Here is a 72,089-nt window from a genome sequence, read left to right on the forward strand (position 1 = left end):
ATCCCGGAGGCGTGTTCCCTACAGGGGGAGCTGTTATGAGGATGGGAAATCCGGAAGAACGGATTTACATTGGTTTCAGTCGGTTCCCCGCCGACAACCAGCCTGATTGCCAGGCGCAAGGCCAGTCGGGCAGGAACTCCGAAAGCACAAGACCGCAGCCAAGCTAGCCTGAGAGCAGGGAGGTCTAGTGGTGGGGGATGGGGGGGTTGGTGAGAGACATAGTGATTGCGGAGAGGGGGGTGGAAGGTCCGATCGCGGGAGGAGGTCCAACTGCGGCGAGAGTTCGATCACAGGGGGTGTGATCCAATGGGAGTCGGGGGGTGTGATGGAGGTCAGAGGCTCCAATGGTGGGGTGGGGACAGAAGATGGGGTTTTGGAGCAGACAGATCACGGTGGGGGGGGAGGGATGGAATCTGATCGCAGGGGCGGTCTCCGATTGAGGCAGGGGGTTCAATGGTGCGGGGCATGGAAGACGGTGGTTGGGAGGGTCCGAACGGGGGTCCGATGATGCGAGGGGGGGTTCCAATGGTGGGGGTAGGGAGGAACAGACAGATTGTGGGGGAGGGGTAGGGTTCCGATCGCAGGAGTGGGGGGGGGCGACCGATCACAGATTGGTCCAATCGAGGGGGGGGGGGGTCCAATCACATGAGGGGGTGTGCAAATGCAAGGGTGTCCGATGGGGCTTCCGGGGGCTGGGTGAGATGTCCTGGGGTGGCAGATGATGGGGGTGGGGTACCAGACAAATCCGGCGGTGGGTGTGGGGGTTAACTGGGTAGCTTGTTAGACCAAGCGGAAACCCTCCTCCTCCTCTTGGCCCACAAGCAATGCTGTAAAGGAAGTTACCTCATGCATACAGTCTTCTTGCCTCCTGTCACCTGTTGGGGTTCCCGAGGCCTGGGAAACCCAGCAGCCTTGATCTAAAAATAGAATCGCTGTTAAAATGAAGGCATGAGCTTCATTAGAATAATTAAATGCTCCACCTGCCTCCTGCAAGCGGATTGGTCACCCGTCCCTGACCTGTCCTCCGTTAGAACCAAAAGTGTGCCGGTTCAAAGCGGGTTCGGTTCCTGTTTCAGATTTTTTGAACTTTAACCTCTGACCCAATCCCAACCCACCCATTTTTTGTTATTCGTTCCTGGGATGTGGGCATTAATGGCAAGGCCGGCATTTATTGCCCATCCCTAGTTGCCCTTGAGAAGGTGGTGGTGAGCCACCTTATTTAATCGTGTGGTGAAGGTACTCCCACAGTGCTGCTAGCGGGGGGGAGTTCCAGGATTTTGACACCGTGACGATGTCAAAATCGAGTTAAGAATCAGCCGAACATCTCCCATCCACCTCAGATTGAAAGGACCTCTGGAAGGAAATATCCACTCTGAACAACACTGCCACGCTTAGCCACGAGTGGGACTGCCTGGCTATTCCATCTTGTTATATGTAGATAGGCCCATCCATTGCCTCACATTGCAATATCTAACAGGAACCGCTTGCAATTATGTAATGCCTTTTGACAACGATAAATGAATCAAAGAGTTTCACAGAGGCCCAAACAGAACAAAAATGTACTTTGAGCCAAAGAAGGAGATACTAATAAGGGATGAACAGAAGCTGGGCCTAAGAGATGGTTTTTAAAGAATGTCTTAAAGGAGGGCTGTGGAGAGGGAAATCCAGGTGTAGATCTTGACTTCATAGAATCATAGAAGAGTACCTAAGAACATAAGAACATAAGAAATAGGAGCAGGAGTAGGCCATTCGGCCCTTTCGAGCCTGCTCCACCATTCAATAAGATCATGGCTGATCATTGACCTCAAATCCACTTTCCCGCCTGATCTGCCTATCTCATGATTCCACTAGGCTCCAAATATCCATCTATGTCAGTCTTGAATATATTCAGCACGGAAGGAGGCTATTCAGCCCATCGAGTCTGTGCCGGCTCTTTAGAAGAGCGATCCAGTTAGTCCCACTCCCCCGCTCTGTCCCCATATCCCTGCAACTGTTTCCCCTTTGTGCCATAAGGCTAGACTTTCCCTAAAGCCTCTCACCGCCCGATTGCTGCCCAGAAACACCGCTAATATTCTGCAACTAACACCGGCGAAAATTTCTATAATAAAGATAAGAAATTCAGTCGGCGAGAATATGGATCTTGCACCAAGATTCTTGGCGGTTTCTCGGCGGTTAAAGGCGAAACTAGGCGATACGGTCAGTTCTTACCGGAATGGACAGAAAGTATTTAAAATTTAGTCCGAGGCTGTGATTGAGCCTAGAGAGGGGGGAAAACTCAAAAAATAATTTTTCACTTAAACAAAAAATAAAAAGTTATAAAACATTCTCAGACACTTTTTAACGTTATCACCATTTTAGAATTTGAAAAATAATAATAAAAAACCTTCAACTTATCTTTCTTTGCAGGGTGCTTACCTACCACCCTGTTTCTGGCAGCTTTTCATGGGAGGTTCCCTCGGCGGCGTGTACAGGTTCCTGTTGAGGCCAAACTTCGATCCTGCCAGTTTTCTCGGCGGGGCACGTGGGCAGTTTGCTCCCCGGCTGTCTTTTAAAAATGTGTGCAGAACTCTTTAAAAAATAAAGAGGAAACTTTCGCCGGGCGGTTTCTCATCAAAAAACAGCTGTACCACCAAGAAAAACGCCGAAAATGCGAGCGGAAGTCGAGCCCATCTATAGTGTTAAACAGGTGATTGCAGGTCGGGAGCCAGTATTACATCTCTCCTCCTTTTTGCTTCCATTGACCTGTCGACTGGAATACAGCTATCACCGTCAATTATCTTTCAATGCCATATGTGTTGCACCGTCTGTTCGTGGAAAGGGTGTCCAATTAGGTTGTAGGTGTCAGATATGTTTGCCTGAATTCTTTCACAAAAGTGTTTCATCATCTCAAATTTCTACAATGATGTGCACAGAGGCGGTAATGAGGATATTTCTGAATTCTTACTTGTCAGGAAAACCTGAAATACAAAGTTTCAGGTGAGGACAATTGATGACAGACTCTTCCCGGCACAGATGCGATCAGCAATATGAAAGTGCACACCGTGTTCTTTAGCATCCTGCCAGCAAGCTGCTTGGCATTCCACCTCTGTTACATCGCCTGTCTCCGCCCCTGCCTCAGCCCATCTGCTGCTGAAACCCTCGTCCGTGTCATTCTTACCACCAAGTACAACTATTCCAAGGCTCTCCTGGCTAGCCTCCAACCTTGCTTCCTCCCGAAACTTTTATTTCATTGAAAACTCCATTGCCCCGTATCCTAACTCCCCTTCATCCATCGGCCCCTGTGCTCGCTGACCTACATTGGCTACCAGTCTGGCAAAGCTCGATTTAAAATTTATATATTTTTATTAAATCCTTCAATGCACTCACCCCTCCCTATCTCTATAACCTCCCCCAGCCGTACATCCCTCCGAGATCTCTGTGCTCCTCCAATTCTGGCCTCTTGCACATCCCCAATTATCATCGCTCCGCCATTGGCGGCCATGCCTTCAGCTGCCTGGGCCCTAAGTTCTAGAATTTCCTCCCTAAATCTCTCTGCCTCTCTACTTCTCTCCTCAAAAAATAGTAAAAAAACAAATTTAAAAACTCTTTATCTGAATGCACGTAGCATTCGTAACAAAATGGATGAGTTGATGGCACAAATAGATATAAATGGGTGTGATCTCACAGCCATTACAGAGACATGGTTGCAAGGTGACCAAGACTGGGAACTAAATATTGAGGAGTATTTGAGAATTAAGAAGGACAGACAGAAAGGAAAAGGAGGTGGGGTAGCTCTGTTGGTAAAGGATGAGGTCAGTGTGATAGTGAGAAACGATATTGACTCAAAAGAGCAAGATGTTGAATCAGTTTGGGTGGAGACAAGGAAGATAAGGAGTACTTAAGCAAGTGGCTCTAGAAATAGTGGATGCATTGGTGATCATTTTCCAACAGTCTATCGTGACTGGATCAGTTCCTATGGACTGGAGGGTAGCTAATGTAACACCACTTTTTAAAAAAGGAGGGAGAGAGAAAAGGGTTAATTATAGACTGGTTAGCCTGACATCGGTATGGGAAAAATGTTGGAATAAATTATTAAAGATGAAATAGCAGCGCATTTGGAAAGCAGTGACAGGATCGATCCAAGTCAGCATGGATTTATGAAAGGGAAACCATACTTGACAAATCTTCCAGAATTTTTTGAGGCTGTAACTAGTAGAGTGGACAAGGGAGAACCAGTGGATGTCGTGCATTTGGACTTTCAACAGGCTTTTGACCAGGTTCCCAACAAGAGATTGATGTGCAAAATTAAAGCACATGGCATTAGGGATAATGTATTAAAGTGGATAGAGAACTGGTGGGCAGACAAAAAGCAGTGAGTCGGGATAAATGGGTCCTTTTCAGAATGGCAGGCAGTGACCAGTGGAGTGCCGCAGGGATCAGTGCTGGGACCCCAGCTATTTACAATATACATTAATGATTTAGATGAAGGAATTGAGTGTAATATCTCCAAGTTTGTAGATGACACTAAGCTGGCTGGCGGTGAGAGCTGTGAGGAGGATGTTAAGAGGTTGCAGGGTGATTTGGACAGGTTCAGTGAGTGGGCAAATGCATGGCAGATGCAGTATAATGTGGATAAATGTGAGGTTATCCACTTTGGTGGCAAAAACATGAAGGCAGAATATTATCTGAATGGTGGCAGATTAGAAAAAGGGGAAGTGCAACGAGACCTGGGTGTCATGGTACATCAGTCATTGAAAGTTGGCACGCAGGTACAGCAGGCGGTGAAGAAGGCAAATGGCATGTTGGCCTTCATAGCTAGGGGATTTGAGTATAGGAGCAGGGAGGTCTTAATGCAGTTGTACAGGGCATTTGTGAGGCCTCATCTGGGATATTGTGTTCAGTTTTGGTCTCCTAATCTGAGGAAGGACGTTTTTGTTATTGAACGAGTGCAGCAAAGGTTCACCAGACTGATTCCCGAGATGGCAGGACTGACATATGAGAAGAGATTGGATCGTCTGGGCCTGTATTCACTGGAGTTTAAAAAATGAGAGGGGATAAAATTCTGACGGGACTGAACAGGTTAGATGCAGGAAGAATGTTCCCGATGCTGGGGAAGTCCAGAACCAGGGGTCACAGTCTAAGGATAAGGGATAAGCCATTTAGGACCGAGATGAGGAGAAACTTCTTTACTCAGAGAATTGTGAACGTGTGGAATTCACTACCACACACAGTTAATTAGATATATTCAAGAGGGAGTTAGATGTGGCCCTTACGGCTAAAGGGATCAAGGGGTATGGAGAAAAAGCAGGAAAGGGGTACTGAGGTGATTGATCGGCCATGATCATATTGAATGGTGGTGCAGGCTCGAAGGGCTGAATGGCCTACTCCTGCACCTCCTTTCTATGTTTCTAGGTTTCTATGTTTATATGTTTCATAAAGGGAGAAAGTTACTGGTGGATGTCGACTTTAGGTCCCCTAAAAGTAGCTACACTTTTTGGCGATGTTAACCTTCATATTGATTGGACAAATCAAATTGGCCAGGGTAGCCTTGAGGAAGAGTTCATAGAGTACATCCGGGATAGTTTCCTTGAACAGTACGTTGTGGAACTAACCGGGAGCAAGCTATCTTAGATCTGGTACTGTGTAATGAGACAGGATTAATAAATGATCGCCTAGTAAAGGATCCTCTTGGAATGAGTGACCAAGGTTTGGTTTAATTTCAAATTCAGTTGGAGGGTGAGAAAGTTGGATCTCAAACTAGTGTCCTAAGCTTAAATAAAGGAGACTACAAAGGTATGAAGGCAGAGTTGGCTAAAGTGGACTGGGAAAATAGACTAAAGTGTGGGACGATTTATGAGCAGTGGCAGACATTTAAGTAGATATTTCAAAACTCTCAACAAAAATATATCCGAATGAGAAGGAAAGACTGTCAGAGAAGGGATAACCATTCATGGCTAACTAAGGAAATAAGGGAGGGTATCAAATTGAAAACAATGGCATACAAAGTGGCCAAAACTAGTGGGAGGCCAGAGGGTTGGGAAACTTTCAAAGTCAACAAAAAACGACTAAAAAAATAATAAGGAAACGGAAGATAGATTATGAAAGTAAACTAGCACAAAATAAAAAAATAGACAGTAAGATTTTCTATAGGTATATAAAAAGGAAAAGAGTGGCTAAAGTAAATGTAGTTCTCTTGGAGGATGAGATGGGGGTAGTAATGGACAACAGGGAAACAGCAGAGACTTTGAACAAATATTTTGTATAGGTCTTCACGGTAGAAGACACTAAAAATATCCCAATAGTGGATAATTAAGGGGCCATAGGGAGGAAGGAACTTAATACAATCACTATCACTAAAGAAGTAGTACTTGGTAAAATAATGGGACTAAAGGTGAACAAGTCTCTTGGACCTGATGGCTTACATCCTAGGGTCAATTGTTCGAGTTCGGCCAACATTTTTTCCTCCTAGGTCAGCGTATCTGGCCACTCCCGAAAAACCTTCTGGTGAGTTAAGAAAACCAGCGAACATTCACAAATCGGTGCTGAAAGATGCCATTGTTTTTCAATCGAAGATTTTGGAGGAAGTCAAGAACACTGTCAAAATCAAGAACAAATTTCAACTTTTTTTTACCTGTCAATGTAGAAGTTGTAAATTTGTTGGATTTCAGAAGTTTTCTAATTTTTTCACTCACTCACACACCACCACCAAACGTCTTGAAGCAGGGCTGGAATTTCGTAGCTTTGGCCAACAGAATCGGCCCCGTGCCCGGGCACAGGGACTCGGAGTTCGGCTAGACAACAAGCTGTCAGGGGGGAGGGGCGGTGGAGGAGAGAGAGAGAGAGCGAGGTGCCAACCGGAAGGCTTGGAGCCTGGGGAGCGAGGTGACTTCTGCACTGAAGACTGCAATGAGTAGGGGCGAGGGGGTGTGGAGGGAGAGAGAGAAGGGGAGAAGCCACGACTCCAATTAGTTAAGGGGGGGTGGGGTAGAGAGGAGAATTCACAAGATATTTGGGTGTGGTCCATCCATACAGACCTTGGGGAGAGAGAAAACTGTGAACTTGTCTTGCCTGCCGGCTTTCCTGCCGTTTTGAGCTTCTTTCAAAGGTTAAATTTAAGTATGGGGGCAATACTGACAATGCCTTACCTTGTCCGAGCCTTGGTGCTACATAGGAGACATTTGATTCGACATCATCGCATCAGGAACATCAGAGCCCGTAGGATGCTGGGCAGGAGGCCTTACTCACCTCGGGTATATCGAGACAGGTGTTCGTACCTGCACCTGAGTGATGTAGACTGTGTCAGAAGGCTGCGTTTCCACTAAGAAGTTGTAACTGGGATCTGTGAGTTGGTCAAAGCAGACCTGCAACCTAGAAGTATCAGGAGGACTGCTTTGTCAGTTGAAGTGAAGGTTACAGCTGCACTTTCATTCTATGCCTCTGGATCATTTAAAGCTACAACTGGGGATGTGTGCGCCATCTCTCAACATTGCAAAAGCGGAGCGGGCGCAGGACTACAAAGGGTGGGGGCAGCTTGGAGCAGCGGCAGTCAGGAGGAGACCAGCTGAAGCAGGGGCAGAAAGTAAACAAAGAAGTAAAAAGAAATCTAAGTGTGACATCACAGCCAAACGGGTAAGTGATTGGCTGGTGGATTGGTGAGTATTTTATCTTTTTCTTTTTCTTTTTTTTTCTTAACAGTCGGTAACCTTTGGCATTGTTGCCAAATTAAGTTAATTTAAGGGTTAATTCATGACAGGAGAGCCCAGAACTGTGTCATGCTCCTCCTGTGATATGTGGGAGATCAGGGACACTGGAAATGTGTGCAGGAAGTGCATCCTGCTGCAGCTCCTGTCAGAACACATTGCGGCACTGGAACTGCACATGGATTCACTCTGGAGCATCCGCGATGCTGAGGATGTCGTGAATTGCACGTTTAGTGAGTTTGTCACACCAAAGGTAAAGGTTACTCAGGCAGATAGGAAATGGGTGACCAGCAGGAAGAGCAGTGGAAGGAAAGTAGTGCAGGAGTCCCCTGCGGTCATCTCCCTCGAAAACAGATATACCACTTTGGAAACTGATGAGGAAGATGGCTCATCAGAGGAAGGCAGCAGCAGTCAAGTTCATGGCACCATGGGTGGCTCTGCTGCACAAGAGGGCAGGAAAAAGAGTGGGAGAGCGAAAGTGGTAGGGGATTCTATTGTAAGAGGAATAGATAGGTGTTTCTGCGGCCGCAATCGAGACTCCAGATGGTATGTTGCCTCCCTGGTGCAAGCGTCAAGGATGTATCGGAATGGCTGCAGGGCATTCTGGAGGGGAAGAGTGAACAGCCAATTGTTGTGGTCCATATAGGTACCAACGGCATAGGTAAAAAAAGGGATGAGGTCCTACAAGTTGAATTTAGGAAGCTAGGAGTTAAATTAAAAAGTAGAACCTTCAAGGTAGTAATCTCAGGATTGCTACCAGTGTCACATGCTAGTCAGAGTAGAAATAGCAGGATAGTTAAGATGAATACGTGGCTTGAGGAATGGTGCAAGAGGGAGGGATTCAAATTCCTCAGAAATTGGAACCGGTTCTCGGGGAGGTGGGACCAGTACAAACCGGATGGTCTGCACCTGGGCAGGACCAGAACCCATGTCATAGGGGGAAGGTTTGCAGGCACAGTTGGAAAGGATTTAAACTCATATGCCAGGGGAATGGCAATCTATGCAGGGAGACAGAGGGAAGTAAAATGGGGGCAGAAGCAGAAGGTAGAAAGGAGATAAGGAAAAGTGGAGGGCAAAGAAATCAAGGGCAAAAATCAAAAAGGGCCACAGTACATCATAATTCTAAAAGGACAAAGAGTGTTAAAAAAACAAGCCTGAAGACTCTGTGTCTTAATGCGAGGAGCATTCGTAATAAGGTGGATGAATTAACTACACAGATAGTTGTTAACGGATATGATGTAATTGGGATTATGGAGACATGGCTCCAGGGTGACCAAGTCTGGGAACTCAACAACCAGGGGTATTCAATATTCAGGAAGGATAGACAGAAAGGAAAAGGAGGTGGTGTAGCGTTGCTGGTTAAAGAGGAGATTAACGCAATCATATGGAAGGACATTAGCTTGGATGATGTGGAATCGGTATGGGTAGTGCTACGGAATACCAAAGGGCAGAAAACACAAGTGGGAGTTGTGTACAGACCACCAAACAGAAGTACTGAGGTTGGGGATGGCATCAAACAGGAAATTAGGGATGTGTGCAATAAAGGTACAGCAGTTATCATGGGTGACTTTAATCTACATATAGATGGGGCTAACCAAACTGGTAGGATTACAGTGGAGGAAGATTTCCTGGAGTGTATAAGGGATGGTTTTCTTCACCAATATGTTGAGGAACCAACTAGAGAGCTGGCAATCCTAGACTGGTGTTGTGTAATGAGAGAGGATTAATTAGCAATCATGTTGTGCGAAGCCCCTTGGGGAAGAGTGGCCATAATATGGTAGAATGCTTTATTAAGATAGAGAGTGACACCGTTAATTCAGAGACTAGGGTCCTGAACTTAAAGAAAGGAACTTAGATGGTATGAGACGTGAATTGGCTAGGATAGACTGGCGAAAGATACTTAAAGGGTTGATGGTGGCTAGGCAATGGCAGATGTTTAAAGATCACATGGATGAACTTCAACAATTGTACATCCCTGTCTGGCAAAAAATAAAATGGGGAAGGTGGCTCAACCGTGGCTAACAAGGGAAATTAGGGATAGTGTTAAAACCAAGGAAGAGGCATATAAATTGGTCAGAAAAAGCAACAAACCAGAGGACTGGGAGAAATTTAGAATTCAGCAGAGGAGGACACAGTGTTTAATTAGGAGGGGGAAATAGCTTATGAGAGTAAGCTTGCAGGGAACATAAAAACTGACTGCAAAAGCTTCTATAGATATGCCAAGAGAAAAAGATTAGTGAAGACAAATGTAGGCCCCTTGCAATCAATCAGGTGAATTTATAATGGGGAACAAAGAAATGGCAGACCAATTGAACAAATACCATGGTTCTGTCTTCACTAAGGAAGACACAAATAACCTTAAGGAAATACTAGGGGACCGAGGATCTAGCGAGGAGGAACTGAAGGAAATTCTTATTAGTCAGGAAATTGTGTTAGGGAAATTGATGGGATTCAAGGCCGATAAATCCCCAGGGCCTGAAAGTCTGCATCCAGAGGACTTAAGGAAGTGACCCAAGAAATAGTGGATGCATTGGTAGTCATTTTCCAACATTCAATAGACTCTCGATCAGTTGCTATGGATTTGAGGGTAGCTAATGTAACCCCACTTTTTACCAAAGGAGGAAGAGAGAAAACAGGGAATTATAGAACAGTTAGCCTGACATCGGTAGTGGGGAAAATTTTGGAATTAATCATTAAAAATGTAATAGCAGCGCACTTGGAAAGCAGTGACAGAATCAGTCCAAGTCAGCATGAATTTATGAAAGGGAAATCATGCTTGACAAATCTTCTAGAATTTTTTGAGGATGTAACTAGTAAAGTGAGAACCAGTCGATGTGATGTATTTGGACGTTCAAAAGGCTTTTGACAAGGTCCCACACAAGAGATTAGTGTGCAAAATTAAAGCACATGGTATTGCGGGTAGAGAACTGATTTGCAGACAGGAAACAAAGAGTAGGAATAAACAGGTCCTCTTCAGAATGGCAGACAGTGACTAGTGGGGTACCGCAAGGTTCAGTGATGGGACCCCAGCTATTTACAATATACATTAATGATTTGGACGAAGGAATGGAATGTAATATCTCCAAGTTTGCAGATGACATGGAGGAATTGAATATAATTTCTCCAAATTTGCAGATGACACGAAGCTGGGTGGCAGTGTGAGCTGTGAGGAGAATGCTAAGCGGCTGCAGATTGACTTGGACAAGTTAGGGGAGTGGGCAAATGCATGGCAGGTGCAGTACAATGTAGATAAAGGTGAGGTTATCCACTTTGGTGCCAAAAACAGGAAGGCAGAATATTATCTGAATGGTGACAGATTAGCAAAAGGGGAGGTGCAGCGAGATCTGGGTGTCATGGTACATCAGTCATTGAAAGTTGGCATGCAGGTAATGCAGGCAGTGAAGAAGGCAAATGGCATGTTGGCCTTCATAGTAGAGGAATTGTTTATAGGAGCAGGGAGGTCTTACTGGAGTTGTACAGGGCCTTGGTGAGGCCATACCTTGAATATTGTGTACTGTTTTGGTCTCTTAATCTGAGGAAGAACGTTCTTGCTATTGATGGAGTGCAGCGAAGGTTCTCCAGACTGATTCCCGGGATGGCAGGACTGACATATGAAGAAAGACTGGATCGACGAAGCATATATTCACTGGAATTTAGAAGAATGAGAGGGGATCTCATAGAAACATATAAAATTTTGAAGGGATTGGACAGGTTAGATGCAGGAAGAATGTTCCCGATGTTGGGGATGTCCAGAACCAGGAAACACAGTCTAAGGATACAGGGTAAGCTGTTTAGGACCGAGATGAGGAGAAACTTCTTCACTTGAAAATTGTGAACCGATGGAATTCTCTACCACAGAAAGTTGTTGAGGCCAGTTCGTTAGATATATTCAAAAGGGAGTTATATGTGGCCCTTACGGCTAAAGATATCAAGGCATATGGAGAGAAAGCAAGAATGGGGTACTGAGGTTGCATGATCAGCCATGTTCATATTGAATGGTGGTGCCGGCTCGAAGGGCCGAATAACCTACTCCTGCACCTATTTTCTATGTTTCTATGTTTCTATGTTTCTATGCAACACATGTCTCCATTCGCCAGGTCACAGTTGCACAATATGCCCGGAGGAATGACTTTATAAAGCTCCCCATGACCGGCCAAGCATTCGATGACAGGGCTGTGGGCTTCTCCACGATTGCTGGCTTTCCAAAGGTACAGGGCTGCATTAATTGTACCCACATCGCCTGTGGGGGAATTCTGAGATGTACAGGAACAGAAAAGGCTTCCACTCCATTAATTTACAGCTCGTGTCCGACGATCTGCATCATATCATGTCAGTCGATGCAAGGCACCCTGGGAGCACCCATGATGCATTCATCCTACGCGACAGCATTATATCTGCCATGTTTCAAAAGCGGCCAGAAGGGCAGAGCTGGCTACTGGGAGACAAAGGGTATGGCCTCGCCACCTGGCTCATGATGCTCCTATCCGTAACCCGGACGGAAGCTGACCGTGAATACAACATGTCACACATTGCGATGCGCAGCATCATAGAGAGGACCATTGGCATCTTGAAACAGCATTTCCGATGCCTGGACCATTCCGGAGGCTACTTTCTGTACTCCCCTGAGATTGTAAGTCAGTTCACTGTTGTGTGCTGCATGCTGCATAACTTAGCCATCATGAGGCAGCAGCAGCTGGTAGTGGAAAACCCACCTGCGGTGAGAATGGCTGATGATAATGATGTGGAAGATGCAGGTGACGAGCAGGAGGAGGATGAGGATGAGGAGGAGGATGATGATGAGGATGAGGAAGCCATGCAAGTGGCTAAAGCCGGAGCACGACGGCGGAGGAGAGCAGGCCATCGTGCCCCTTTAACGATTGCTCGAGCCTTGCACCAGCAGCTCATCCGTGAACGCTTCAACTACTGATGCCTGAGGGCTCTGCGACAACTATTCGACATGGATATGTTTACTGTTTGAGCCTGTATTGCAACGTTATGTTGTTTGAATGGAACATAATTCATTTTAAATGTAAAATATATTTTATTCAAAAGTTTACAATGTACTTAACTTAACTTTAATAAAATTATTCTGTATCAAACTTTACTTTAAGATCATTCTTTAAGATCACTACATTTGAGCTACAGTACGTGGACGATGCCTGCGTCTGCGAACACACAGAGGCTGAACTCCAGGACATAGTCGACATATTTACTGAGGCGTATTAAAGCATAGGCCTTACGCTAAACATCCATAAGACAAAGTTCCTCCACCAGCCTGTCCTCGCCGCACAGCACTGCCCCCCAGTCAAGATCCATGGCGCGGCTCTGGACAACATGGACCATTCGGGAGCCTCTTATCAACAAGAGCAGGCATTGACGAAGAGATTCAACACACTTCCAGTGCGCCAGTGCAGCCTTCGGCCGCCTGAGGAAAAGAGTGTTTGAATACCAGATCCTCAAAACTGCCACCAAGCCTCATGGTCGACAGGACTGTGGTAATACCCGCCCTCCTGTATGGCTCAGAGACATGAATCATGTACAGCATACACCTCAATTCACTGGAGAGATACCACCATCCGCAAAATCCTACAAATTCCCTGGGAGGACAGATGCACCAACATTAGCGTCCTCGGCCAGGCCAACTTCCCCAGCATTGCAGCACTGACCACACTTGATCAGCTCCGTTGGGCAGGTCATAATGTTCGCATGCCTGATACATGACTCCCAAAGCAAGCGCTCTACTCGGAACTCCTTCATGGCAAACGAGCCAAAGGTGGGCAGAGGAAATGTTACAAGGACACCCTCAAAGCCTTCCTGATAAAGTACAACAGCCCCACCGATACCTGGGAATCCCTGGCCAGAGACTGCCCTATGTGGAGGAAGTGCATTCGGGAGGGCGCTGAGCACCTCGAGTTTCATCGCCAAAAGCAATCAGAAACCAAATGCAGGCAGTGGAAGGAGCGTGTGGCAAAACAGATTCCCCACCCACCCATTCCCTCAATGACTCTCTGTCCCACCTGTGACAGGGAGTGTGGTTATCGTCTTGGACTGTTCTGCCACCTAAGAACTCATGTTAAGAGTGGAAGCTAGTCTTCCTCAGTTCCGAGCGACTGCCTCTGATGATGAAGATCACTTGAAGACTTTAAAAAATCACTTAAATACTTGTAAATTTACATAACTTACAAAAAACTTTTAATTTCAGAAGAGTTACAACAATAACAATAATAATAACAATATCAGCAGCAATAAAAGCCTGCACCCATCTCTCCTCCCTCTTATTCTAAGACCGCCCACCGTGCTTGGTCTTAGACTCTCCACCACCCCTGCCCACAGGTGGTGGCGCAGTGTTTCTGGGCTTGGTACCTAGCTTATTCTTTCTAACATTTCGGGTACGGCACATCTCTTGAGGGTGGGGGGCATTAGCGTCAGGTGGCAAGTTGGAGGGCTCAGGTGGAAAGTTGGAGAGCTCGGCTTGGGGCTCTTCAGAGGTTGGTGCGGGGATTGGAATAGGAGTGACAGTTGATTCTGTCAATGGACGCAGGGTCTGGGCGTGTTCCCTTATTGCAGCAGCTAACTCCAACATGCAATCCCTCATGCACCTTACCAGTGTATCAGCGGCCTGCAACATTCCCTCCCTCATGGTCAGTGAAGTGGTTTGACTATCTCTGACTTTTCCTCCCTCATGGCCACTATTCCCTCACTGATGGTCCCGGATATCGTTCCTATTTCTCATGTCATTGCTGTTACTTCTCCCGATAGTCCCACTACCTCATCACTCACCTCACTGATGGCGTCCAGGAGTGATCGGGTAAGTTCAATGATCTCCGCACTCAATGACATCATCTGAACCACATCTGTTAGATCCTGCATCTCAGGAGAGTGCAGTCAAGCTCTCCTTCCCCTCCGCCCCACGGGTGTGGCTCGCACCCCAACACTGGGACCCGCAGCCTGGGATGGTGGGGCCTGGGTGTGGCTCACTGAATCACACCACTGGGAACCACAACCTCGGAAGGTGGGGCCCTGGATGTGCCTCGCTGCACCCCACCACTGGGACCCGCAGCCTGCAACAGTGGGAAACCATGGAATGTCCCACCAACACTCAAACCATTAGTCAGGGAAGGGGCTGTCAACTCCATGAGCAGTACCTCCTCCAAATCAGTACAACAGTGGGAGCTTCATCCAGCTCCATCCCCTCCCCCTCACCCCAATGTTGGTCTGGAGGTTTGGATTGGAAGATGTTCTCCTCTTCAGGCTCGCCCACATCTGAATCTTCTTCATCATCGTCAGGGTTGGCCTCAAGTTCTGCAAAATATAACAGAATAGTCAAATGGTTAGCAGCAGAGGAGGGGGCAGGGTGGGTGGCATGAGTAGACTCACACATCACAGGCCAGGCAGCAGAATAATTTGAAGGACCATGATGAATTTGTAGGACTTACCCTCTCCCTCGAGTGTGGGGCCCAGCTTGTGCAGTGGTGGTTGCTTTTATCCAGCTGAACCCATCAAAGCAGCGACACTCTCTTCCAAGGGTGTCAGTGGGTGCAGATTTGCCTGTTCAAGTTCTTTCCATTTTATTATGTGCCACCTTTCTCTACAAAGATGAAAACATAACTTTTTAGAGAGGTTGTCTTTCTGCTGGATGGGACATACAGATGGTTACGTTTACAATTACAATTCCAGTGAAGAAATGAAAATATTACATACACTAACTATTGGTTAGTGATTGGTGAGTTGATTTTCTTTTTTTTTTCTTTATCAGTAAGTAACCTTTAGCATTGTTGTTGCCAAATTAAGTTAATCTAAGGGTTAAGACATGGCAGGAGAGCTCGGATATGTGTTATGCTCCTCCTGTAATATGTGGGAAGTCAGGGATGCTTCCGGTGTGTGCGGGAAGTGTCGTCGCCTGCAGCTACTGACGGACCGCATTGCGGCACTGGAGCTGTGGGTGGATTCATTCTGGTGCATCCACGATGCTGAGAATGACGTGAATAGCACGTTTAGTGAGTTGGTCTTACCGCAGGTAAAGTTTAGATAGCCAGATAGGGGATGGGTGACCAACAGAAAGGGCAGTGCAAGGAAGGTAGTGCAGGGGTCCCCTGCGGTCATCCCCCTGCAAAACAGATAAATCGCTTTGGATACTGTTGAGGGGGATGACTCATCAGGGGAGAGCAGCAGCAGCCAAGTTCATGGCACCGTGGGTGGCTCTGCTGCACAGGAGGGCAAGAAAAAGAGTGCGAGAGCTATAGTGATAGGGGATTCTATTGCAAGAGGAATAGATAAACATTTGTGCGGCCGTAACCGAGACTCCAGGATGGTATGTTGCCTCCCTGGCGCAAGGGTCAAGGATGTCTCGGAACGGGTGCAGGACATTCTGAAAAGGGAGGGTGAACAGCCAGTTGCCGTGCTGCATATAGGTACCAATGATATTGGTAAAAAACGGGATGAGGTCCTACGAGATGAATTTAGGGAGCTAGGAGCTAAATTAAAAAGTAGGACATCAAAAGTAGTAATCTCAGGATTGCTACCAGTGCCACATGCTAGTCACAGTAGGAATCGCAGGATAGCTCAGATGAATACGTGGCTTGAGGAGTGGTGCAGAAGGGAGGGATTCAAATTCCTGGGACATTGGAAATGGTTCTGGCAGAGGTGGGACCAGTACAAACTAGACGGTCTGCACCTGGGCAGGACCGGAACCAATGTCCTAGGGGGAGTGTTTGCTTGTGCTGTTGGGGAGGAGGTAAACTAACATGGCAGGGGATGGAAACCTACGCAGTGAGACAGAGGGAAATAAAATGGAGTCAGAAGTAAACGATAGAAAGGAGAAAATTAAAAGTGGAGGGCAGAGAAAGCCTCGGCAAAAATCAAAAAGGACCACATTACAGCAACATTCTAAAGGGGCAAAGCGTGTTAAAAAGACAAGTCGGAAGGCTCTGTACCTCAATGCGAGGAGTATTCAGAATAAGGTGGATGAATTAACTGCGCAGATAGCAGTTAACGGAAATGATGCAATTGGCATCACGGAAACATGGCTCAAGGGTGATCAAGGCTGGTAACTCAACATCCATGGGTATTCAACATTTAGGAAGGATAGACAAAGAGGAAAAGGAGGCGGAGTGGCGTTGCTGGCTAAACAAGAAATTAATGCAACAGTAAGGAGGGACATTAGCCAAGATGATGTGGAATCGTTAGGAGCTATGGAATACCAAAGGGCAGAAAATGCTTGTGGGAGTTGTGAACAGACCGCCAAACAGTAGCAGTGAGGTTGGGGACAATATCAAACAAGAAATAAGGGATGTGTGCAATAAAAGTCTAGCAGTAATTATGGGCGATTTAATCTACATATTGATTGGGCTAACCAAACTGGTAGCACTGCGGTGGAGGAGGATTTCCTGGTGTGTATTAGGGATGGTTTTCCAGACCAAATGTCGAGGAACCAACTAGAGAGCTGGCCATCCTAGACTGGGTAATGTGTAATGAGAAGGGACTAATTAGCATTCTTGTTGTGCGAGGCCCCTCGGTGAAGAGTGAACATAATATGGTAGAATTCTTTATTAAGTTGGAGAGTGACACAGTTAATTCAGAAACTAGGGTCCTGAACTCAAGGAAAGGTAACTTCGACGGTATGAGGCATGAATTGGCTAGAATAGACTGGCAAATAATATGTAAAGGGTTGAAGGTGGATAAGCAATGGCAGACATTTAAAGATCGCATGGATGAACTTCAGCAATTGTACATCCATGTCTGGAGTAAAAATAAAGGTGGCTCAACCGCGACCTTCAAGGGAAATTAAGGATAGTGTTAAATCCAAGGAAGAGGCATATAAATTGGCTAGAAAAAAACAACAAACATGAAGACTGGGAGAAATTTAGAATTCAACAAAGTAGGACTAAGGGTTTACATTAAGAGGGGGAAAATAGAGTACGAGAGGAAGCTTGCAGGGAACATAAAAACTGACTGCAAAAGCTTCTATAAATATGTGAAGAGAAAAAGATTAGTGAAGACAAACGTAGGTCCCTTGCAGTCTGATTCAGGTGAAGTTATAATGGGGAACAAAGAAATGGCAGATCAATTGAACAAATACTTCAGTTCTGTCTTCACGAAGGAAGACACAAATAACCTTCCGAATGTACTAGGGGACAGTGGGTCTAATGAGAAGGAGGAACTGAAGGATATTCTTATTAGGCGGGAAATTGTGTTAGGGAAATTGATGGAATTGAAGGCCGATAAAACCCTGGGGCCTGCTAGTCTGTATCCCAGAGTACTTAAGGAAGTGGCCCTAGAAATAGTGAATGCATTGGTGATCATTTTCCAACACTCTAGCGATTCTGGATCAGTTCCTATGGACTGGAGGGTAGCTAATGTAACACCACTTTTTAAAAAATGAGGGAGAGAGAAAACGGGTAATTATAGACTGGTTAGCCTGACATCAGTTGTGGGGAAAATGTTGGAATCAATCATTAAGGATGAAATAGCAGCGCATTTGGAAAGCAGTGACATGATCGGTCCAAGTCAGCATGGATTTATGAAATGGAAATCATGCTTGACGAAACTTCTGGAATTTTTTGAGGATGTAACTAGCAGAATGGACAAGGGAGAACCTGTGGATGTGGTGTATTTGGAGTTTCAAAAGGCTTTTGACAAGGTCCCACACAAGAGATTGGTGTGCAAAATCAAAGCACATGGTATTTGGGGTAACATACTGACGTGGATAGAGAACTGGTTGGCAGACAGGAAGCAGAAAATCGAGATAAACGAGTCCTTTTCAGAATGGCAGGCAGTGACCAGTGGAGTGCCGCAGGGCGCAGTGCTGGGACCCCAGCTCTTTACAATATACATTAACGATTTAGATGAAGGAATTAAGTGTAATATCTCCAAGTTGCAGATGACACTTAACTGGGTGGCCGTGTGAGCTGTGAGGAGGATGCTAAGAGGCTGTAAGGTGACTTGGACAGGTTAGGTGAGTGGGCAAATGCATGGCAGATGCAGTATAATGTGGATAAATGTGAGGTTATCCATTTTGGGTGCAAAATCACGAAGGCAGAATATTATCTGAATGGCAGCAGATTAGGAAAAGGGGAGGTGCAACGAGAGTTGGGTGTCATGATTCATCAGTCATTGAAAGTTGGCATGCAGGTACAGCAGGCGGTGAAGAAGGCAAATGGTATGTTGGCCTTCAGAGCTAAGGGATTTGAGTATAGGAGCAGGGAGGTTTTACTGCAGTTGTACAGGGCCTTGGTGAAGCCTCACCTGGAATATTGAGTTCAGTTTTGGTCTCCTAATCTGAGGAAGGACGTTCTTGCTATTGAGGGAGTGCAGCGAAGGTTCACCAGACTGAATCCAGGAAAGGCTGGACTGACATATGAGGAGAGACTGGATCAACTGGCCTTTATTCACTGGAGTTTAGAAGGATGAGAGGGGATCCCATAGAAATGTATAAGATTCTGACGGGACTGGGCAGGTTAAATGCGGGAATAATATTCCCGATGTTGGGGAGGTCCAGAATCAGGGGACATAGTCTTAGGATAAGGGATAGGCCATTTAGGACTGAGATGAGGAGAAACTTCTTCACTCAGAGAGTTGTTAACCTGTGGAATTCCCTGCCGCAAAGAGTTGTTGATGCCAGTTCATTGGATATATTCAAGAGGGAGTTAGATATGGCCCTTACGGCTATAGAGATCAAGGGGTATGGAGAGAAAGCAGGAAAGGGGCACTGAGGGAATGATCAGCCATGATCTTATTAAATGGCAGTGCAGGCTCGAAGGGCCGAGTGACCTACTCTTGCACCTATTTTCTATGTTTCTCTGTTTCTATGACCAACGTCCTGCCACTTGTTTTTACACTGGCTTCCAGATCTCGTGGTGATCACCATTGCGCAGTAATCTTCTGCATCTTGGTTCCAGCCTTTCTTCATTTCTTCGGGTGGAACGTTTATGTGACCTCTTGGGTGTCCAGCTCCTGCCATCTGGTCTCAATCACAGTAACTAGTGCCTCTACTTCTTCCTCGATGAAATTCTTGCTCCTTGCAACACATTGCATTTTGTATTGCTGCAGCTGTGATTTTTCCAATGCTCTCACACAGCACTCAACGTTCTCACACACACAACTGGCTCTTTAAAAATGGCCGATTGCCTAATCTGAGCTGTACTGAGCATGCGCATCCATTGGAACGACGTCAAAAACTTAATCTTCTTTTCAACGCATGCACAGAAGGTGCTGCATCGTTTTTTACCGCTGACAGCAGGCTCCACCCTTCGAGGCGACTGGACATGCTGCGTGGTGCCAAATTCGAATTATACATCGGGGAAACTTTGGCAAATTATTTGTGGCACATTTCAGGCCTAGAAAAACGGGCATAACTCTGGCAAAATGCCAGAAAACGGACTTGGGGAAAATAGAGCACATATTGAACGGGGATCGACAAGTTGGATGCAGAGAGGATATTTCCACTCATAGGGGAAATTAGAACTAGGGTCATAGTCTCAGAATAAGGGGCCACCCATTTCAAACTGAGATGAGGAGGAATTTAATCTTTTAGAGGGTTGTAAATCTGTATCATTCTCTGCTCCAGAGAACTGTGGAGGCTGGGTCACTGAATATATTTAAGGCGGAGATAGACAGATTTTTCAGTGCTAAGAAAGTAAAGGGTTATGGGGAGCGGGCAGGAAAGTAGAGCTGAGCCCATGATCAGATCAGCCATGATCTTATTGAATGGCGGAGCAGGCTCGAGGGGCCAAATGGCCTACTCCTGCTCCTATTTCTCATGTTCTTATGTTAAAGTCACTCCTCAAAACCTCTCTCTTTGACTAAGCTTTTGGTCACTTTTCCTAATATCTCCTTATTTGGCTCGGTGCAAATTATTATCCGCTATCACTCCTGTGAAGCGCATTGAGATTTTTTTACCACATTAAAGGCCGTTGTATAATTGCAAGTTATTGTTGTTATTTATTCTGCTCACCCTAAACTTCTGGAGGTCTCTTCCAATCTCGTACCATAGCTTTGGCAGCTGATTGGCAGAGGCCTCAGAAAAAGGACATAAGAGGCTGTTGTTAGATGGTTTGTGCTGTTTCTCTGATGATCCCAGCGGAGATCGCCACGGAAATTCCAGCAAACTATGCCGAGCGATGAACATTCTATATCACAGACCACTGGACAATCATCTCTCGTGCAATGCCCAGGCAAAAGTGGCGGAAATACAACATGGGGCGAAATTAGGCTCCTTTGCGCCTCCAGCGGACGTCGCCGGGGGCGGAAACGGGGTGCAAATGAATCTGCAACTGGCTACAGTGCTGATAACGACTCCAGCCATCTTGGGCGGGACGTTAGCGGCGGATACGGCGCTGCGACCCGATCTCCAGCGCCCGCAGATTTTAAAAAAAATTCAATCCATGATGAGGGCGTCGCTGCCCAAAGCAGCATTTATTGCCCATCCCTAATCGCCCCTGGAGAAGGTGGTGGTGGTGAACCGCTTTCCTGAACTGCTGCAGTCCGTGTGGTGAAGGTGCTCCCACAGTGCTGTTAAGAAACACAGAAACACAGAAAATAAGTGCAGCAGTAGGTCATTCGGCCCTTTGAACCTGCACCACCATTCAATAGATCATGGCTGATCATTCATCTCAGTACCCCTTTCCTGCTTTCTCTCCATACCCCTTGATCCCTTTAGCCGTAAGGGCCACATCTAACTCCCTCTTGAATATATCCAATGAACTGGCATCAACAACTCTCTGCGGTGGGGAATGCCACAGTTTAACAACTCTCTGATTGAAGAAGTTTCTCCTCATCTCAGTCCTTACTGGCTTACCTCTTATCCGTAGACTGTGTCCTCTGGTTCTGGACTTTCCCAACATCGGGAACATTCTTCCTACATCTAACCTGTACAGTCCCATCAGAATTTTATATGTTCTATGAGATCCCCTCTCATTCTTCTAAATTCCAGTCAATATAAGCTTAGTCGATCCAGTATTTCTTCATATGTCAAACCTGCCATTACGGGAATCAGTCTGGAGAACATTCGCTGCACTCCATCAATAGTCCTTGCTCAGATTAGGAGACCAAAACTGAACACAATATTCCAGGTGAGTCCTCACCAAGGCCCTGTGCAACTGCAGTACGACCTCCCTGCTCCTATACTCAAATCCCCTAGCTATGAAGGCCAACATACCACTTGCCTTCTTCATCGCCTGCTGTACCTGCATGCCAACTTTCAATGACTGACAAACCATGACACCCAGGTCTTGTTGCACCTCCCCTTTTCCTAATCGGCCGTCATTCAGATAATATTCTGCCTTTGTGTTTTTGCCCCCAAAGTGGATAACCTCATATTTATCCACATTATACTGCATCCGCCATGCATTTGCCCACTCATCTAACCTGTCCAACTCATCCTGCAGCCGCTTCGTGTCCTCCTCACAGCTCACACCGCCACCCAGCTTAGTTTCATCTGCAAACTTGCTGAATTAATGTATATTGTTAATAGCTTGTGTCCGAGCACTGAGCCCGGTGGCACCCCACGAGTCACTGCCTGCCATTCTGAAAAGGACCAGTTTATCCCAACTCTCTGCTTCCTCTCTGCCAACCAGTTCTCTATCCACGTCAGTATATTACCCCCAATAACATGTGCTTGAAATTTGCACACCATCTCTTATGTGGGACTTTGTCAAATGCCTTTTGAAACTCCAAATACACCACATCCACTGGTTCTCGCTTGTCCACTCTACTAGTTACATCCTCAAAAAATTCCAGAAGATTTGTCGAGCATGATTTCCCTTTCATAAATCCAAGCTGACTTGGACCGATCCTGTCACTGCTTTCCAAATGCATGGCTATTTCATCTTTAATAATTGATTCCAACATTTTCCCCACTACTGATGTCAGGCTAACCGGTCTATAATTACCCGTTTTCTCCCTCCCTCCTTTTTTAAAAAGTGGTGTTACATTAGCTACCCTCCAGTCCATAGGAACTGATCCAGAGTCGATAGACTGTTGGAAAATGATCACCAATGCATCCACTATTTCGAGTGCCACTTCCTTACGTACTCTGGGATGAAAACTATCGGGCCCCGGGGATTTATCGGCCTTCAATCCCATCAATTTCCCGAACACAATTTCCCGCCAAATAAGGATATCCTTCAGTTCTTCCTTTTCACTAGACCCTCGGTCCCCTAGTACCTCTGGAAAGTTATTTGTGTCTTCCTTCATAAAGGCAGAACCAAAGTATTTGTTCAACTGGTCTGCCATTTCTTTGTTCCCCATTATAAGTTCATCTGAATCTGACTGCAAGGGACCTACGTTTGTCTTCACTAATCTTTTTCTCTTCACATATCTATAAAAGCTTTTGCAGCCTGTTTTTATGTTCCTGGCAAGCTTCCTCTCATACTCTATTTCCCCCTCCTAATTAAAACCTTTGTCCTCCTCTGCTGAATTCTAAATCACACCCAGTCCTCAGGTTTGCTGCTTTTTCTGACCAATTTGTATGCCTCTTCCTTGGATTTAACACTATCCTTAATTTCCCTTGTTAGCCATGGCTGAGCCCCCTTCCATGTTTTATTTTCACTCCAGACAGGGGTGTACAATTGTTGAAGTTCATCCATGTGATCTTTAAATGTTTGCCATTGCCTGTCCACCGTCAACCCTTGAAGTATCATTTGCCAGTCTATTCTCGCCAATTCACGTCTCATACCATCAAAGTTACCTTTCCTTAACTTCAGGATCCTAGTCTCTGAATTAACTGTGTCACTCTCCATCTTAATAAAGAATTCTACTATATTATGGTCACTCTTCCCCAAGGGGCCTTGCACAACAAGATTGCTAATTAGTCCTTTCTCATTACACATCACTCAGTCTAGGATGGCCAGCCCTCTAGTTAGTTCCTCGACATATTGGTCTAGAAAACCAATCCTAATACACTCCAGAAAATCCTCTTCCACTGTATTGCCAGCAGTTTGGTTAGCCCAATCCATATATAGGTTAAAGTCGCCCATGATAACTGCTGTACCTTTATTGCACGCATCCCTAATTTCTTGTTTGATGCTGTCCCCAACCTCACTACTACTGTTTGGTGGTCTGTATACAACTCCCACGAGCATTTTCTGCCCTTTGGTATTCCGCATCTCCACCCATACAGATTCCAGATCATTCAAGCTGATGTCCTTCCTTACTGTTGTGAAAATTTCCTCTTTAACCAGCAACTCAACCCCACCTCATTTTCCTTTCTGTCTATCCTTCTTGAATGTTGAATACCCCTGGATGTTGAGTTCCCAGCCTTGGTCACACTGGAGCCAGAGTACTTAAGGAGGTGGCCTTGGAAATAGCGGATGCATTGACAGTCATTTTCCAACATTCCATAGACTCTGGATCAGTCCCTATGGAGTGGAGGGTAGCCAATGTAACCCCAATTTTTAAAAAAGGAGGGAGAGAGAAAACAGGGAATTATAGATCGGTCAGCCTGACATCGGTAGTGGGGAAAATGATGGAATCAATTATTAGGAATGTCATAGCAGCGCATTTAGAAAGAGGTGACATGATAGGTCCAAGTCAGCATGGATTTGTGAAAGGGAAATCATGCTTGACAAATCTTCTGGAATTTTTTGAGGATGTTTCCAGTAGAGTGGACAAGGGAGAACCAGTTGATGTGGTGTATTTGGACTTTCAGAAGGCTTTCGACAAGGTCCCACACAAGAGATTAATGTACAAAGTTAAAGCACATGAGATTGGGGGTAGTGTGCTGACATGGATTGAGAACTGGTTGGCAGACAGGAAGCAAAGAGTAAGAGTAAATGGGTACTTTTCAGAATGGCAGGCAGTGACTAGTGGGGTACGGCAAGGTTCTGTGCTGGGGCTCCAACGGTTTACATTGTACATTAATGATTTAGACGAGGGGATTAAATGTAGTATCTCCAAATTTGCGGATGACACTAAGTTAGGTGGCAGTGTGAGCTGCGAGGAGAATGCTATGAGGCTGCAGAGTGACTTGGATAGGTTAGGTGAGTGGGCAAATGCTTGCACAGGACCCCTGGAGCGCTGCATGGCCGTGCAGCTTAAAGGGAACATTGTTCCAGGCGTAACACTCCAAAGTATTGCACTTTGTTACAGATACAAACCAATAATGAAAAAGGAAGAGAGAGAACAAAATAAGTCATTTCAAACTGGGCCCTTCTAACTATAAGGAATTGCAATTGCCCTCTGAGTGACCTCACAAGTTTACAAGTCGATACAATTACCTGGCGATTCAGGGAGTACCTGAGCAGTGGCCTTAAAGGGATAGGTCTGTTTTGCACCATAAACATCACAACCATGGCTCCAGACTCCAAAGTGCCCTGTAACCAACACTTTAGCAAATCTGTTAATATTCACAATATGGCTAAAATAGACTGGCAAAGGATACTTAAAGGGTTAACGGTGGATCGGCAATGGCAAACATTTAAAGATCACATGGATGAACATCAACAAGTGTACGTCCCTGTCTGGAGTAAAAACAAAACAGGGAAGGTGGCTCAATCGTGGCTAACAAGGGAAATTAAGGATAGTGTTAGATCCAAGCAAGAGGCATAGAAATTGGCCAGAAAAAGCAGCAAACCTGAGGACTGGGAGAAATTTAAAATCCAGCAGAGGAGGACAAAGTGTTTAATTAGGAGGGGGAATATAGACTATGAGAGGAAGCTTGCTGGGAACATAAAAACTGACTGCAAAAGCTTCTAGAGATACACGAAGAGAAAAAGATTAGTGAAGACAAACGTAGGTCCCTTGCAGTCAGATTCAGGTGAATTTATAATGGGGAACAAAGAAATGGCGGATCAGTTAAACAAATACCATGGTTCTGTCTTCACTGAGGAAGACACAAATAACCTTCCGGAAATACTAGGGGACCGAGGGTCTAGCAAGAAGGAGGAACTGAAGGAAATCCTTATCAGTCAGGAAATTGCGTTCGTGAAATTGATGGGATTGAAGGCCGATAAATCCCCAGGGCCCGATAGTCTGCATCCCAGAGTACTTAAGGAAGTGGCACTAGAAATAGTGGATGCATTGGTGGTCATTTTCCAATATACTGTAGACTCTGGTTCAGTTCCTATGGATTGAAGGGTGTTGTGTATCTGTAAAGCATGCACTCCCATGTTCCGCCACCAGGGAATGCATCCCCTGAAGTCCCAAGGGATTCCAGCATCCCTTGGGAGCACTGTATATAAGCTGGCCCCTAAGCCCTGTTCCTCACTCTGAAGTGTCTTAATAAAGACTGCGCTCATTGTTACTTTAACCTCCCGATGTGCAGTCTCATCTGTGTTCGGAACACAATAACTGGCGATGAGTATACAAAACCAACGCAAAGGTGCAGCAAACCTTGAGCATCCTGGAGAAGTTCTTGGAGGGTGAGTACTGGGAAGCCTATGTCGAGCGGCTCAACCAGTTTTTTGTAGCCAATGAGCTTAGACGGAGAATGAAGTGCTGCCAAAAGGAGAATGGTCCTCCTCAGGGTCTGCGGGGCACTGACCGACAGCCTCATGAAGAATCTTCTGGCTCCGGTGAAACCCACAGATAAGTCGTTTGAGGAGCTGTGTACACTGGTTCAGGAGCAACTTAACCCAAGGGAGAACGTGCTGATGGCGAGGTATCGGTTCTACACATGCCAGCGATCTGAAGGTCAGGAAGTGGCGAGTTACAAGGCTGAACTAAGGCAACTTGCAGGACAATGTGAGTTTGATGGCTACCTGGAGCAAATGCACAGAGACTTTTTTGTACTGGGCATTAGCCATGAGACTACCCTATGAAAACTTTTGACTGTAGAGACACCGACCCTCAGTAAGGCCATTGCGAAATGTAGTATCTCCAAATTTGCGGATGACACTAAGTTGGGTGCAGTGTGAGCTGCGAGGAGGATGCTATGCGGCTGCAGAGTGACTTGGATAGGTTAGGTGAGTGGGCAAATGCATGGCAGATGAAGTATAATGTGGATAAATGTGAGGTTATCCACTTTGGTGGTAAAAACAGAGAGACAGACTATTATCTGAATGGTGACAAATTAGGAAAAGGGGAGGTGCAACGAGACCTGGGTGTCATGGTATATCAGTCATTGAAGGTTGGCATGCAGGTACAGCAGGCGGTTAAGAAAGCAAATTGCATGTTGGCCTTCATAGTGAGGGGATTTGAGTAAAGGGGCAGGGAGGTGTTGCTACAGTTGTACAGGGCCTTGGTGAGGCCACACCTGGAGTATTGTGTACAGTTTTGATCTCCTAACTTGAGGAAGGATATTCTTGCTATTGAGGGAGTGCAGCGAAGGTTCACCAGACTGATTCCCGGGATGGTGGGACTGACCTATCAAGAAAGACTGGATCAACTGGGCTTGTATTCACTGGAGTTCAGAAGAATGAGAGGGGACCTCATAGAAACATTTAAAATTCTGACGGGTTTAGACAGGTTAGATGCAGGAAAATGTTCCCAATGTTGGGGAAGTCCAGAACCAGGGGTCACAGTCTAAGGATAAGGAGTAAGCCATTTAGGACCGAGATGAGGAGAAACTTCTTCACCCAGAGAGTTGTGAATCTGCAGAATTCTCTACCACAGAAAGTTTTTTCGGCCAATTCACTAAATATATTCATAAGGGAGTTAGATGAAGTCCTTACTACTAGGGGGATCAAGGGGTATGGCGAGGAAGCGGGAAGGGGGTACTGAGGTTGCATGTTCAGCCATGAACTCATTGAATGGCGGTGCAGGCTAGAAGGGCCGAATGGCCTACTCCTGCACCTATTTTCTATGTTTCTATGTTTCTATGAAAGCACAGCCGTTTAAGTGCACCAATGATAATACCAAACAAATCTCTCAGCACACAAGTGCTAGCAATGTTCATAAATTAACTGGAACTGTGTTTGCGAGCAGTAATGTACAGGGCAGAAACCACGAGTCTGCAACTGCCAGCAGGCCTCAGGTGACCCAGATGACCCCGCAACAAAGGATGAATGCAAGGCAATTCACACCTTGTTGGCTTTGTGGAGGCTTCCATTCAGCCTATTCATGCCGCTTCAAAGCGTATGTTTACAAGAGCTATGGAACAATGGGGCACCTCCAACGAGCTTGCCGACGAGCTGCAAGCTCTGCAAAATCTGCTCACCACCACGTGGCAGAGGAAGATCGATCCATGGTGACTCAAAGCAATTTTGAGCCTCAGGAAGAGGAGGCAGATGCTGAAGTATATCGGGTGCACACATTTTTGACGAAATGTCCACCTATAATGTAAATGTAAAATTGAACAACTTACCTGTAGCAATGGAACTGGACACTGGCGCGAGCTAATCCATCATGAGTAAAAAGATGTTTGAAAGACTGTGATGCAACAAGGCACTCAGACCAGCCCTGAGCACCATCTACACGAAACTGGAAATGTACAGCAAAGAGCTTATCACTGTCCAAGGCAGCGTCATGGTCAAGGTCACCTACGAGGGCACGGTGCACGAACTGCCACTCTGGATTGTTCCGGGCGATGGCCCCACACTGCTTGGAAGGAGCTGGCTGGGCAAAATCCGCTGGAACTGGGATGACATCCCAGCACTATCACATGTCGATGAGGCCTCGTGTAATCAGGTTCTTAAAAAATTTCCTTCCCTTTTTGAGCCAGGAATTGGAAACTTTCTGGGGCAAAGGTGTGGATCCACTTGGTCCCAGAGTCACGACCCATTCACCACAAGGCGCGAGCGGTACCTCACATGATGAGGAAGAGAGTGGAAATCAAGCTGGGCAGGCTGCAATGCGAGTGCATCATCTCCCCAGTGGAATTCAGAGAATGGGCTAGCCCGATTGTTCCAGTACTCAAAAGTGATGGCACGGTCAGGATTTGCGGCGATTATAAAGTAACTGTTAATCGTTTCTCGCTACAGGACCAAGACCCACTACCTAAGGCAGATGACCTATTTGCGACACTGGCAGGAGGCAAGACGTTCACCAAGCTCGACCTGATTTTGGCTTACATGATGCAGGAGCTAGAGGAGTCTTCGAAGGGCCTCACCTGCATCAACACGCATAAGGGACTGTTCATCTACAACAGATGCTCGTTTGGAATTCGGTCGGCTGCAGCGATCTTCCAGAGAAACATGAAGAGTCGACTCAAGTCGGTACCACGCATGGTGGTTTTACAGGACGACATATTGGTCACGGGTCGGGTCACCGTTGAGCACCTACAAAACCTGGAGGAGGTCCTCCAGCGACTGGATCGCGTAGGGCTGCGGCTGAAGATGTCGAAATGTGTCTTCATGGCAACAGAAGTGGAGTTTTTGGGGAGAAGGATTGTGGCGGACGGCATTCGGTCCACAGACGGCCAAGACAGAGGCTATCAGGAAAGCGCCCAGACCACAGAACATCACGATGCTGCGGTCGTTCCTGGGACTCCTCAACTATTTTGGTAACTTCCTACCGGGGTTAAGCACCCTCTTAGAGCCCCTACATGTGTTGTTGTGTAAAGGTGAGAACTGAGTATGGAGAAAAAAACAAGTATTTCCTTTTGAGAAAGCCAGAAACATTTTAAGCTCCAGCAAGCTGCTTATATTGTATAACCCGTGTAAAAGACTTGTGCTAGCATGTGATGCGTCGCCGTACGGAGTTGGGTGTGTATTACAACAAGCTGGGGAAGTTGCAACTTGTTGCCTATGCCTCCAGGAGCTTGTCTAAGACCGAGAGGGCCTACAGCATGATTGAGAAAGAGGCATTAGCATGAGTGTTTGGGGTAAAGAAAATGCATCAGTACCTGTTTGGCCTCAAATTTGAACTGGAAACCGATCACAAGCCCCTCATATCCTGCTGGCTGAAAACAGCCCACATACATGGGGGGCACTCGCGCTATCAGCGTATAACTATACCATCCACCACAGGCCAGGCACTGAAAAATGTGCTGATGCTCTCAGTCGGTTACCATTGCCCACCACGGGGGTGGAAATTGCGCAGCCTGCAAACTTGTTGATGGTGGCGCAACCCGCAGACTTGTTGATGGTCATGGAAGCGTTTGAAAATGATGAATCACCTGTCACAGCCCACCAGATTAGGACTTGGACCAGCCAAGATCCTCTCCTGTCCCTAGTAAAGAACTGTGTACTGCATGGGAGCTGGGCCTGCATCCCCGTTGAAATGCAAGAGCTAATCAAGCCGTTCCAGAGGCAAAAGGACGAGTTGTCCATTCAGGCAGAGTGTGGGGTAACCGTGTAGTGCTACCCAAAAAGGGCAGGGAGACGTTCATCTCAGATCTCCACAGCACACACCCGGGTATAGTAAAGATGAAAGCCATAGCCCGATCCCATGTGTGATGGCCTGGTATCGATACTGACTTAGAGTCCTTTGTACGGCAATGCAGCGTGTGTGCTCAGTTGAGCAATGTGCCCAGAGAGGCACCACTAAATTTGTAGTCCTGGCCCTCCACACCATGGTCAAGGATCCATGTCGACTATGCAGGCCCGTTTCTCGGTAAAATATTGTTGGTGATGGTGGATGCTTTTTCAAAATGGATTGAATGTGAAATAATGTCGGGAAGCACCGCCATTGCCACCATTGAAAGCCTGAGGGCAATGTTTGCCACCCACAGCCTGCCTGACATACTGGTCAGTGACAACGGGCCATGTTTCACCAGTGCCGAATTTAAAGAATTCTTGACCCGCAATGGGATCAAACATGTCACCTCGCCCCGTGTAAACCAGCCTCCAATGGGCAGGCAGAGCAGGCAGTACAAACAATCAAACAGAGCCTCAAACGAGTCACACAAGGCTCACTCCAAACCCGCCTGTCCCGAGTACTGCTCAGCTACAGCACGAGACTCCACTCGCTCACAGGGGTACCCCCGGCTGAGCTACTCATGAAAAGGAGACTTAAAACCAGACTCTCGCTGGTTCACCCCAACCTACATGATCAGGTAGAGAGCTGGCAGCAGCAACAAAATGTGAAAGATGATCGCACCACCGTGTCACGGAAAATTGAACTGAATGACCCTGTCTATGTGCTAAACTATGGACATGGTCCCAGGTGGATCACCAGCACAGTGATAGTTAAAGAAGGGAGTAGGGTATTTGTAGTCAAACTAGACAATGGACAAATCTGCAGAAAGCACCTGGACCAAACGAGGCTGTGGTTCACTGACTGCCCTGAACAACCCACAGCAGACACCTCCTTTTTCGAGACCACAACACACACCCAAGGGATCAATGACACCACCCCAGACCAGGAAATCGAACCCATCATGCCCAATAGCCCAGCAAGGCCAGGCTCACCCAGCAGCCTTGCAGGGCCAACCACATGCCAACCCAGCGAGGGCACAGCCAACATATCAGAACAGACATTTGTACCGAGGCGGTCCACCAGGAAAAGAAAGGCTCCTGACCGCCTCACTTTGTAAATAGTTTTCACTTTGACTTTGGGGGGGTAGTGATGTTGTGTATCTGTAAAGCATGCACTCCCATGTTCTACCACCAGTGAGTGCATCCCCTGAAGTCCCAAGGGATCCCAGCATCTCTTGGGAGCACTGTATATAAGCCGGCCCCTAAGGCCTGTTCCTCACTCTGGAGTGTCTTAATAAAAACAGAGGTCACTGTTACTTTAACCTCCCTGTGTGCTGTCTCATTTGTGTTCGGAACACAATAGAGGGTAGCTAAAGTAACCCCACTTTTTAGAAAAGGAGGGAGAGAGAAAACAGGAAATTATAGATCAGTTATCTTGACATCGTTAGTGGGGAAAATGTTGGAATCAATTATTAAAGATGTAATAGCAGCGCATTTGGAAAGCAGTGACAGGATTGGTCCAATTCAGCATGGATTTATGAAAAGGAAATCATGCTTGACAAATCTTCTAGAATTTTTTGATGATGTAACTAGTAGAGTGGACAAGGGAGAACCAGTGGATGTAGTGTATCTGGACTTTCAAAAGGCTTTTGACAAGGTCCCACACAAGAAATTGGTGTGCAAAATTAAAGCACATGGTATTGGGGGTAATGTATTGACATGGGTAGAGAACTGGTTGGCAGACAGGAAGCAAAGAGTCGGAATAACTGAGTCCTTTTCAGAATGGCAGGCAGTGACCAGTGGTGCACCGTAAAGTTCAGTGCTTGGACACCAGCTATTGACAATATACATTAATGCTTTAGATGAAGGAATTGAAAGTAATATCTCCAAGTTTGCAGATGACACTAAGCTGGGTGGCAGTGTGAGCTGTGAGGAGGATGCTAAGAGGCACAGGTTGAATTAGTCAGATTAGGTGAATGGGCAAATGCATGGCAGATGTGGTATAATGTCGATAAATGCAAGGTTATCCACTTTGGTGGCAAAAACATGAAGGCAGAATATCATCTGAATGGTGACAGATTAGGAAAAGTGGAGGTGCAACGCGACCAGGGTGTCATAGTACATCACTCATTGAAAGTTGGCATGCAGGTACAGAAGGCGGTGAAGAAGGCAAATGGCATGTTGTCCTTCATAGCTAGGAGATTTGTGTATAGGAGCATGGAGGAGCAGTTGTACAGAGCCTTGGTGAGGCCACACCTGGAATGTTGTGTTCAGTTTTGGTCTCCTAATTTGACAAAGGACATTCTTGCTATTGAGGGAGTGCAACAAACGTTCACCAGACTGATTTGCGAGATGGCAGGACTAACATATGAAGAAAGACTGGATCGACTAGGCTTATATTCACTGGAATTTAGAAGAATTATAGGGGATCTCATAGAAACATATACAATTCTGACGGGACTGGACAGGTTAGATGCAGGAAGAAGGTTCCCGATGTTGGGGAAGTCCAGAACCAGGGGTCACAGTCTAAGGATACGGGGTAAGCCATTTAGGATCGAAATGTGGAGAAACTTCTTCACTCAGAGAATTGTGAACTTGTGGAATTCTCTACCACAGAAAGTTGTTGAGGCCAGTTCGTTAGATATATTTAGAAGGGAGTTAGATGTGACCCTTATTGCTAAAGGGATCAAGGGGTATGGAGATAACGCTGGAATGGGGTACTGAAGTTGCATGATCAGCCATGATCATATTGAATGGTGGCGAAGGCTCGAAGGGCCGAATGGCCTATTTCTGCACCTATTTTCTATGTTTCTATGACCCCTCACCACCCCGTGCCGGCCCCTCATTGCCCCAACCCCTCACCGCCCCGACCCCTGAATGCCCCGCGGGTTACAAAGCTGGCAGACATCCGCACTCAGGGAACTGTTTAAAGCACCCCCGGTCCGCCATCTTTTTTCATCGGTTGTCTCACGTGTCGGCCTGACAATGGCGGCCTTCGCGTTGACCGGGCCGCCATCATGCCGCCCGGCACTTGGTCTTGGGCGTTGGGCTGCTGGCCCAGTCGCACACTGCCTTGGGGATCCAGTGGCGGCCACCACAGGGCGGAGCAGAGTGCGCAACGACCTGACCCTTTAATGGAAGGGGAGAGGCCTTTTAGCGCACAGCTCTGAACATTCAGCTCAGACCCGTGCTACTGCCCCGGGACGCGCCCCCAAAGGGTGAGACTGCGTCGGGGGCGGGATTTCCTGGTCTGGCGACAAAAGCCCCGCCTCCAGAGGGGTAACGCCCCTGATCGGCACGCGGGCCCAATTACGCCCCCTACAGGCCGAAAGGGACGATGTTGCAGGGGATGGTTAAAAGGGGGATGGTAATGGGACAAGTGGAGAAACGAAAGATGAGTTTAGAAGAGGTGTAAACTGCAGCAGCAGCACCATTATACAGAACCGGCTGTCCAAAAAAATGGGAGCGATGTTTAGGGCCTGAAATTGCTGAACACGACATTGAGTGCGGAAGTGTCTGATCGAAAGATGAGATGCTCAACCTCTTGCTTCCGTCAATAGGCATCTGTATTTAGGTGAAGCCTTTGCCGAGGTGCCTGAATAATGACACCACTGGCAGTGCTGGCTTTTTGATTCGAGATCAAAATATTGGCTTCAAGACTTTTCCGATGATTGGCGGAGCAGCCGCTGAGTTGGAGTGGGCTTATTCTGATAGAATTGACGGCACTCACTTTGGCAGGGTGCCAAATGGCCCCAGGCTGAGATCAAAAAAATAGATTCGGGGAAAACCAATTCGATTGTGTCAGACACATGAAGCTATTTATTATAGGCAGCGGCATCTATAATTGAATCTGCGGGATCTGATGAAGACTAATTGTAGTCTGCTTGGTTGAACTGTGAGCGTCATGCTACAATGTCCAGGTTATCTCAGAGAGCAGGAGCTTTTGTGTTGCTCGCAGTCAAGTGGAGACCGTTAAAATTCATCGCCACTTTTAAAGCATTGAAGGAAGATATTACCGTGAGCATGTTTTGTCAGACCTGGTCACTTTTTTAAAATTAAAATATTATTCAAGTAACGGCAACTCTCTATTAAGAGGAAGCCAGTTCTTTGAATCAAAGCTTTTTTTTATTTCACTGTTTCTTTTGCGGTGAGAGAAAGCAGATTGCCTTATAAACAGCTTGCAGCAAGGGTACAAGTGGCACATTTATCCATCTCCGAGACACGTCCTTCAACTCGACTCACTCAAGTGTTTGAAAACGCTTTAAATAGTAAACCAAAATGCCTGTACCATTTATATGGGAGGATATGTTTATGCTGTATTCGTGAAGAATAGATTCAGGAGATAAATTATAGAGCACAGACAAACAGCTTAAGTATCAGCCTTAGCTCTCGTAGTAGCATTCTCACCACTTACTTAGTAGGGTGCTGGTTCTAACCCCACTCCTGAACCTATAAATACAATCCAGGCTGACATTTCAGTGCAGTAATGAAGGATTGCTCAATTGTCGGGGTGGGGGCAGGGGTGACATGTTAAACTGAGCTCCCAGGTGGACACACAAGGCCCCAAGGCACTGTTCAAAGAAGAGCAAGGTTGCTGTCCCGGCCAATATTCATTCCTCAACCACCACAACCAGATTAACTGGACATTCACCTCATAGCCATTGGAGGGATCTGGCTGTACACGTGTTGTCTCCCGCGCTTGTCTACAAAACAACAGGGGCTACATTTCAATAGCATGCCGGGAAAAGCCGAGGATGTGTAAGGGGCTATGTCAATGCAATCTCTTTTTTCACAATTTACCAGAATTGTGGGAATATTCTAATCAAGTGCAGGCCTGAATTGAGGCTGTGAGATGTTGCATTTACCGGGAGTAATTTTAGCCGTTATGATGGACCTTTATAAAACACTGCTCAGCCTCAACTGGAGTATTGTGTCCAATTCTGAGCACACTACTTTAGGAAGGGTGTGAAGGCCTTAGAGAGGGTGCAGAAAAGATTTACAAGAATGGTTCCAGGGATGAGAGACTTCAGTGACGTGGATAGACTGGAGAAGCTGGGATTGTTCTCCTTGGAGCAGATAAGATTGAGAGGAGATTTGATCGAGGTGTTCAAAGTCATGAGGGGTCTGGACAGAGTAGATAGAGAGAAACTGTTCCCATTGGTGGAAGGTTCGAGAACCAGAGGACACAGATTTAAGGTGATTGAGAGAAGAGCCAAAGGCGACATGAGGAAAACCTTTTTACGCAGCAAGTGTTTAGGATCTGGAATGCACGGCCTGAGAGGGTGGTGGAGGGTGACTCAATCGTGGCTTTCAAAAGGGAATTGGATAAGTAGCTGAAAGAAAATAATTTGCAGGGCTACAGGGAAAGGGCGGGGGAGTGGGACTGGCTGAAGTGCTCTTGCAGAGAGCTGGCATGGGCTCGACGGGCCGAATGGCCTCCTACTGTGCTGTAACCATTCTCTGATTCTATGATTCATTCTATTCTAAACAGCACCTTTCACGACCACTGGACATCCCAAAGTGCTTTACAACCAATGAAGTACTTTTGAAGTGCAGTCACTGTTGTAATGTAGGAAACGCGGCAGCCAGTTTGCGCACAGCAGGCTCTCACAAACAGCAATGTGATAATGACCAGATAATCTGTTGTTTAGTGATGTTGATTGAGGGATAGATATTGGCCCCAGGACACCGGGGATAACTCCCCCTGCTCTTCAGAATAGTACCATGGGATCTTTTACGTCCACCTGAGAGAGCAGACGGGACCATCGGTTTAACGTCTCATCTGAAAGACGGCATCTCCGACAGTGCAGCGCTCCCTCAGCGTTGACTTTTGTAGTCAAGTCCCTGGAGTGGGACTTGAACCTATAACCTTCAGACTCAGAGGCGAGAGAGAGTGCTACACACTGAGCCACAACTGTACATTTGATGGGGTGAAATAAAGAAAGGTGGGAGGAGTCTCGTGTGGAGCATAAACACCGGCACGGACCTGTTGGGCCAAATGGCCTGTTTCTGTGCTGTAGATTCTATGTGATTCTATGTAATCTTTTGCTTTTAAACTAACGCATTGGAGTTGCTGCTTGGCATTTATAGTGTAGCTCATGTGCTAATTTTTGGGGGGTGGGGGGGTTAATTTTGACTTTGCGCGATAACACAAAGCAGGCGATAGCAAGTCACAGGCCGTCCAAATGCTCCCCGTTAATCGAGGATAGATGTACAACAGGCTGCTGACTCACTATCACCTGCGTTGCACTATCGCACAAAGCCCTTGGGCTGGATTTTTGGGTCCTTTGCGCTTGGGGTTTTTCCCCGCGAGCGGCGTGAAAAGCGGCGGCGAGGACATTACTGCACCACCGCGATCCTCCGGTCGGGTTATGCAGCGGCACAGAGCAGTACCGCCGGGAAGTGCTGCGCCGGGCGTGCAATGCCTCTGGTTGCGACACTGGTGCGAGTTTTGAGTCTTACCCGACCCGTCCGCCCGGAGGTGCGCCCCGCAATGGGAAATCAGAGCGGCCCCGCAATGCCGGCGGGAGTGAGGAAGGTAAAGTGCTGTAACGGTAAGCACCAGGTTTTGTTCTTTTAATCTTTTTTGGTGATTTGTGTTGTGCTGACATGGGCAATGTTTCGGGAATGTTTTCGTGTTTTTAGAAACATAGAAACATAGAAAATCGGTGCAGGAGTAGACCATTTGGCTCTTCAAGCCTGCACCACCATTCAATATGTTCATGGCTGGTCATGCAAATTCATTCCTGCTTTCTCTCCGTACCCCTTGATCCCTTTAGCCATAAGGGCCTAATCTAACTCCCTTTTGAATATATCTAACGAACTGGCCAAAACCAACTTTCTGTGGTACAGAATTCCACAGGTTCACAATTCTCTGAATGAAGTTTCTCCTCATCTCGGTCCTAAATGGCTTACCTCTTATCCTTAGAATGTGTCCCCTGGTTCTGGACTTCCCCAACATCGGGAACATTCTTCCTGCATCTAACCTGTCCAATACCATCAAAATTTTATATGTTTCTATGAGATCCCCTCTATTTCTTCTAAATTCCAGTGAATATAAGCCTAGTCGATCCAATCTTTCTTCATATGTCAGTCCTGCCATCCCGGGAATCAGTCTGGTGAACCTTCGCTGCACTCCTTCAATAGCAAGCACGTCCTTCCTCAGATTTGGAGCCCAAAACTGTACACAATACTCAAGGTGTGGTCTCACCAAGGCCCTGTACAACTGCAGTAAGATTTCCCTGCTCCAATACTCAAATCCTCTCGCAATGAAGGCCAACATGCCATTTGCCTTCTTCACTGCCTGCTGTACCTGCATGCCAACTTTCAATGATTGATGTACCATGACACCCAGGCCTCGATTCACCTCCCCTTTTCCTAATCTGTTACCATTCAGATAATAAGCTGCCTTCATGTTTTTGTCCCCAAAGTGGATAACCTCACATTTATCCACATTATACTGCATCTGCCATTCATTTGCCCACTCACCTAACGTGTCGAATTCAACTGCAGTCACTTAGCGTCCTCCTCACTGCTCACACCATCACCCAGCTTAGTGTCATCTGCAAACTTGCCGATATTACATTCAATTATTACTGAGCGTTTTTGTGTTTTTCTTTTATTAACGCCCCCTGCCCACCCCAGACTGCTCCCGGTGCGGCTCTTTAGCTTGGGAGTTTCCCATCCTTGCACCAAGAGAGGTGTACAACGCCTCCCTTCGCGCTGCATCCCCTGACCCAGGGCCCAGATGCCCAAACCTAAGTACCAAGACGCAAACTATTCCTGGCCGGTAACTTTCCTGCCCTGCTTCCGTTTTTGCCCCGACAACAGTCAAGCCTAATGTCCAGCTGGAGTGTTAACTGCTCTTTCCCATGAACCTGCTCGCGACAGGTTTTGCACCAACACGGAATGACTGCAGTGGCAGCTCCCGCCGCATGAAGCCATGTGCAACAAGCAAGTTGCATCGACATCCATTTTAATGATGGGAAGATCTGGTGCAGCAGAAAAATAACCCACATAGGCTGCAGAATTCAGAAGATTAATCGATCTATGACCAAAATTGAGTTTATCATTAATTTTTCCATTCGTAAGCTATTTTTATTTCTCTTCAATACAAGAGTGAATCTTGATTAATTAAATGTAAACCAAAAGTGTGGTTTGAGCAAATATTCCTTTGAGGATTTACAGATTATTACATACAAAGTGGGGGGAAATTTCAGCCGGAGGCTTCCTTCGTATGAACACCTCCGACCCCCAAAAAAATCTACGCAAGTATCTAGTGGTCCCGGAGGATCATAGGATCCCGGCCGGAGGCCAAGATTCGCTGCGCAGCGCAGGGGAAGATGTCTTTCAGGTACGTACGGACATGCTGGAGTCACATGGGCCTGGACCACCAATCACTGTGCAGTATTCTCATTGATAAAAATGGGAGCTCTGTTTGTCCAGACTCTCATTACTATCAATGAGAAAAAAAAACACCCAAACACAGCATAATAAATAAATAAAACACCTGACATATTTAAAATTAACTGAAATTAAATGTAATTAAATGTTTTATAAAAAATATATATTTTTGGAACTTTCTTTTATTATTTTTATTGGGTTGGAAATAAACTTACCTTAATAGACAGGGTTTGAATATAAAAATTAGTGTTTAAATTTAATTTTTAGAGGTTTTAAAAGTGTTACCCTGATAAAAGTAAGCTATGCGCCTGCTTTTACCAGGCATAAAACTTTGAAGGACATTCGCTGGGCATGAGTTGGGCAAATAGCCCGATCTCTCCTGCACGGATGTCCTTCTCCCGGGGAGGCGGAGGATCTGTATGGAGAAATCTTGACCGATCGGAAAAGCCGTTTTTCGGCGCATGCGCATCGCGCCCCGAGAATCGGCTTTTGCGAGGCCTTGCTGGGTCCGTGCACACTCCGTACACACCCGGAGTGGCCTAAATTATTGGCCTAGTATTTACAGTGCAGAAACAGGCCATTTGGTCCAACTGGCTCATGATGGTGTTTATAGAAACATAGAAACATAGAAAATATGTGCAGGAGCAGGCCATTTGGCCCTTCGAGCCTGCACCACCATTCAATATGATCATGGCTGATCATGCAACCTCAGTACCCCACCTCAGCTTTCTCTCCATACATCCTGATCCCTTTAGCCGTAAGGGTGACCCCTCGTTCTGGACTTCCTCAACATCAGAAACATTCTTCCTACATCTAACCCCCAGTCCCGTCAGAATGTTATACATTTCTATGAGACCTCCTTCTCATTCTTCTAATTCCAGTATAAGCCTAGCTGATCCAGTCTTTCCTCATATGTCAGTCCTGCCATCCTGGGAATCAGTCTGGTGAACATTTGCTGCACTCCCTCAATAGCAAGCATGTCCTTCCTCAGATTAGGAGACCAAAACTGTACACAATACTCAAGGTGTGGTCTCATCAAGGCCCTGTCCAACTGCAGTAAGACCTCCCTGCTCCTATACTCAAATCCCCTCGTTCTGAAGGACAGCCTGCCATTTGCTTTCTTCACCGCCTGCTGAATCTGCATGCCTACCTTCAATGACTGATGTACCTTGACACCCAGGTCTCGTTGCACCTCCCCTTTTACTAATCTGTCACCATTTAGATAATAATCTGCCTTCCTGTTTTTACCACCAAAGTGGATAACCTTACATTTATCCACATTATACTGCATCTGCGATGCATTTGTCCATTCACCTAACCTGTCCAAGTCCCCCTGCAGTCTCTTAGCATCCTCCTCGCAGCTCGCACAGTCACCCAGCTTAGTGTCATCTGTAAACTTGGAGATATTACATTAAATTCCTTTCTCTAAATTATGCTCTAAGTCTTTGTCTAAGTCTTGCTCCACCCAAGACAACACCCATCCCTCAGTCTTCTCTTTTATAGCTGTTCAGTCTTTACTGAACAGCTATAACCTTTCAATTCTGGTATCATCCTTGTAAATGTTTATACCATTTTCTCCAGTGGCTCTTTATCCTCTTTGTTTTATGGAGACCAGAACTGTGTGCAGTGCTCCCAGTGTGATCTAATCAAGGTTCTATACATGTTGAATGTGACTTCTCTGTTTTTCAATTCTATCCGCTAGCAATGAACCCCAGTGCTTGGTTTGCATTTTATGGTCTGATTAACCCGCGACACTACTTTTAATGATTTGTGAATCTGTACCTACACACCCTTTTGCTACACTTAGGGGGCAAAATCCCACCTAATCTTCACGAGGTGGGACCTATTTTGGGTTACTGCCCCCAGGAGGAAGTGGAGTGCTCTGTCGGGCACTCCATTTCCTCTTGGGGGCGGGTTCATGGGCACTAAGCGTGCATAAGTCAGAATGCTAGGCGGCCTCTCCCCGTAACCCTGGCGCAAGCATGGGATTCTCCCCTTCCGTTAAAGGGGAGTGCACGCTGCGAGCTCTGCCATAGGGTCGAGGGGCCTTCGCCAGGCCACCGGGGATGCGGGGGTGTCGTGGCGGCAGCCCGGAACAGAAGCGGAATGCCGTGGCTGCACCACGCTGGCACGGACCCCGCGGAAAAACTCACGGAGGCTGGACTGGACTCAGGCGAGAGTTAGAAATGGCGGTGCTCACCTCCCCTTTAACTGTCGTCCCGTGAATGCAGTGTGGCCTCATGGAACGCTGCCTAATTTCCGCCGCGAGACGGAAATGGGTCACTGCGTACACCAGTGACATCATCGCTGGTGGCGCAGCGGCCCGGGACACTACCGGTTTTGCGCCTCCGCTTACCCCTGTGCCATTTTGCAGGAGCCGTTAGCGCCCCCGGCCCCCGGCTGAAAAAACATATGCATCCCATTAGCGCCCCTCCAGAGGCGCGAACCGGAGGCGCACAGCAGGCCAATTTTGACCCCTTTATTTTCCCAGGAGTTTGTGGCCTCCTTATTCCCCCGATATAAATGCACCACCTCACACTGATCTGTATTGATATTAATTTGCCGGTTAGTTGCTGATTCTACAATTTTGTTCATTCTTGCATTGTGCAGCAGTCCTCCTCAGTATTAACTATACCCCCCAATCTTATCGCACATCGGTGTCCTCCCTTCTCCACCCTCCTCTCCCGAACAAGGCAATGCTCAGAGAAACACGCTGCTGCGGCTATGACCAGGTTAGCATCAGAGACTAAGCTTCACCCAATTTAGCTTCAGCCAGCGCGTTTAAGCAAAAAAGAATAGCGCACAGTGGTGTAATAAAGATAATCACACCATTAAGTTCACAGCAACATTGACAACCTCTGTAAGGAATTGGGGCAAGAGAATAATGGAGGGACATGGCGATCGGGCGGGAAAGTGGAGTTGAGGTCGAAGATCAGCCATGATCTTATTGAATGGCAGAGCAGGCTCGAGGGGCCTCATGGCCTACTCCTGCTCCTAATATGTACTTATTAAGTGGTGGCACAGTTGTGAGTGGAGCAGATGTGGGCCGAGGCTTGGGGTGGGGGTCCCCTCGCGGCACTCGGCCGGTGGGTGGTCCACACCCCTGGAGTCCACCAACCTCATTCCTGGGCCACGAGGGACTTCTCTTTGTCAGGCTGCCCATGATTTCCTAACCCTCTGCTACTCTGCTGTCACCGTTCACAACTACTCCAGACCCATCTTTTGTTGCTTTCCTTGACCAACTATCACTCCCTTTTGCCTTGTACCCATTTGTCATTTAATCTCTCCTGCCTTCCACCCTATCACAGACCTTCCCTTTTCTTTTGTCTCTCCACCCCCACCCCGCTTTCCCTGGCTCTCCAGTTGCTTCAAAACTATTTCATCTCTAACATCTTTCAGTCATAAGAACATAAGAAATAGGAACAGGAGTAGGCCATACGGCCCTTCGAGCCTGCTCAGCCATTCAATAAGATCACGGCTGATCTGATCATGGACTCAGCTCCACTACCTCGCCGCTCCCCATAACCCCTTATCCCCTTATCATTTAAGAAACTATCTATTTCTGTCTTAAATTTATCCAATGTCCCAGCTTCCACAGTTCTCTGAGGCAGTGAATTCCACAGATTTACAACCCTCTGAGAGAAGAAATTTCTCCTCATTTCTGTTTTAACTGGGTGGCCCCTTATTCGAGGATTGTGCCCTCTAGTTCTAGTCTCCTCCATCAGTGGAAACGTCCTCTCAGCATCCACCTTGTCAAGCCCCCTGCACAGTTCTGACCTGAAACATTAACTCTGTTTCTCTCTCCACAGATGTGGCCGGACCTGCTGAGTATTTCCAACATTTTCTGCTTCTGTTTCACATTTCCAGCATCCGCAGTGTTTGGCTCTTAAACCACATAGTTGTTGGACAGATGATATCCTGGGCAGGAGAATCTCGCTAGACGGTCCCTGGGTCCTTTCCTTCAATTCATTCCGGGATGTCGGCATCGCTGGCAAGGCCGGCATTTATTGCCCATCTCTAATTGCCCTTGAGAAGGTGGTTGTGAGCCGCCTTCTTGAACCACTGCAGTCCATGTGGTGAAGGTGCTCCTCCAATGCAGTCAGGTAGCGAATTCATATTGTTCTATCGAGGAATTTTAAACCGAGGGAGTCTTTGCAAAAACTGGAATCTGCTTTGACAATAAATCCAGGAAATATGTCACAGCGTTGTTAGGTGGACTATTTCCTTCTTGGCCAGGATGACAAGTGTATTCATAAACCTGTGATCTATTGTTAGATATAGTAGCACGCAAACGCTTAGCAGAACATTGTAGACATTTCTCGGTCAACCATTTTAATGGAGCTTGTAAACCACTTGAAATAAATAGTTAATGCCTCTGTCAAAATAGCAGACAGAGTAAAGCCATTAGCGTTTGATTGCTAATAATGGCAACAGTACCATAAGAACATAAAGACATAAGAAATAGGAGCAGGAGTAGGCCATAAGGCCCCTCGAGCCTGATCCACCATTCAATAAGATCATGGTTGAACTTCTATCTCAACTCCACCTTCCCGTTCTATCCCCATATCCCTTGATTCCCTTAATATCTAAAAACCTTCCAATCTCTGTCTTGATCATACTCAAAGACTGAGCCTCCACAGCTCTCTAGGGCAGAGAATTCACCACCCTCTGAGTGAAGAATTTCCTCCTCATCTCTGTCTTAAATGGTCGACCCCTTATCCTGACACTGTGACCACGGTTCTTGACTCCCCAGCCAGAGGAAACATCCTCCCTGCATCGACCCTGTCAAGCACTGTAAGAATTAGCTTATAGAATTCCCAAACCTAGATGTTGCCTGTCATATAACATCTTCTAAGTGTCAGCCGTGGCTCAGTGGGCAGACTCTCCCAGTGAGAGGGGCTCGGAGTGAGCAGGTGCTGCTGATTACTGTTGGAGTGAGTTTGTAAAAAGTTGTGTTTTTTTTTCCAGTTTTAGGGCCATTTTGGCCCATAAACATCAGCCAGATGGCTGCTGAGGGGCCCAGAATGCCGAGCCCCTCAGAGGACAATGCTCCCAGTGTGAATTTAATCCGGGGAGAAAATGTTGGGAGGAGGTAGAATAAAAGGTCCAAAGATTTGGGCCGGGACCCCAGGAGGTTTGGAAAAGAAAACACGGTGGTGGTTCACTGCCTGGATAAGGAGATGCGAGCCTGGGATATTATCCAGGCGGTACATGAGGATTGCGGTGGGGGAAGTTGCTTTGCTTGCCGACCAAAGCCGAATGTTGGGTTCGAGGTGACAGTCAGTGGCCGAGAGGAGGTGGAAAGACTTTTACTGAGCCTGAAGGTTGGTGAGAAGTACTTGAACGTATCTTTGCTGTATTCTGAAGAGGTGGTGGCTTCATTCTTAAACCTGCCGGTATATGTTGAGGACGATGTGCTGATAAAAAATTTGGAGCTGTGTGCCGTTAAATTTTACTCAGCATTAAAGAGGAGATCCTATCCTGGAACATGGGTAGCCGATGGAACCCGTTATGTAAAGGTGCAGTTCCCAGAGAGCGTGAAGTCATTACCCTAGAGCATGAAGTTTGAGACAATGGAAAGAGTGCTGTACTTCCGGATTCTGCATGATAACCAGGTGCAGGTTTGCTATTACTGTCTTGGACACAATCATCTTGTAAGAAGCTGTCCAGACCTGTACTGTTATAACTGCAGCAAGTCTGGACACATTGCTCGGAATTGCAAGGCAGAGAGCTGTAGGATGTATCACAAAGGCCCACCTGCTGTGAGTGTAAGGCAGAAGGAAGCTCCTTGAGCAACGAGGAGATGGGAGAAGGAAGAGGAGGTGTGAGTGGAGTGGCCGGAGGAGTGGAGCAGGTGGAGGACACAGCCACCGAATGGAATGAGGAAAGAGCGCAAGAAGAGGCAGAAAATTGCAGAGCAGAAAACAGGATGGAGATAGTGGAAAACACACCAAGTGCAGTGAAAAGGATAAACTCAGCGGAGGACATCATGGGTCAGGGACAGAGTTGAGCCATAATATGGCTCGCCTTCAGGTGTCCGTGGGGGGAGCAGAGGAGGGAGTGGGGTCAGTGTCAGTACACCAAAGAGAGGCAGGGATTCGTACATCTTGGGAGCAAGAGGGGGCAAGACAAGGAGAGGGTGCAAGAGGTAGGAGCCTTAAAGGGGCAGCAGGATGGGAACGGGGATGTAATGTATGTATATAAGGTCTGCCCACCACAAGGGGGCACTACTGTCGCAGGTCCTAGGGTCATAGGTACACTCATGCTGGGCCCGGTATATAACCTGAACTTCACCTTTGTATCTTCACTTCTGGAAGTCATTAAAGACTGACATGGTTACACCTAGTCACTGGCTCACAGTATGAAGTTCATTGTATCATTTCATACACGACAGGGGAGACAAAGACACCAAAAGGGAGCAAGATGGGTGGAGAGGTGCCATTGACCCAGAGAGAGAAGAAACGGGGAGCAAGGGTCAGCAGTGGAGGTGAGGCCGAAGGGAGTCACACTGTTGGAGAAACCATGTTAGCAGGAGGACTCTCTAAGGGAGATTCTGTATCTGACAGGGAACAGGAATGGGAGATTATAGAAGAGCTCGAGAGTGAGGAGTCAGAGGGAGATGAAGACATGGAATTGAGGGGTGGGGGGCATCATGTGGAAAGGGAAAGGTTAGTGATGGGCAGAAGGAGGGAGAAGGGGCAGCTCCTTGACCTAAACCTAATGTAAGGAAGAGGCTGAAACTTCAGGGACCGTTCAAACAGGAGGTGAAAAAGAGCCGGAGGCTGCAGGAAAAAGCAACAGCTCCTCGACAAATTGGGAAGGATCATGAGAGGAGGGAATGTCCGGAGATTAAATGAGGGTGGATTATCAGGCACACATCCTTTATTAGGAGCAATGATTACATCGGTCTCTATTAATGTGAACGGACTGAGGGGGGAGAAGAAATTGCAGCAATTGTTGCAGCGTTGTGTCTACAAGAAAACTTTTGAGATGAGGATATCCTAGAAAGAGTTCTGAAGGTTTGGAAGGGAGATGTGTTTGCAAGTTGCGCAAATAATAACTGTGGAGGGGTGGCTGTTTTAGTGAGTTTTACTTCACTAAAACAGCCACCCCTCTTTTGTCCATAAAAGAGAACATTGCATTGGTGGACAAGGACACTGAGGGGAGATTTTTACAGCAAAAGTACAAATTGATGAATTGAATTGTGATCTCTTTAATATCTATGCACCGAATGACCATTGCAAGCATCATGAGTTTTTTTCATGATTATTCACAGAAGTGGCAGAGACAGAAAACCCTTGTATAGTGGGGGATTTTAATGTATTTTTATCTCGGATGGACATTTTAACCAAGATGAACTTTAAGGATGATAACTCCAGAGAGATGATTGTAAAAATGATGGCAAATTTAAATTTGCGACACTTGTGGAGAGATAGGAAACCCATAAAAAGGGAGTTCTCCAGAAGAGGTTGTGTGAGTGATGTTTTAAATCAGATTTTGATTTTGTGTTAATGGGGAAGGGTTACGTTCTGAGGTGATGGAGATTTATAATAAAATCGTATTTTTTAGTGACCACTCGGTTTTGGTTCTTAAAATTAGGAACAGCAGAGTTAAGATCGGTCCAGGGGTGTGGATTTTAAACAATCAGTAACTGAAAGAAATGCTTTTAAAGAAGGGATTTTAAATTTTTAATTATAATAAAGAATGCTCGGAAGGAACCTTTATTCTTGAAAGAAAAAAGTGTTTAGTGGACAATTTCAAATATGAGTTAAAGGTTTTTTCATTACATTATGGGAAAGAAAGAGCAACAACTAACTGGCATCAAGAGGAGAATATAAACAGAAGGTTCACAGATATCTGTAAAGCAGTTGATGGAGGGGATAAGGGAGCAGAGACTAAGTGGAAGGTTTTAAAGGAAGAAGGGGAATTATTGCAAACTGCAAAATGCAAGGGGGCCATTCTCCGCGCAAAGGCTAAAGATGCTTGGAGGGAGGAAGATACACTAGATATTATCTAGAGCAAGAGAAGTTGCGACAAAGGTTATCATTAATTGGAGAGTTGAAGGTTGGGGAAAAGATCATTCATGAAAGCGGGGAGATTATGGAGGCGGCTAGTAGCTTTTATCAAGAGTTATATACAAAAGAAGACATTTCCAAATTGGCGATGGAGAAGGTTAGTGCTTTTATTGAAGAGGGTTTAAAGGAGGATGAGAGAAGCATGTGTGACAAAGAAGTAGGATCAGCGGAAATAAAAGTAGCAATAAGTGGAATGTTGAGGGGAGGGGGGGGGGCGGGGGAAGCCCAGGGTCCGATGGACTAAGAGCAGAGTGTTATAAAATATTTAAGAGATTTTAAGTCCATTGGTCTTCGAGGTTTTTAAGGAGATTAAAACTGAGGAAAGCCTGACCCCATCTATGAGGAGAGGTAGCATAAGCTGAGCTTATAAAAATAAAGGGGATAGAAGGGATCTGAAGAATTGTAGGCCCATTACATTCTTAAATGTGGATTATAAGATCTTGGCGAGGTTTATGGCAAATCGTATGAAGGAGGTGATGCCGCAGATAGTTTCGCCCTCTCAGTTCTATGCAGTCATAGCCGGGACATTGCTGACTCTGTGCTCTCGATCCCAGATGCGATAGAACTCATGGCAGAGAGTGGGAGAGAAGCTTATGTGCTAAAGATGGATCAAGAGAAAGCCTTTGATAGAGTCTCTCATGAGCTTTTATTGATGGAAGCAATTGGTTTTGCGAAAAATTTCATTGAGTGGATAAGGAAGCTGTGTTAAATGTAATGGTTTTTTATCCAAGTTTATTCCAATACAGAGATCAGTGAGACAGGGTTGTCCCCTGTCCCCATTGTTGTACACACTGGTAGCAGAACCATTAGGATACATGATGCGAAAGGAACAAGGCATAGTCGGGATTGTGGTTCCCAGTTCCGGGTAGGTGTCGGTGATACAACAATATGCAGATGACACGACCTTAAAGTTAAGAGATGGGGAGTCAGTGAGGAAAGCTATGGGAGTAGTGGAGAAGTATTGTAGAGCTTCAGGAGCCAGAGTAAATTATAGTCAGTCCCAATGCCTGGTTGTGGGAAGGAGTAGGGGGGAATGGTTGGAGGAAAGACCTTTTAAGGTGGTGGAAGTTTAGAAGTTCTGGGGATGCATATGGGGTGCAAGATGGAAAGGGATGAAGTGGATCAACTAAATTGGAACCGAATGTTATGAAAATGAAAAAGATTTTGAGAAGATGGGAAAAAAGGTGATTGAAAGTGCAAGAAAGAGCAACAGTGATGGCAGCTCTCCTTCTATCTAAACGATGGTACTTATTGACGGTGGAAGATATTCCTGAGTGGGCGGAATAGTCTCTCCGAGAGGCTTGTGTAAAGTTTTTATGGGAAGGGAAATCAGCCTTGGTTGTTTGCAATCCCATCATTGGACAATGAAGTCAGGGAGGACTCAATTTCCCAGATATTGATTTGAGGAAAAAATCCTTTAGAATTAAATGGGTGAAGAAATTTCTTCAGAAGTCAAATATAAGTTTTTGGATGCATTGTTTCCAGAATTTTGTAAATTAAGTGGGAGAAGAGGACAGGGAATATTTTATATGGAGTACAACAATATGTTTTTGAAATCGATTAAACCTCTCCCTAAGTTTTAGAAGGGGGTTGTAGACACTTGGGGCCCCATTGTTAAAAAGTGTGCAGTTTATGCCCAAAGATACTGTGGAGTTTTTAAAACAGCCCTTATTTTTGAACAGGTGGATCAACATTGAAGGAGAGGTATTATTCAATCAAGCTTTTATAAATGCTGGTACGGATTGAACCTCCCTTATCCGGTACCCTCGGGACCTGGCCTGTGCTGAATAAGGGATTTTGCCGGATAAAGGGAGGTCAGCCCGAGGGGGAGGGGGGAGGCGCTCCGAGGTAGGGGAGGGGGGAAGAGGTCAGTGCCCCGGGCCGGCCTGAAGTTTCGGTGGGCCCCAAAGTTGGGGTGGAGGTCGACTGCTTTCTGTGCATACGCTCCTGGCCTCCTGACAAAATGTCTAGCACATGACCAATTCATCATCAACACCTTGTTCTGGCTGAGGGACAAGTACAAGGCATTGTGGCAACACCCTCGCTCCAAACACTGGCCCCTGCTTGACTATATCATCGTTCGAGCCAGGGATCGCAAGGATGTGCGCATCAACCGTGCCATGACAGGAGCTAACGACTGCTGGATGGACCAACGACTAATCCGATCCATCATCGACATCAACATAGCCCCAAAGTGGCGAGGGCAGCAGAAGCAATGCAGCAAAAAAATCAATGCCGGGACACTTAAAGACCCAGCTAAGAGAGCCCTGTACAGTCAGTGCCTCACAGCTAAACTGGTGTGCCTTGATGACCCTGAGATGCTGAGTGCCCACAGCTCTTGGTCTGTACTCTAGGCCTCTATAACCAGTGCCTGTGAAGAGACCCTCAGTCACTCAACCAGAAAACAGTAGGACTGGTTTGATGAGAATGATCAGGAGATCCAAGAGCTAATTGATCGCAAACGCAGAGCAGTTCTGAACCTCAAGCAACAACCCAACTCAGGAGCAGCAAAGCAGCATTACAGACGGCTCAAGGCTGAGGTCCAACAAAAAACCCTGGACGGAAAGAACACATGGTGGATGGAGAAAGCACAGGAGGTACAACAACTGGCCGATAGCCATGATATGTGAGGATTCTTCATCGCAGTCAAGGCCACCTACGGTCCAAACTCACAGGACCCCACCCCACTGCTGGCCAAGAATGGGGAAACACTCATCAAGGACACCGAGACAGTCAGGGCCCGCTGGGAGGAGCACTTTGAAGATCTCCTCAATCGAGACTCTGCCTTTGACTAGAGTGTTCTCAACTCCATCCCGCAGCATGCTACCCACCACCACCTCAGTAAAACCCCAACACTGCACGAGGTAGAAAAATCCATAAGACAACTTAAGAACAACAAGACTACGGGAGCGGACGGAATTCCTGCTGTGGCACTGAACTATGGCGGAGACGCACTGCTGGCATGAATACATGACCACTTCTCTCGAAACTGAAGGGAGGAGAGCAAGCCGGGAGATCTTAGAGATGCAGTGATCGTGACCATCTTTAAAAAAGGGGAAAAGTCCGACTGCGGCAAATACAGAGGAATCTCCCTGTTATCAGCCGCTGGGAAAGTCGTCGCTAAAGTCCTCCTCAACCGTCTTCTCCCTGTGGCTGAGGAGCTCCTCCCAGAGTCACAGTGTGGATTTCGTCCCCTACAGGGCACAACGGACATGATTTTTGCAGCGCGAGAGCGACAGGAAAAATGCAGGGAGCAGCACCAGCCCTTATACATGGCCTTCTTCGACTTTACAAAGGCCTTTGACACTGTCAACCACGAGGGTCTATGGAGCGTCCTCCTCCGTTTCGGATGCCCGCAAAAGTTCGTCACCATACTCCGCCTGCTCCACGATGACATGCAGGCCATGATCCTTAACAAGTGGTCCATCACAGACCCAATCCACGATCAGACCGGGGTCAAGCAGCTGCGACATCGCGCCAACCTTCATCTCAATCTTCCTCGCTGCCATGCTCCACCTCGCAGTCAACAAGCTCCTGGCTGGAGTGGAACTAAACTACAAATCCAGTGGGAACCTGTTCAACCTTTGCCGTCTCCAAGCCTGGTCCAAGACCACCCCAACCTCTGTCGTCGAGCTACAGTACGCGGACGATGCCTGCGTCTGCGCACATACGGAGGCTGAACTCCAAGTCATAGAAACATAGACATAGAAACAGAGAAAATAAGTGCAGGAGTAGGCCATTCGGCCATTCGAGCCTGCACCACCATTCAATAAGATCATGGCTGATCATTCCCTCAGTACCCCTTTCCTGCTTTCTCTCCATACCCCTTGATCCCCTTAGCTGTAAGGACCATATCTAACTCCCTATTGACTATATCCAATGAACTGGCATCAACAAATCTCTGCAGCAGGGAATTCCACAGGTTAACAACTCTCTGAGTGAAGAAGTTTCTCCTCATCTCAGTCCTAAATGGCTTACCCCTTATCCTAAGACTGTGTCCCCGGTTCTGGACTTCCCCAACATCGGTAACATTATAACCGCATCTAACCTGTCCAGTCCCATCAGATTTTTATATGTTTCGATGAGAACCCCTCTCATCCTTCTAAACTCCAATGTATAAAGGCCCAGTTGATCCAGTCTCTCCTCATATGTCAGTCCTGCCATCTCGGGAATCAGTCTGGTGAACCTCCGCTGCTCTCCCTCAATAGCAAGAACGTCCTTCCTCAGATTAGGAGACCAAAACTGAACACAATATTCCAGGTGAGGCCTCACTAAGCCCTGTACAACTGCAGTAAGACCTCCCTGCTCCTATACACAAATCCCCTGGCTATGAAGGCCAACATACCATTTGCCTTCTTCACTGCCTGCTGCACCTGTATGCCAACTTTCAATGACTGATGAACCATGACACCCAGTTCTCAATGCACCTCCCCTTTTCCTAATCTGCTGCCATGCAGATAATATACTGTCTTCGCGTTTTTGCCCCCAAAGTGGATAACCTCACATTTATCCACATTATACTGCATCTGACATGCATTTGCCCACTCACCTAACCTGCCCAAGTCACCCTGCAGCCTCCCAGCATCCCCCTCACAGCTCACACCACCACCCAGTTTAGTGTCATCTGCAAACTTGGAGATATTACACTCAATTCCTTCATCCAAATCATTGATGTATATTGTAAAGAGCTGGGGTCCCAGCAGTGAGCCCTACGGCACTCCATTAGTCACTGTCTGCCATTCTGAAAAGGACCTGTTTATCCCAACTCTCTGCTTCCTCTCTGCCAACCAGTTTTCTATCCACATCAGTATATTACCACCAAAACCATGTGCTTTGATTTTGCACACCAATCTCTTGTGTGGGACCTTGTCAAAAGCCTTTTGAAAGTCCAAATACACCACATCTACTGGTTCTCCCTTGTCCACTCTTCTAGTTACATCCACAAAAAGTTCCAGAAGATTTGTCAAGCATGATTTCCCTTTCATAAATCCATGCTGACTTGGACTGATCCTGACACTGCTTTCCAAATGCGCTGCTATTTCATCCTTAATAATTGATTGCAACATTTTCCCCACTACTGATGTCAGGCTAACCGGTCCATAATTAGCCGCTTTCTCTCTCCCTCCCTTTTCAAAAAGTGGTGTTACATTAGCTACCCTCCAGTCCATAGGAACTGATGCAGAGTCGATAGGCTGTTGGAATATGATCACCAATGCATCCAATATTTCTAGGGCCATTTCCTTAAACACTCTGGGATGCAGATTATCAGGCCCCGGGGATTTATCGGCCTTCAATCCCATCAATTTCCCTAACACAATTTCCCGTCTAATAAGGATATCCTTCAGTTCCTTCTTCTCACTAGACCCTCGGTCCCCGAGTGTAAGGTTCTGCAAAACCAACCATGGAGACATGTGGCAGGGAGAATAGAAAGATGCCATGTTTAAAATGACCAACTGCAGCCAACAGCCTGTAAACCGCGGAGGATGGTGGGACTCTGGCCACCCTGTACAGTAACAGATCGTGTTGCAGGGGCACGGAACCGGATGGGGGATGAGCCAGCTACCGTAAGGGGGAAGAGTTACATTTGGTTCTTCCAGGAAAATGGATACAAGGCAACTTTATATTTTAAAAGTCATTTCTCCAGCTTTTCGTGTAAATCCCTCACAGAAGAGGCAACATGTCCAGACAAAATCTCCCCAGTAATACACAAGGCAACACAATGGGTATCAGTTTGAATAATTAACCAAAGGCCCACAGGTCTGAGACAATCATTCTGGCTAGCCCAGACAGAGTGGCACCTCTGTCCAGATAGTGGACAATCATCTTCATTCACCCCATCAGCGAGCAACAGGATACAGGAGTTGTGGCTAATCTCCCATTCCAGACAGATCGATACACATCGAACTGCCATTCACATCCCATTTTATTCAAGGAAGACCCAAGACACGAAGATGAATGGACTATAAGAAAAGCTGCAAAAACACACAAGGGGGTTGGAGGTTGGAGGTTGGAGTCAGCTTTTGCATTGAGTTGTAGAGTTGAGTTAAGAAGGTGGGAGTCAGTTTTCGTTGTGGTTGAGTTGAGTTAAAGGGGAGTTGAGTCAGCTCTTCACAGGGCCCTTGCTGTGCTTAACTCCAGCAGCTTTTTGCTTAGGAGCCAACCGAGAGGCAAATAGAAGAAACTGATGCAACATCGAGGAGGAAACCCGAAACGACCAACAACATAAAACCCACCCCAGAGGGACCCCGAGCTGAAATAAGTGCCCCCAGAACCCCGGAGTTGATAGGATTGTGTGTATAGCCCAAACCCCCTCACAGACTCAATTTAGGATAGGAATTGGTAAGAAGGGTGGAAGTGGGAGGTGGGGTTGTGTGTGGGTGGAATGTTTCAACCTCTTATCTTCCCCTTCCCTGTTGCGAGAATTTTTCGTGTTGTTGAGTGAGATTGTACCATTACTGCTATTTACGACCTCTTCCTATGCCCTCTATCTTTGTGTTTACTATTCTAAATAAGCAACATTAGCCATTTTGCACTCTTACCCACTGTGTCTGGTGCCTCGTTACTCACCCATCCTCATAAATCGCACATACAGAACCTCAGGGGAGTGTGGATTCGAACCCACACCCGAAGCTCCCCTTACAATGGCGACCCAGATGGGACATGCGTTGATTGAGGGTGAAGAGACAGTCAGTCTTGGTGGAGAGGAGCATAAAATGGAGGGTAGGATTGCTAGGTATGTAACAGCAAGGATAAACTGCTCAAGGAAGTGGGTGCAGGTGCTGTTGGAGGCTGAACAGTCTGAGGACGCAGCAGCCAGGTGGACCCAGAGTAAAGCTTATAAAAGATCAGTGGAAAAGGCAGTGTGGCTGATTTGCTTTCGGAAGCAAATACAGGTCTTGGACAGGCAGGTAGATGTCCTGCAGGCAGAGTTAGCTGAGCAGACAGAGGAGCTAGTAAAGACCAGCAAAGAAAGAGATAAGCTGGATCAGGATTTAAAGTGGGAGAGGCAGGAACGAGAGAGGGATGGAGAAAGCTATCGCAACCACAGGGAGTACCTTCAGTCCCAGGTAACTGAGGGAAAAGGTCACATCAGGGGACTGCAGGAGGAACTTGCCCAGGCTCAGAATCAGGGAAGGTTGGGGGAGGGTAAGAGTCTCCAGCTCCAGGCTGCGCTTCAGGCGTGCCACAGCAGGGCAGAGGCAGATCATTGTTCCTTTCAGGAACAAATTCATCGACTCACCCGGCTCTGGCTGAAGCCAAAGCAGCCCTTGTTCTAGCCGGAGCAAAAGCTCTGGAAGTGCCCGAGACTCGAATCCCCACCCGGCCCGACACCAAACTCTGGCCCTAGCTGAGGCAAAAGCCCTTGGCTGGGCTGAAAGCAAGGCACTCAGTAAAGGATAGTGAAACAGGCTGTGGGGAGGAGGATAGGGAGGAAGAATCCTACAGACCCTCTCCCACAGCTCTATTGGGGATACCGGAGGTGAGGCAGGGTGAAATGCTGGAATCTAAACCTCCGGGACCAGCCCCAATGTGCCCCATCAGGCAGAGTAGATTCGGACCACCCGCAGTGGGTCAGGCTGAGGGTCCCCTACAGAACCAGTACGTGGTTCCCCACAGTGCGACCCAGCTGCAGCAGATGGTGGCCCATGTGAATAAACTTACCCGAAAAGGAGACGCCTCTGTCCACTTTATGGAAGTAGAGCAGGTAAGAGACATAAATGACTGCGATGAGGCCGAACAGAGCAAACTGCTTCTGTTCTCAATGGACCCAGCCCTGGGTCAGGGTCTCTCTGCTGAGAGCAAGAGGAGGATATCCTGGAGGCCATGGGGTTGAACGATGGCTGTCCATTCAACTGGGTACAGGCTACTGTCCAGAGACCCGGGGAGACCCCCGAGGCGTTCACTGATCGACTGTGGCCAGTGTATGAGAAAGCCAGTGGGGGGAATTTGGACCAAACCCAGCTGGATGCACACCGACGTGGTCGCTGGCTGCGTGCATTGGGGACAAACAGCCTGCCGGAGTTGCGCACCCAGACCAACCTGTGGTTCAATTTCAGAGACCCCCAAGCCACAGAGGAGACGGTGCTGAGGCAGCTGACCATCTCTTTTCGCAATGGCAGAATCTGGGGGGAGAAACCCACCAAGGGGAAGGTGAGTGAGATCCACCCAGGCTCTGATAAGAGAGAGTGGAGGCAAGAAGGGAATTGGCAGGCAGGCAGAGAGGTGGTTTGCTCGGGTGCGGGAAGACAGGGTACATGAGGAGGGAATGCCGGGCTCCGAGGCAGAAAAAGAGAAGTCCACAGGCCCCTACCTCAGTCCCAGTCCCTGCGGCCGCAAGCCCTCCCAAACCAGCTCTGCCCAGCCCTGCCGCCCCACTCGAGGGTCTCCTCGCGGCTCTGCAGGCACTCTTTATTCAGACTGGGAAGGTCGCAGCCGGGATCAGGGGTGAAGTCTCTCAGGCCCAGACCAACACCCCCAAATGACTAGACCCCAAGGAACCCGTGTACCTCTGCCCGGTCACCTATGATGCGTGGAACAGACCACGTGTCATGATGGGTATTGAGGGGGTCCGGGAGGAGTATCTGCTGGACACAGGGGCCTCGTGCACCCTGGTTCATGTAGACGACCCGACCACCTCACCCCTATCCAGTGGGATCCCCTACTGCCTAACCAGCTTCACTGGAGAAGAATGCGAGGGCTTCTTCCCCAAACCACTGCAGATACACATAGGCACCCTCCACACCATGTGGAAGTGTGTCGTTCTGCCGTGGGAGGGAGTGGGTAAAGGCATCCTAGGGGCAGATTTCCTCAGCGGCCAAAAAATTCTGGTCAACCTGAGGAACCACTGTCTGTGGGGCACAGCTGACAGCGGGGAGGGGGAAGGTACAGCAGTCATCTAGGGGAAGCAGGGGAAGGGTTCCCTCTGCACTGTAAAGCCTAAGGAGGGATATGACCTCGGCGCTCTGGTAGACGGCACCCCGATGATCTATCAGGCTTTTGTGCGGGCCAACCTGGCGGCATTTGCCAGGCATAAGCACGACTGTGGACGGGTAAATGGGGTCGAGGTCAGAGTAGATGGGGACCTCATGTCTAAGCCCCAGAAGCAGTATAATACCCCAGGGAAGCTGAGTCAGACCGAGAGGTCGCATTGGGATCTCTAGTAAGACAGGGAGTGTTGAGACCAATAGCCACACATGTGAACTCTCCACTTTGGCCAGTTAGGAAAACGGACAATTCTTGGAGGGCCACAGTGGACTGCCGAGTCCTCAATAAAAATATCCCTGCCTGTGCGCCCACACTGGCAGCCGTAGCCGACCTAGTCGCAGCCATCCCCTGGGCATCTCGAATGGGTTCTGGTCCATCCCGCTGCAGCGGGAGGACCAGTACAAATTTGCCTTTACATTCAAAGTACAGCAGTATACCTGGAACTGTCTTCCCCAGGGCTTCCACAACAGTCCGAGCATTTTTCATCAGTGTATGGCCAACTGCCTGAAAGAGTTCAGCAGACCCAGACAGCTAGTCCAGTATGTGGACGACCTGCTGCTATTCTCCGATTCGGAGGAAGAGCACGGTCCCCTGCTGGCAGAGCTGTTGGGACTGCTGCACGAGGAGGGTTTTAAAGTAAACCCTAAGAAGGCACAGATCGGCCAGACAGAGGTAAAATTCCTGGGGCTGACTGTGCGGGCAGGGGAGAGAACCATTGATGAGGCTAAGAGGAGGGCAGTTCAGGAGTTACTGGCTCCGACTACAGTTACAGGGGTGAGGTCATTCCTGGGTCTGACCGGTTACTGCAGGGACTTCATTGAGGATTACGCAGCCATTGCAGCCCCCCTATTCCGGCTCCTGCGCAAAGGCGTGGAGTGGGAGTGGGATGAGGACTGTGATGTAGCGTTTACCCGCCTCAAGGGAGACCTGCAGAAAGCTCTGGCCCTGGGGGCGGTAGATGAGGGCGAGGAATTTTTCCTGGAGGTAGCAGCCAGCGGGGATAGCTTAAGTGCTGTGCTGATGCAACAGCGGCACGGCCAGCTGAGGCTGGTGGTCTTCTCCTTCAGGGTCGTCACTGAGGTTGAGAGGGGTTACTCAAACTGTGAAAGGCATCTGCTGGCCACCCACTGGACTGTGAAGTGGTCGCAGGTGTTTACAGGAGTGTCCCCAATCACCCTCCTCACTCATCACACCCCTACTCAGATGCTGCTGGATGGGAGAATTAAGGATGGGACAGTGAGCAGCGTACGCATTGCTCACTGGACCCTCCTGCTCTCACAGATGGATTTGAGAGTAAAAGGGATGTGCAAGCCCCGACTGGCAGCCAACATGCTGTACCCCGGGAAAGCCCACCGTTGCTCCGTTGAGGGGGTCTGGGACGTGGACATAGGGCTCCGGGCGGGGATCCATCCCCATGGCCGGGAGATCTATGTTGACGGGTCCAGCACGGTGGTGGCGGGGGAAAGGCTCACAAGGTGCAGGATTTATGATCCCAGGCAGGCATTGCCAGGGCCATAAAGCTCCCAACCACCATGAACGCCCAGCATGCTGAACTGTCGGCAGTCATGTATGTAGTCACCCACGCCGACGAATTCCCACTGCCCTATACCATCTGTTCAGATAGTATGTTTACCTGCAATGCCTGCACGGAGTACCTAGCCACCTGGTCCTGTCGTGGGTATACATCTGCAGACGGTAAGCCCCTGGCCATAAAACCCCTACTGCAGCACACCATGCAGGCAGCAGAGACCAGGGCAGATATTTGCATTCACTAAGTAAAAGCCCATTACAAACTTGAGCCCAGGGGCTGCAGGGAACCAAAAGGCAGATCAACTGGCCAAAGAGGGAGCCCGAACGGGAACCAAGTGGAACCCGCTCAAGGCAGGCCCCATAGCAGCTATCCGAGGCGGACAGGGGACAGAAGGGAGAGCAGGGGTGGCTTTGGCCCCAGACCTCCAGCAGGTACAGGCGCGAGATCCCGTCCTCAAGTCCATCATGGACAAGCTGACTGCGGGAGAAAAGGTCAAAGGACCGTACGGAGGCACAGGCATCCATGTTAGGGACAAGATGTTGTTTAAAGGAGAACAGTGGATAGTGCCCCAGCAGTTCCAGAGGGAGTTCCTTCAGCTGGCCCACGCAGGCCCTGGATCTGGACACCCCGGACCGGAGGTCACCTGGCAATGGGTGGAACAGGTCAGGTGGTGGCCCCAGCTCCGGGAAGACACTCGTGAATTTTGCGCGAACTGTCTTGTCTGTGCAACCAATAATCCAGATCCCCAGAAAAGAAAGGTGTCTCTAGGACACGCAAGGAGGGTAGAGGGACTATGGCAATCGATACAAATCGATTACATAGGGCCCTTACCTGTGGCTAAGGGAGGGTACCGGTACTGCCTGGTTTTGGTGGACACTTTCACAAAGTGGGTTGAAGCCTTCCCTTGCTGAACAGCCACAACAGCGAGGACCGCCAGGATATTGGTTAGGGAGGTGTTCTCCAGGTGGGGACTTCCACAGTACATGGAGTCCGACCGGGGGAGCCACTTCAAGGGACAGGTCATGCAGGCAACCCTTAAGGTGCTGGGGATTGAGGGGAAGTGGCACGTCACTTACAACCCCCAGTCCTCGGGGCTAGTGAAGCGTATGAATAGGACCTTGAAAGAAAAACTCAGGAAGGAGACTGGGGATTCCCCGCAGAGTTGGGTGGAGAGGTTTTGATGGGGATCCGGGCCAGCCAGTCGAAAAGCACGGGGTATTCCCCATACGAATTCATAACTGGAAGAACCATGCGAACCCCCACCCATGTACTTGCCCTGGTCCTGACAGAAGCTCAGATAATCGAGGTGAATAGGGACCACTTTACCAAGAGTCTGTTGGAGCACCTCAAGCAGATTCACTGGCAGGCGGCCACTAACATGGGGAAGCAGCATCAGACCAACTGATTGCTGCTGGAACCGAGCAAACACCACGAGTGGCAGGTGGGGAACCAGGTCATGGTCCACAACTTTGCCAGGGTGGGAGTCTTTGAGCCACTATACATGGAGCCTTACAGCATTGTCAACAAGGCAAGCCCCATGGTATACACGGTCAAGATGCCCCGCTGGGTTAAATGGTTTCACATTAGCAATGTAAACTGTTTAACCCTAACAAGGCAAAACCCCGTGGGAAAGGGCAGCCTGGAGGGATAATCCCGACGGGAAGCCCAGGCCCTAAGTCCACCATTGCAGCCCCACCGATCCCAGCACAAGGAGCAGTAAGTTGCTTCACAGGCACAAACTACCCACAGATTTGGGACCTATAGGAAGGGGATTCCCACCTTACATATGGGACGAGGACTCACCTCCACTCGTTAGGAGATCCGCTCGGACTCCGCAGCCAAGGGTGTCACCGTCCCTCGCAGCCTGTTTTACTTTCCCGAGAGGTACTAGGGGAAAAGGGCTGCACAGGGCAGGCAGCCAGTCACTGGACGTGACCCCACAGCCAAGGTCTCCTGACGGGGAAGGGGTTGTACCAGAGACGGGACCGCCGACAGTGAGGAGCCTGTCGGGGCTAGCCTAGCCTTCGGTGTGGACAGCCCAGAGCCTGCAAGCGAGATAGTGGCGGCGGGTCCTAGCAGTGAGTGGTCCCTGGAAGAACGAGAGTCTCCTGATGGGTAAGGGGTTGTACCGGAGACAGGGGCCGCCGACAGTGAGGAGCCTGTCGGGGATAGCCTAGCTTTTGGTGCAGACAGCCCAGAGCCTGCAGGAGAGAGGGTGGCAGCGGGTCCCAGTAGTGAGTGGTCCCTAGAAGATCTGAGGAAACGCTGTGAGAGTATCAGCTTCGAGTGGTTTCGGGTGGAACCCTTGTACAACCCAAAGCCCGCAGAGGATACGGGAGTCCCTGGCAGTGAGGAGACTGCCGGGGGAATTTTCGTTGCTCCCGAGGGCAGTGAGCCATCCCTGGAGGGGATGAGGGGTTGTACCAGCCCAGTAAGCACCACCCGAAGCTCGGGGGACACCTTGGCAGGGGAGAAAGAGGGGCTGCGGAGGTCGGTCCGGCCCAAGAGGCCAAAGGAGAGGTGGTCTTCCCCTACATTCCCCCGCATAAAAGGAAAACCAAGGAGCATCCCAGGGATTAGCACAGCCACTCGGGAAGGGTGGCAAACAGGTTAAAAAGGAGAGCAGTAGGTGTGTACAGATATATATAAAGATTTCTCTAGTGTAGTGGTGCTCAGGTGGCCTCTGCAATATAGGGAGTATAACAGTGAGACTTTGGAGCCAATAGGATAGGGAGCCTGGACTTCATTTTTTCTCTCACTTCCTCTTTTGTGTAAGGTTTGTTTGTTCTTTCAAGTGTTTATTAGTTGAAACCCCTTGACTTCCACGGTAAAATTGCGGGTTGCGGCCAGACCGATAGGCACACACAGTTTAAACCTGTGCAGAGGTACTGTGAGGTGTAGAGAGAGTGGAAAATGGAGGAGGGATGAGCCAGGGGGCTCAGGGTTTTTGAACCAAATGAGGTTTTGTCTTTCAGAAGAGGAACCAGAGGTGAGGAAAATCCTGTTCCTGTGCACCTACATCAGAATGTGCATTGGCTACCGCGGAGAGACTGAAGAAGCTATTATTTTTGGATGCTCAGGGGGGGCAGGCACTGACTATCACCACAGGAGATGGGACATCAGGGGTAGAGGGGACCGCAATATATACCCAAGGAGAAGGTGGCCAGGGTGGTTGGGGCCCAATTCCACTAGCTACTCCAGCCACCCCGGGGTCACGTATGGGAAAGCATCAGTGTCCTGCCCCAGCATTGAGGTGACCGCATCCCGGGTTAGGGTAGTGGTTGGGAAGAGGGTTCGCTTGACCTGTAAGGGGCACATCCCGATGGGAAGGTGGTAGTGGCTCAGGAAGCTGAACAAGGACATGGGAAACCCGACAGCAGATTGGGAGATACTGGACAACAGTACCTACCGGACCATCACGGGCACCCAGGGGGGAGTGAGTGTGTGTTGGGATAAATGGTGGAAGGCGGAGTTAGGAGTGTATGTGTGCATGTGTGGTCAGAGAAGATATGCCCGGCAGGCATCTCCATAGCATTTTCCCGACAGTGGCGAGATGAAGGGGAGGGGATGGGATGGAACTGGAGCATGGGCGCAGGCATAGTAAGTCACCCCAGCTCCATCCACGCCACCGAGTTAAGTGCACACTCCAGATAGCCCCTGCCCACAGCCCCGACCGAACCAACTGACACGGACAGATGCCCTACCACCACCCGGGGACCAGAGAACGGTTTGGTTTTGGTTCCCACAGACAAGCTGCTATACCAGGGGGTCCACTACGCCGTGGCCTCCATCATCCTAAACCTTACCGAGGTGCACCTACTTGAGTGGTGCCGAAAAGAGACGGAAAGCCTCTACCAGGCTTTCCTTTGAGAAATGTTCAGGACATTCTATGAACTCAATTTTGGCTATTTGAATAAAACTTTGCTGTACCGTCGACAATCCAAAGACAACGTCAAACCAAAAAAACACGGAAGAGGGATCTGGAATGATGTTTTTACCAGTTTCAACACTGGGGCATCAATGATTAATAGCATGTTCAATTATGTAGCACATTTTGGATACCACATTCCAGTTTTACCAGACAGATCTGTTCAAAGCAGCACACAAATCCCAGAAACATTATTTCACCCGACAACAAAAAAACAGTAAAATTGGGAGCTCAGATAGCTGACTTAAATTCAAGGCCCTGGTGGGATTGGGGGCGATCCGCTGCCAGCTTAGGAGAAAGGGCCATCGTTTAAAAATTGAGAAAGCTATGCGGGAGGCGAAGTTAAAGGCCAAACGAAAAGGGAGAGCTAGCAAAGTCTATGCAGTATGACGGGACTGATTGTACGAGCCAAATGTATTGCACTGTAAAGAAAAGTCTGTACCTTGTAAAAGGTCTGTACCTCCCTATCTGTAATATAATGATGTGTGATACTATGTACTATTATGATTTTGGTGAAGGGTATTGGTTGAGAAGCATTTTTACATTTTCAGTATTGTATTGATTCCAAATGTATGAATACCATTGGTGTATTTTAATATTTTATCGTGGGTTTAGGTAAGATTTGGGGAAGATTGGATCGATGAGAGGGAAAAGGTTTTGCTTCACATTTTGAAAACACCCTGAGACAGAGTGTTTTAACGGGGGACTGTAAGGTTCTGCAAAACCAACCACGGAGACATGTGGCAGGGAGAATGGGAAGATGCCATGTTTAAAATGACCAACTGCAGCCAACAGCGGAGGATGATGGGACTCTGGCTACCCTGTACAGTAACAGACAGTGTTGCAGGGGCACAGAACCAGACGGGGAATGAGCCAGCTACCGTAAGGGGGAAGAGTGTACATTCGGTTCTTCCAGGAAAATGGATACAAGGCAACTTTATATTTTAAAAGGACATTTCTCCAGCTTTTCGTGTAAAAGCCTCACAGAAGAGGCAACATGTCCAGGCAAAATCTCCCCAGTAATACACAAGGCAACACAATGGGTATCAGTTTGAATAATTAAACAAAGGCCCACAGGTCTGAGACAATCATTCTGGCCAGCCCAGACAGAGTGGCACCTCTGTCCAGATAGTGGACAATCATCTTCATTCACCCCATCAACAAGCGACAGGATACAGGAGGTGTGACTAATCTCCCATTCCAGACAGATCGATACACATCAAACTGCCATTCACACCCCATTTTATTCAAGGAAGACCCAAGACAATGGCATGCAGTTTTGGCGCGAAGATGAACGGACTATAAGAAAAGCTGCAAAAACACACAAGGGTTTTTTGAGGTTGGAGATTAGAGGTTGGAGGTTGGAGTCAGCTTTTGCATTGAATTGTAGAGTTGAGTTAAGAAGGTGGGAGTCAGTTTTCGTTGCGATTGAGTTGAGTTAAAGCGGAGCTGAGTCAGTTCTTCACAGTGCCCTCGCTCTGGGGAAGGTGTGCTTAACTCCAGCAGTTTTTTGCTTAGGAGCCAACCGAGAGGCAAATAGAAGAAACCGACGCAACATCGAGGAGGAAACCCGAACCGACCAACAATGTAAAACCCACCCCAGAGGGACCCCGACTGAAATAAGTGCCCCCAGAACCCCGGAGTTGATAGGATTGTGAGTAGAGCCCAAACCCCCTCACAGACTCAATTTAGGATAGGAGTTGGTAAGAAGGAAGGAAGTGGGAGGTGGGGTTGTGTGTGGGTGGAATGTTTCAACCTCTTATCTTCCCCTTCCCTGTTGCAAGAATTTTTCGTGTTGTTGAGTGAGATTGTGCTATTACTGCTATTTACGACCTCTTCCTATGCCCTCTATCTTTGTGTTTAATATTCCAAATAAACGACATTAGCCATTTTGCACTCTTACCCACTGTGTCTGGTGCCTCGTTACTCACCCATCCTCATAAATCGCACATACAGAACCTCAGGGGAGTATGGATTCGAACCCATACCCCAAGCTCCGCTTACACTAGTACTTCCGGAAGGTAATTTATGTCTTCATTCGTGAAGACAGAACCAAATTATTTGTTAGTTTGGTCGGCCATTTCTTTGTTCCCCATTATAAATTCACCAGAATCCGACTGCAAGGAACCTACATTTGTCTTCACTAATCTTTTTCTCTTCACATATCTATAGAAGCTTTTGCAGTCAATTTTTATGTTCCCAGCAAGCTTCTTCTCGTACTCTATTTTCCCCCTCTTAATTAAAACCTTTGTCCTCTGTTGAATTCTAAATTTCTCCCAGTCCTCAGGATTGTTGCTTTTTCTGGCCGATTTATATGCCTCTTCCTTGGATTTAACACTCTCCTTACTTTCTCTTGTTAGCCACGGTTGAGCCACCTTCCCCATTTTATTTTTATTCCAGACAGGGATGTACAATTGCTGAAGTTCATCCATGTGATCTTAAATGTTTGCCATTGCCTATCCACCGTCAATCCTTTAAGTATCGTTTGCCAGTCTATTCTAGCCAATTCACACCTCAAACCATCAAAGTTACCTTTCGTTAAGTTCAGGACCCTAGTTTCTGAATTAACTGTGTCACTCTCCATCTTAATATAGAATTCTACCATGTTATGGTCACTCTTCCCCAAGGGGGCCTCGCACAAAAACATTGTTAATTAGTCCTTTCTCATTTCACATCACCCAGTCTAGGATGGCCAGCTCCCTCGTTGGTTCCTCGACATATTGGTCTCGAAAACCATCCCTAATACACTCCAGGAAATCCTACTCCACCGCATTACTACCAATTTGGTTAGTCCAATCAATATGTAGATTAAAGTCACCCATGATAATCGCTGTACCTTTATTGCATGCATCCCTAATTTTTTGTTTGATGCTGTTCCCAACCTTACTACTACTGTTTGGTGGTCTGTACACAACTCGCACTAGCGTTTTCTGCCCCTTGGTATTCTGTAGCTCCACCCATACCAATTCCACATCATCCAATCTAATGTCCTTTCTTACTATTGCATTAATTTCCTCTTTAACCAGCAATGCCACCCCGTCTCCTTTTCCTTTCTGTCTATCCTTCCTAAATGTTGAATACCCCTGGATGTTGAGTTCCCAGCCTTGGTCACCCTGGAGCCATGTCTCCGTGATGCCAATTACATCATACCCGTTAACTACTAACTGCGCAGTTAATTCGTCCACCTTATTCCGAATACTCCTCGCATTGAGGCACAGAGCCTTTCGGCTTGTCTTTCTAACACACTTTGCCCCTTTAGAATTTTACTGTAATGTGGCCCTTTTTGCTTTTTGCCTTAGGTTTCTCTTCCCTCCACTTTTACTTTTTTTCTTTCTATCTTTTGCTTCGACCCCCATTCTACTTCCCTCTGTCTCCCTGCATAGGTTCCCATCCCCCTGCCATATTAGTTTAAGCCCTCCCCAACAGCACTAGCAAACACTCCCCCTAGGACATTGGTTCTGGTCCTGCCCAGGTGCAGACCGTCTGGTTTGTACTGGTCCCACCTCCCCCAGAACCGGTTCCAATATCCCATGAATTTGAATCCCTCCCTTCTGCACCACGCCTCAAGCCGCGTATTCATCTGAGCTATCCTGCGATTCCTACTCTGACTAGCACATGGCACTGGTAGCAATCCTGAGATTACTACTTTAGCTCCTAGCTCCCTAAATTCATCTTGTAGGACCTCATCCCGTTTTTTACCTATATCGTTGGTACCTATATGCATCACGACAACTGGCTGTTCACCATCCCTTTTCAGAATGCCCTGCACCCGCTCCGAGACATCCTTGACCCTTGCACCAGGGAGGCAACATACCATCCTGGAGTCTCGGTTGTGGCATCAGAAACGTCTATCTATTCCCCTTACAATTGAATCCCCTATCACTATAGCCCTCCCACTCTTTTTCCTGCACTCCTGTGCAGTAGAGCCACCCATGGTGCCATGAACTTGGCTGCTGCTGCCCTCCCCTGATGAGTCATCCCCCTCAACAGTACCCAAAACGGTGAATCTATTTTGCAGTGGGATGGCCGCAGGGGACCCCTGCACTACCTTCCTTGCACTGCTCTTCCTGTTGGTCATCCATTCCTCATCTGGTTGTGTACCCTTTACTTGCGGTAAGACCAACTCACTAAATGTGCTATTCATGTCATTCTCAGCATCGTCGATGCTCCAGAGTTCATCTACCCGCAGCTCCAGTGCCGCAATGCAGTCCGTCAATGCTAAAGGTTACTTACTGATATAGAAAAGAAAAAGAAAAACTACTTACCAATCACCAGCCAATCACTTACCCCCTTGGCAGTGACATCATCTTTCGATTTCTTTCTACTTCTTTTTTGCCTTCTGCCCCTGCTGTAGCTGCACCGGCTGGGCCTCTCCGACTCACCACGCTGGGCCTTTTTATAGGCCTCCCCACGCTGCCTCACCGACGCTGCTCGATCTCCCTCTGCCTCTCCGAATCTGCTCGATCTCCCGCTGCCATATTCACTCAGACGTACGAAAGCATGGGTCTTACGCTAAACATCTGTAAGACAAAGGTCCTCCACCAGCCTGTCCCCGTCACACTGCACTGCCCCTTCAGTCATCAAGATCCACGGCACGGTCCTGGACAACGTGGATCATTTCCCATACCTCGGGAGGCTCTTAGCAACAAAAGCAAGCATTGACGATGAGATTCAACACCGCCTCTAGTGCGCCAGTGCAGCCTTCAGCCGCCGGAGCAAGAGAGTGTTCGAATGCCATGCCCTCAATTTCCCCACCAAGCTCATGCTCTACAGAGCTGCAGTAATACCTGCCCTTCTGTATGGCTCAGAGACATGGACCATGTACAGTAGACACCTCAAGTCGCTGGAGAAATACCACCAACGATGTCTCCGCAAGATCCTGCAAATCCTCTGGGAGGAGAGATGCACCAATGTTAGCGTCCTCGACCAGACCAACATCCCTAGCATTGAAGCACTGACCACACTTGATCAGCTTCGCTGGTCAGACCACTTTGTTCGCATGCCAGACACGAGACTCCCAAAGCAAACGCTCGACTCGGAACTCCTCCACGGCAAAAGAGCCAAAGGTGGGCAGAGGAAACATTACAGGGACACCCTCAAAGCCTCCCTGATAAAGTGCAACATCTCCACTGACACCTGGGAGTCCCTGACCAAAGCCGCCCTAACTGGAGGAAGTGCATCTGGGGGGGCGCTTAGCACCTCGAGTCTCATTGCCGAGAGCATGCAGAAAGCAAGCGCAGGCAGTGGAAGGAGCGTGCAGCAAACCAGTCCCACCCACCCCTTCCCTCAACGACTATCTGTCCCACCTGTGACAGGGACTGTGGTTCTCGTATTGAAGTGTTCAGCCACCTAAATACTCATTTTTAGAGTGGAAGCAAGTCTTCCTCGATTCCGAGGGACTATGATGATAATGATGAGATTACAGGTGAGGGAGAAAGGAATAGAGGGATATGCTGATAGTTAGATGAAGAGGAGTGGAGGAGGCTCAATTGGACCACAGAATCATAGAAAGATTATGACACAGTAGGCCATTCGACCCATTGTGTCCGAGCCAATCTAAAAAGAGCTACCCAGCCTAATCCCACCTTCTAGCACTAGGCCTGTATACCTGTAGATTACGGCTCATTAGGTGCACATCCAAGTACTTTTTAAATGTGATGAGAGTTTCTGCCTCTACCACACTTTCAGGCAGTGAGTTCCAAATCGCCACCACCCTCTGGGTGAAGAAATGATTCTGTCTCAGCCTTCTACCAACTACTTTAAACCTATGGCTCTTGGTTATTGACCCCTTTGCTGAGGGAAATAGATCCTTCCTATCGACTCTATCTAGACCCCTCATCATTTTATACACCTCAATTAAATCTCCCCTCATACTCCTCTGTTCAAAGGAAAACAGCCCCAGCCTATCCAATCTTTCCTCACAACTAAAGTTTTCCAGTCCTGGCCACATCCTCATAAATCTCCTCTGTACCCTCTCCAGTGCAATCACGTCCTTCCTGTAATGTGATGACCAGAAATGCACGCAGTACTCTAGCTGTGGCCTAACTAGTGTTTTATAGAGTTCAAGCATAAATTCCCTGCTCTTGTATTCTCATCATAGGCAGTCCCTCAAAATCGAGGAAGACTTGCTTCCACTCTAAAAGTGAGTTCTCAGGTGACTGAACAGTCCAATATGGGAATTACAGTTTCTGTCACCGGTGGGACAGACAGTGGTTGAAGGAAAGGGTGGGTGGGGAGTCTGGTTTGCCGCATGCTCCTTCAGCTGTCTGCGCTTGTTTTCTGCATGCTCTCAGCGACGAGACATAGAAACAGAGCAATGTAAAAAATAGGTGCAGGAGCAGGCCATTCGGCCCTTCGAGCCTGCACCACCATTCAATATGATCATGCTGATAATGCAACTTCAGTACCTCACTCCTGCCTTCTCTCCACACCCACTGATACCCTTAGCCATAAGGGCCAGATCTAACTCCCTCTTCAATATATCCAACGAACTGGACTCAACAATTTTCTGTGGTAGATAATTCAACAGGTGCACCACTCTCTGGGTGAAAAAGTTTCTCCTCATCTCGGTCCTATATGGCATACCCCTTATCCTTAGACTGTGACCCCTGGTTCTGGACTTCTCGAACATCGGGAACATTCTTCTTGCATCTAACCTGTCCAAACCCATCAGAATTTTATATGTTTCTATGAGATCCCCTCTCATTCTTCTAAATTCCAGTGAGTATAAGCCTAGCCGATCCAATCTTTCTTCATATGTCAGTCCTGCCATCCCGGGAATCAGTCTGGTGAACCTTCGCTGCACTCCCTCAATAGCAAGAATGTCCTTCCTCAGATTAGGAGGACAAAACTGCACAAAATACTCAAGGTGTGATCTCACTAAGGCCCTGTACAACTGCAGTAAGACCTCCCTGCTCCTATACTCAAATCCTCTCGCTATGAAGGCCACATGCCATTTGCTTTCTTTACTGCCTGCTGTCCCTGCATGCCTACCTTCAAAGACTGATGTACCATGACACCCAGGTCTCGTTGCACCTCCCCTTTTACTAATCTGTCACCATTCAGATAATATTCTGCCTTCCTGTTTTTGCCACCAAAGTGGATAACCTCACATTTATCCACATTATACTGCATCTGCCATGCATTTGCCCACTCACCTAACCTGTCCAAGTCACCCTGCAGCCTCTTAGCATCCTCCTCACAGCTCACACTGCCACTCAGCTTAGTGTCATCGGCAAACTTGGAGATATTACACTCAATTCCTTCATCTAAATCATTAATGTATATTGTAAATAGCTGGGGTCCCAGCACTGAACCTTGCGGCACCCCACTAGTCACTGCCTGCCATTTTGAAAAGGACCCGTTTATTCCCACTCTTTGCTTCCTGTCTGCCAACCAGTTCTCTATCCACATCAGTACATTACCCCCAATACCATGTGCCTTAATGTCTCTTGTGTGGGAACTTGTCAAAAGCCTTTTGAAAGTCCAAATACACCACATCCACTGTTTCTCCCATATCCACTCTACTAGTTACATTCTCAAAAAACTCTAGAAGATTTTCAAACATGATTTCCCTTTCCATGCTGAATTGGACCGATCCTGTCACTGCTTTCCAAATGCGCTGCTATTACATCATTAATAATTGATTCCAGCATTTTCCTGACCATCGATATCAGGCTAACCGGTCTATAATTCCCTGTTTTCTCTCTACCTCCTTTTTTAAAAAGTGGGGTTACATTAGCTAGCCTCTGATCCATAGGCACTGATCCAGAATCCATGGAAATTTGGAAAATGACCACCAATGCATCTACTATTTCTAGGACCTCTTCCTTAAGTACTCTGGGATGCAGACGATCAGGCCCTGGGGATTAATCGGCCTTCAGTCCCATCAGTTTCCCTAACACCATTTCCTGACTAATAAGGATTTCCCTGAGTTTCTCCTTCCCGCTAGCCCTTCGATCCCATAGTATTTTTGGGAGATTATTTGTGTCTTCCTTAGTGAAGAAAGAACCAAAGTATTTGTTCAATTGGTCTGCAATTTCCTTGTTCCCCATTATAAATTCACCTGATTCTGACTGCAAGGGGCCTACTTTAGTCTTCACTAATCTTTTTCTCTTCACATATCTATAGAATGTTTTGCAGTCAGTTTTTTATGTTCCCTGCAAGCTTACTCTCATACTCTATTTCCCCCCTCCTAATTAAACTCTTAGTCCTCCTCTGCTGAATTCTAAATTTCTTCCAGTCCTCAGGTTTGCTGCTTTTCCTGGCCAATTTATATGACTCTTCCTTGGATTTAACACTATCCCTCATTTCCCTTGTTAGCCACGGTTGAGCCAACTTTCCTGTTTTATTTTTACGCCAGACAGGAATGTACAATAGTTGTAATTCATCCATGTGATCTTTAAATGTCTGCCATTGCCTATCCACCATCAACCCTTTAAGTATCATCCGTTAGTCTATCCTAGCCAATTCACGTCTCATACTATCGAAGTTATCTTTCTTTAAGTTCAGGACCCTAGTCTCTGAATTAACTGTGTCGCTCTCCACCTTAATGATGAATTCTACCATATTATGGTCACTCTTTCCCAAGGGGCCACGCACGACCAGATTGCTAATTAATCCTCTCTCGTTGCACATGAACCAGTCTAAGATGGCCTGCTCTCTAGATGGTTCCTCGACATATTGGTCGAGAAAACCATTCCTTATACACTCCAAGAAATCCTCCTCCACAATATTGCTACCAGTTTGGTTAGCCCGATCAAACTGTAGATTTAAGTCACCCATGATAACTGCTGTAGCCTTATTGTTAATTTCCTGTTTGCTGCCATCCCCAACCTCCCTACTACTGTTTGGTGGTCTGTACACCACTCCCACTAACATTTTCTGCCCTTTGGTGTTTCGCAGCTCTTCCCATATAGATTCCACATCATCCAAGCTAATGTCCTTCCTTACTATTCTGTTAACCTCTTCTTTAACCATTAACGTTACCCCACCTCCTTTTCCTTCCTGTTTATCCTTCCTGAATATTGAATACCCCTGGATGTTGAGGTCCCAGCCTTGGTTACCCTGGAGCTATGTCTCCGTAATCCCAATTATATCATATCCGTTGACAGCTATCTGCGCAGTTAATTTGTCCACCTTATTACGAAGGCTCCTCGCGTTGAGACTCAGAGCCTTCAGGCTTGTTTTTTTAACACTCTTTGTCCTTTTAGAATTATGTTGTATTGTGGCCCTTGTTGAATTTTGCCCAATGTTTTCTCTGCCCTCCACTCTTGCTTTTCTCCTTCCTACCTTTTGCTTCTGCCCCATTTTTACTTTCCTCTGCCTCCTTGCATAGGTTCCCATTCCCCTGCCATATTAATTAGACTCGAGATGCTCAGCGCCCATCTGGATGCTCTTCCTCCACTTAGGGCAGTCTTTTGGCCAGTGAATCCCAGGTGTCAGTGGGGAAGTTGCACTTTATCAGGGAGGCATTGAGGGTGTCCTTGTAAAGTTTCCTCTGCCCACCTGGGGCTCACTTGCCATGTAGGAGTTCCGAGTCGAGCGCTTGCTTTGGGAGTCTTGTGTCAGGCATGCGAACAATGTGGTCCACCCAACAGAGCTGGTCGGGTGTGGTCAGTGCTTCAATGCTGGGGATGTTGGCCTGGTTGAGGACACTAAGGTTGGTGCGTCTGTTCTCCCAGGGGATTTGCAGGATCTTGCGGAGACATAGTTGGTGGTATTTCTCCAGCGATTTGAGGTGTCTACTGTACATGGTCCATGTCTCTGAGCCATACAGGAGGGCGGGTATCACTACAGCCCTGTAGAGCTTGAGCTTGGTGCCAGATTTGAGGGCCTGATCTTCGAATGCTCTTTTCCTCAGGTGGCCGAAGGCCTCGGCTAATAATGGAAAGCATTCGGTATGCGTTTTTAACTATCTTATCGACCTGTCCTGCTACCTTTATGAATCTGTGGACATACACTCCAAGGTCCCTCTGTTCCTTCACACCTCTCCGTATCCTCCCATTTAATGTGTATCCCTTGCCTTGTTGCCCCTCCCAAATGCATTACCTCACTCGTTTCCAAATTGAATTCCATTTAACACTGTTCTGCCCAACTGACCATTTCATCGATATCTTCCTGCAGTCTGGAGCTTTCCTCCTCACTGTCAAACACACAGCCAATTTTTGTATCATCTGCAAACTTCTTCATCATGCCTCCTACATTTGAGTCTAAATCAATAATATATACTACAAAAAGTAAGGGACCGAGTACTGAGCCATGTGGAACCCTGCTGGAAACAGCCTTCCAGTCACAAAAACTCCCCTCGACTATTAGCCTTTGCTTCCTGCCACTGAGCTAATTTTGGATCCAATTTTTCACTCTCTCTTGGATCCCATGGGCTTTTTTTTTTTGATCAGCCTACCGTGTGGGACTTTGTCAAAAGCCTTGCTAAAATCCTTGCAAACTACATCATAAGCACTGCCCTCACCGAAACTCCTTATTTCCTCCTCAATGAACTCAATCAAGGCCGACAGACACAACCTTCCCTTAACAAATCCATGCTGACTGACCTTGATTAATCTGTCTTTCTAACTGTCCCTCAGAATTGATTCTAGTAATTTGCCCACCACTGAGGTTAAACTAACTGGCCTGTAATAATTCGGTTTATCCCTTCCTCCATTTTTGAACAATGGTACAACGTTAACACTTCTCCAATCCTTTGGCACAACTCCTGTATTCAGGGAGGATTGGAAAATGATGATCAGAGTCTCTGCAATTTCCTCCCTTGCTTCTTTTAATAGCCTTGGATATATTTCATCCGGCACTGGCGATTTATCTACTTTCAAAGATGCTAAACCCCTTAATACTTCCTCTCTTACTATATTTATCCTGTCCAATATTTCCCCTCAACTTCAACGTTGGCATCATCACCCTCTTTTGTGAAGACAGCCGCAAAGTATTCATTTATTATTTACCCACATCCTCCGCCTCCACACGTAGATCACCATTTTGTTTCCAATAGGCCCCACTCTTTTCTTTGTTATCCTCTTGCTCTTTATTTAATTGTAAAATACCTTTGGGTTTTCTTTGATTCTACTTGCCAGTATTTTTTCATGCCCTGTCTTTTCCTAATTTCCTAATTTCCTTCTTGTGATATATTCACAGAGCACAAGCACACACAGCTTTCTAACATGGCAGGCAGCTCTCGAAGTCTCCAGAACCTGCTGCTTCTGTTTAATTATTAACTCAGTAATTGTAGTGCACAATACATGC

This window comes from Pristiophorus japonicus, chromosome 6 (assembly GCF_044704955.1).
Source record: "Pristiophorus japonicus isolate sPriJap1 chromosome 6, sPriJap1.hap1, whole genome shotgun sequence".
Taxonomy (NCBI): domain Eukaryota; kingdom Metazoa; phylum Chordata; class Chondrichthyes; family Pristiophoridae; genus Pristiophorus; species Pristiophorus japonicus.